At 42.3% G+C, this 72089-nt stretch overlaps 3 protein-coding genes across 4 annotated transcripts in view; 1 reads left to right on the top strand and 2 right to left on the bottom strand.

The window, feature by feature from the left end:
• LOC310853636 (uncharacterized protein) overlaps nt 1-5529 on the bottom strand; it is a gene marked incomplete at both ends in the record, with an annotated part of 22578 nt that extends 17049 nt beyond the window's left edge. The window contains 2 exons of the mRNA XM_083758027.1: nt 4801-5041; nt 5500-5529. Of these exons, the coding sequence (XP_083614153.1) occupies nt 4801-5041; nt 5500-5529 (271 nt within the window). The remainder of the gene's footprint in view (nt 1-4800; nt 5042-5499) is intronic.
• Nucleotides 5530-25982: 20453 nt separating this feature from the next.
• Nucleotides 25983-61700, top strand: slc13a4 (solute carrier family 13 member 4). 2 transcript variants are annotated; one of them, XM_083757888.1, is made up of 16 exons: nt 25983-26441; nt 32932-33060; nt 35750-35886; nt 36781-36947; nt 38006-38069; nt 40010-40043; nt 40260-40337; nt 43357-43538; nt 49517-49636; nt 51721-51822; nt 52616-52717; nt 53613-53719; nt 56737-56864; nt 57845-58006; nt 59498-59635; nt 61081-61700. In XM_083757888.1, exons 1-16 carry the CDS (start codon nt 26319-26321, stop codon nt 61216-61218), a joined length of 1911 nt encoding a protein of 636 aa, XP_083614014.1. In that variant the 5' UTR covers nt 25983-26318; the 3' UTR covers nt 61219-61700. The 2 variants fall into 2 exon arrangements, with proteins under 2 accessions (XP_083614014.1, XP_083614013.1); XM_083757887.1 differs by having other exon boundaries at nt 40007-40043.
• A 3774-nt stretch (nt 61701-65474) lies between these two features.
• On the bottom strand, nt 65475-69144 carry coa6 (cytochrome c oxidase assembly factor 6). The gene is made up of 2 exons (XM_083757486.1): nt 68786-69144; nt 65475-66725 (listed from the first exon to the last, which is right to left on the bottom strand). The coding sequence occupies exons 1-2, from the start codon at nt 68927-68929 to the stop codon at nt 66627-66629; spliced, it is 243 nt and encodes an 80-aa protein (XP_083613612.1). The 5' UTR covers nt 68930-69144; the 3' UTR covers nt 65475-66626.
• Nucleotides 69145-72089: the final 2945 nt, after the last annotated feature.

Genomic DNA, 72089 nt, shown 5'->3' with positions numbered 1-72089 from the left:
TTCCCATTTTCCACTTTCTCTCACCCCCTGTAGTGCCTGCATGTGTACCCTATAGGGCTACAGGACACGTACAGTACGTACCCCCATTTGAGAACCATGCACTGATTTATAGACTACAGAAATCGCCCTCTATTTTGGTGTTTTCGCTGTTTGTTTTGTTAGCCCAAAAGCATCCCGTCTGCAAGACAAGACAAGATGAGAGTGCTTTGTATTTCTACAGGTCAACAGCAGCGCGGAAATGATTGGTTTATTACAGTGGTTTTCAACCAGTGGTCCAGGGACCACCAGTGGTCCTGGAGGGGGTTCCAGGTGGTCCCCAGCTAAATGATGGAGAGTTGCACCACTCAGTTAACACGGGTGTGATTTTATTTTGTACACGTATAATTATTTATTTTGTTGTCCTATATTGCATGTAATGTTTCTGTGTTACCTTAATTAGTGGCACCAATTACACACCGCAAAGGCTCAGAGCTACTTGGTACTGTATGTCATGGGTTCGGGTCCAGTGCTCTGTGTTCCATTTAACCCTCCCCCCACCGAGTCTTTCTCTCCACCTTCTCTGTTTCCAGTTAGTCTTCATTGTGCATTACAGTAAAAGCAAAAAGCCTTAGAATAAACAGAATCAAACAAATGTAGACCTTAAAAGGACTTGGTCGATTGTCCAGTTGACTGCAGTGCATGTAAAGTAAAGCCTGTGATATAGTGAGCTTACTTTCCTTCTGGGGACAACTGAATCAATATAGGCTATTAGAAACCTGATTAATTCTTTGTCTTCCCGGAAAAGCCACCAGCTATACTGTAGGATTCAACCAACACCAGAGACAGAGTGACTCACTTATAGTTGTTGGTGGTATCCTGCAAAAAAAGATCTCCAATTTGCTGGGGTTTGAATTAAATTACTCATTTTTATTTTATTTTATATAATTCATGGTAAAAATGACAAAAAGTTAAATACAAACATAATAAACAGCTAACTACATTAAATATATGAAGCCAAATACAATTATAAGTTGTTAACAAGCTTGATAAAAGCTGATAAAAAGGCTTGATGGAAATACAGGAGAACTCAGTCTAAAAACTGGATGTTGCTATAAAGTTATTTTTTATGGTTTCTCTGAGCCTTTATTGTGACAGGTACAGTGAGGAGAGACTGGAAGCAATTACACAATTGTTTACTTAAGTAAATGTATCAATACTGCCATGTAGAAATACTCTGTCACAACTCACAAGTAAAAGTCAGGAATTCAAAATTTACTCGAGTAAAAGTCTAGTCCAGTTTTTATTTGTTGACGAAATTGTCAGTATATTTAGTCTTAGTTTTAGTCATCATAGCTTAGTTTTCATTTAGTTTTTTGTTTAGTCTTCGTCAGTGAAAAAGGGTAATGGACTAAATCAACACTGTTGTGCTGTCAGTATACAAGCCATGTGAATTGAAAGCTTTTACATCTTCATTCAAAGAACACTTTATTTATCCTTGCATTATTAGTAGTGATTCTTTCATTATTCTGTCTGCGATAACAACTAAACACCCAGAGAATTCTGGCTGTGTATAGGGTAAAGGTTTGCGCTTAGGCCTGCTGTAAATCCATGCATGTGGTGTGGTGTGGTGTGGCAACTGCCGGTCTGTACTTTTTCCGGTCTGTGCCCAGGCGTGTGCGTGTCTCACACTGCCAGACACAGCAACAGTACTGTAGCAATCATTAGGAAACACACGACTGTGTTTGTACACTAAACCTTTAAGAAGATTGGTGCCGTTTGGGCAGGGTGTGTGTGTGTGTGTGTGTGTGTGTGTGCGTGTGTGCGTGCGTGCGTGCATGCACACATGTGTGTGTGTGAGCGTATTAAGCAAGTGAGGTTTACACTTCATCATCTGCTGTATTTGTGCACACGCCCGTGGCCTGTGTATCATAGAGGGAGCTAGGGAGAGAGGAAAAAGAGAGATTGAGGTAATGGGGAGAAAAAGAAGGATGGAAGGAGGTAGGGCCTGCACACCATTCTTGAATTAAATGACGTTTCGATCTTAATAGATCTTCGTCAGGTCAGTATACAAATGCACACAGGTTTCATCACTTTTATCCATTCTCCTTATCCATGTATACTGACCTGATGAAGATCTATTAAGATCGAAACGTTGTCGTTTAATTCAATAAAGTAATTCTTTACCAAAAGAATGGTGTGCGGGCCCTACCTCCTTCCATAATTGCCTTATTGGCCCTGCACCCACTGTCCTGGTGTGTGTAAATAAGTATGCTCGAGAAAAAGAAGGATAAAATGGAAAAGGCAGAGAAGTCTTGCGAGAGAATATAAGAGTGAGTACAACAGAGAGGACAGAGACAGTGTGGAGAGATTCATTGAGGCGGGCAGGTCGAAAAATGGAGGACAAACGGGCGAGGAAGAGAAGCGACTGCACGCTCCAGCGCATGCTAACTCATGCAGACACAATGCAATGCTTCTGTGATGCGCTCTCTTTAGGCGGTACAGCTGAACACAGCTAGGCTATAATGAACTATTTGAACCACATCACCTACTGCCACGCATGCGCGTGTGCATGTATGCACGCATGCATGCACACATGCAGTGGTGGAAAAAAGTACTGTAAGATGTTTTACTTGAGTAAAAGTGTCAATAAATACTGCAATGTGAAATACAGCTGTTGCAAGTAAAAGTCAGGAATTATAAGTTGACTTGAGTAAAAGTACAAAACTATTGGCATCAATAGTACACATTATGCAGAATGCATAAATTCAAATAGCTGATATGTAGGGCTGAAGTGGGTAATCTTCAAAATACATAGTAACTAAGTAAGTAAAAAGTACAATATTTGGATCCGATATGTAGTGGAGTAAAAGTCATTTGAAATACTCAAAGTACAGTACTCACATACTTAGTTACTTTCCACCACCACACACACACGCACACACGCAGACTATAAATATACAAGTCACTGAAACTGGCATTACACTTGCCCTCCACCTCAGGTGGTCATGTACATTTGAATACCATTGTTGTGCATTTCATTTCCAATTAACTTGGCGGCCGGCACCTATTGACTCCCACAAATAAAACATGCTGTGAGCGAAACTAACAATTTCGTGAAAAGGACGTTAAAATTACCGTTCGGTGGGTTAAATTGGAGGAATCAACAAGTCTCTCTTCCTGAGAGGCATACTATCTATTCTACTTTCACCAGCAAAACTTAAATGAAACTGCAGCAATTTGTTCAATATAAATATAATATATCGGAATCGCTGCATCTTCATTGCTTCTTCGCCTAGAAAGGAGCCATGGTGGTTCGTGCATCTGGTTAGTATGCCTCTCGAGCGTCTCTCTATAGGGAGGTCGTCGAGGCACGTCCCACTGGGAGGAGACCCTGGGGCAGACCAAGGATGAGATGGAGGGATCACATTGACTCACTGGCCTTGGAACGCCTTGGGATCCCCCAGGAGGAAGTCACTAATGTTGCTCTGGAGATGGAAATCTGCAGCTCTCTGGTGGAGCTGTTTCCCCCGCGACCCAACTATGGATAAACGGTTGAAGATGGATAGATGGATGGATATCGGTATCGGGCCGACACTGGAAATATCCAGAGATCGGATATCGTTCATAATTTCAATATCGTGCATGTTTACGTTTAGAGATTTTTGCATTCCATAAAGTAAAAACGTAGTGCCACATGAAGTCAGATGAACACATGCATAACAAGTTAACAACCGTACATATAGCGAGCAGATAATCATGTTACAACATGATTTATTCATTGCACCTCACCACCAGCACGGGGACATTATATCTTTAGTTGATGTGACCCAAATGTGCTTGTTTATCAATGTTTTATTTACAATGGAAAGTCCAGAGGTGAGTCACCGAGGATAATATATCCTGTGTATGATCTATAGATTTAAATCAGTGGTTTTAAAAGTTTGTCATCCACGCCACCCCTGAATTACATTGTTACTTTGTAGCACTATATGTGACCAGATTTGACTGAGGGGCTGCCACTGGATCTTTTTGTAATTTTCGTTTTTCATTTCATATGAAAGCAAGGAATAGCTTAAAATTGACATTGGTTGTTCAGTTTGACCCAACAGTTTTGAAGATATGTCTTACAGCTCTGACAATTATTTCAGACATGCTCTAGTATGTGAACAGCCTGCCTGTGCTATTAACTCATTTTGGATAAAACATAAATAAATTCAGTTTTTCTGCACAATGGCAGCCCCTCAGTCAAATCTGGTCACATATATTCATGTCATATTACAGTTGGCCAGAACCTTGAGGTTCCCAGTTCGATCCCCTGAACCCTTATAGTTGCTCCCAATGTGCAGGTTGGTACCTTGCATGGTTAACTCGGCCATCGGTGTGTGAATGGAATGCACAAGAACGCACAATAAGAATGTAATGTGCTTTGGATAAAGGAACCATTTACCATTTATTACGGTACGTAAAGAAATATGTAAATCTTCACAGTATGGCATCCCTCCCTATTCTGGTGGGGAACATTCACCGAAAATCGGCTATATTTGGCGAGGACTCCGAGGAGGTTTGGTGGTCTGTCTTACAATAAGTATAGAGGGGTTTAAGTGGTTAAACTGAAGCGATATGGATAGATTCCAAATATGATCAAAGTATTCCACGGCACCCCATGGAGTGGACTTTCGTCACGGCACCTTAGGGTGCGACGGCACACACTTTGAGAAACCCCCAGCCATCCAGCCAGCCAGCCACACAGACAGACAGACAGACAGACACTTGTGTGCATGCCTGCGATGCATGCACACAGACAGAATAACTCCTTCCTACCTGTATAGTTGTTGGTGGGGCTCTGCGTCTGCATGTCTGTCTGGGTTTCCGTCTGCAGGTCCGGCAGTAGCCTTACAGCCGTGCTGTTCCAGTCGTCCCCGTACGCCGGCGTGCTCCGGAGTTCCTCGAGGTCGGGGGTCTTGGTGGACGACGCTCTAGCCAGGACCACCAGGGCACAGGCCAGGGGCCACAGCGACAGCTGCGGGTGGTGCCGCCAGGCAGGGCCCCGCCGGACGCAGGGCTTTACACATTGAAGTTGACGATTAACTGTCGTCAGATGCGTCACACAAATAATAATCGCGATTAACTATTTAATTGTGTTTGTGCTATTGAACATTGGAACATTATGAAAAAAGAATACACTTCTGTTTGCTTCACAAAATAAATAACACGGTAACTGTCATTTCTCAACCGTTTCGGACGCAGGGTGACTCGCCGGAACTGGGGCCGGCACCCCGGGCATGTTCCTGTGGGTCTGGAACTTCCGGGCACCCCCGGGGGCCCCAACACAGAGTTGCACCACTCGCGTCACACGAGTGTGATTTTTTAAATATTTTATCTACAAGCTATTACAACGTGTCACAAAGTGGCGCGTTCTAAGCTTGTGTGCACATTTTTCAACATAGCAAAAATAATCGCGAGTATCTCAAATAATTGCGATTTAGACGATTATATATTATAATTGTGACAGTCGCCTACCTGGACGAGGAGTCTCACTTTCCAATACATGGTGGCAGGCGGGAAGGAAGGAAGAAAAGGCTTTGTGAGGAAAAGGAGACGGAGGAGAAGATCAGGAGTCCTCACGCTGGATGTCAGGACTCCCCTCCATGTGGACCTGTCACCCGACCCATGCAGGAGTGTCTCACCAGCAGGAATCACTCACAACCAGGATGGACTTTAACATCAAACTTTGCAAGTCCTCACTCAGTTTCCCCTTCTGCTCCTCTCTCTCTCTTTCTCTTCCACTCCTCCTCTCCTCTCTTCTTCTCTTTTCTCCTCGCCTCTCCTCCTCTTCTCTCCTCCTCTCCTCTTTGTTGCTCTCCTCTCTTCACTCCCTCTGTGAACGGAGAACAGCCTCTGTGCTGCTGCTGCTGATCAGTGCGCTGTCATGCTGAGAGAGAGAGAGAGAGAGAGTGAGTGTGAGTGTGTGTGTGTGATCACAACCCCCTGTAATCTGCTTTTGCCTGTGCTTTTTGCTACCTGCCTTGTTTGCTGTTCTGTCTCTCCCTCCTCTCTCTCTCTCTCTCTCTCTCTGCTTGCTCAGTTGTGCTCTCTCTCTCTCTCTCTCTCTCTCTCTCTCTCTCATGCATAGACCACGTTTCCCTCTTTCTCTTGTGTTGCTGCCCTGTCATTCTCATCTCTCTCTCTCTCTCTCTCTCTCTCTCTCTCTCTCTCTCTCTCTCTCTCTCTCATCCCCAGCTGAGCTGAGCTAGCTCTTGCATAACAACCCTTATGTTACTGAGCTGAGGTGGAAATCTTGAAGCCTTCCGTTAAGGCATGATATTTTAACTATGGGTATTCCTCCTGATATTCCTGGTGCTTTCACTGCACGTTCATTCACTTTCAACCCCCCCCCCCCCCCCTCGCCCTCTCCCTATCTATCTAAAAGCATTAAAAGTTTCTTTCTTTCAATCTCCCACTCTATCTCTTGCCTTTCTTTCTGTGATCACTTTTCTATTTCTCACTTTTTCTCACTTTCCCACAATCTCTACCTCATTTCCTCACACACGCACACACGCACGCACGAACACGCACGCACGCACGCACGCACTCACTCACCCTCTCTCTCTCTCTCTCTCTCTCTCTCTCTCTCTCTCTCTCTCCTATTTTAGGGCCATCTGTGATCTATTATTCATGTTTTAACATGGACATTCTGACCAAAGAGCTATCCAAGATAGGCTTTATCATATTACACACACACACACACACACACACACACACACACACACACACACACACACACACACACACACACACACACACACACACACACACACACACACACACACACAATACATACAGTATAGTTATTATAGTATTTAAGATTGTACATTGAACCAGTATTCAGACCTATTTGGATTACATGCAATGTAATAATTACAAGTAATAACAGATGAATAGCAACACTTTGACTCCCTGTCAAAGTGCAAGGCACACGACTGTACGCCATTTTCTTTTCAGATGTTTTCCATGAGCTTTCTATCATCTTATTATATAGTATGTAGTGTCACTGAGCAGTATGGGTGGGAGGGTTAAGGGATTTCTTTCTCTTTTTTGTCTTGTTTATTTTTTCTTTCATTTTGTTTAATAAAAAAAGTATTTCATATAATGTTTGTAATAATTTATCAATAAAATTTATATTTATTCAATAAAAACATATTTGACAACAAAAAAAGTGCAAGGCACACGTCGCTGTCAAAGACCATCCTACAGGGGACAGTAGAAGGGAAGCGGAGAAGAGGCAGGCAGAGAAAGTCCTGGGTGGACAACAACAAGGAATGGACTGGCTGCAGCTTCCAGACCCTGCTACGCAGCTGACAGAGAGCGCTGGAGATCCCTGACTGCCCAAGCATCCACCACCCCTATACGGCCCCCTAGCCTAGGCCATGCATGGGATGAGTGAATGACTCAGTGTCAGTAATACTCAATACCCGTTAAGCCACATTTTATTACTGACTCCCGTCCCGAGTTCCTACTGCCTTATGCTCACAGAATATAGACTCCCTCCCGATACCAGGGGTGCCCACACTTTTTGGACTTGAGAGCTACTTTCAAAATGACCAGCTCAACAAGATGAGACCCATCCCCAACGCCATGCCGACTCGTGCTGAGTGGGTTCAATTACGGTGCTTCGTTCTTATTGGTTGACGCCTGGTCAAAGTTCACCTACGTTGAACTCTATAAGCTTCAGAAGCATTGGAAGAGCCACGCGTGTCAACGCCACGGAAAACCCTTTGCTCCCATGTGGAAGAAACTCCTCCCCTTTGCTCCCAGACAATGGAAGAAATCCCTCCCCTTTGCTCCCAGAGGATGGAAGACGTGAACGGGGAAGCTGAAGCTCCTCGATCCTGACTCGTTAAGCATATACCCTTAGTTAATCCCCAGGCAGGCAGCGCAGCTGGTTGGGGAAATCTGTGTGCTGGGATCAAGGAATCAGCCAGATAATCCTCCTCCTCCCTGTCCGAGCAACCACTGCTGAGGTGCCCCTGACCTACTCCTGAGCAGAGCACTTTGACTTGGTCAGCAGCAGTGGTGGAAAGTAACTAAGTACACAGGGAAAACATGACTTTGTTTTTACCAAGCTATACTGTAGTTCTAGTTAGCAAAAAAGGATGAAGAAAAATGTGCTTTCCGCAGTTTTGAAAACGCATGTAATTTTTGTTCCTGGTGTCAAGAACTGAGTGCGGTTTCCTTGAAATTATAAGCCATTTATTTCCTTGAAATGACTCAAGTACTGCACAGTTTTGAGGTATTTGTACTCATGGAGTATATAAACATGTCAGTACTTCTACACTCCACTACACTCGGATCCAAATATTGTACTTTTACTCCACTACATTTATTTGAAAACTTTAGTTACTAGTTAGTTTGTAGATTTTGATTTCATTTTGGCCATTCGAAAATAGCCGATCTACAAGCTTACAAGCCCAGGCTGTGGCATAGTGGTCCAGGCACCTATAGTGCTCCAATGCAGCCTGACAGTGTGTCGCCGGTTCGAATCCCGATCCACATCCTTTGCTGCATATTACTCCCCATCTCTCGCTCCCCATTTCCTGTCAATCTATTCTACTGTACACTATACTATCAATAATGGCAGAAAACAAATAGTACAATATAGGGTCTCTCTCATGTCACTTGTGTGTAGGGTCTCTCTCTCGTGTGTGTGTGTGTGTGTGTGTGTGTGTGTGTGTGTGGGGGGGGTGTGGGTGGGTGCGTGTGTGCGTGTGTATACAATACATATAAATATTTAAGATAATACATTTCACGAGCTGGCTGAAATGAAGTCAGCTCCAAGTTAAAAGCAATATTAATTTACAATGTTGAATGCTCATTGTTGCTCAGTGCAACAATTATCCTATAGCACTACCTTGTGGTGAAAAAGAGTTGCTGCAAGTATTGAGCCTAAATAAAGTATTACATTTTTGTACTGGAAACACGTCTCTGCTCCCTTTAGGTAAAGCTGTTGGGTATTGGTGGGATATTACACACTCGTTAAGTAAGCACCCTTACTTTTAAGAGTGTGCGGCCAAGCTGTGCCCATGCAAGGTCACTCAGTGACAAGACACATTTCTATATAGGGACTGGTAAAAAGTGTGATACGGCAGAATTCTCCAGGATAGACCAGCTCTCTGTCCTGTGCTTCGCGGGGCCCCCAAATCTGTGGACTGATATGATCGAATCCGAATTCGTGACGTAACAGGTCGTATTTGCTTTCATATATGTCTTTGCTGTTCACATGACCATTCAATTTGGGATAATTGTGGGCAATCAATAAATGCCAGATCTTGTGAATCCATAATTTTAAGTGTACAGCCTGTTTATTGGACTATTAGATAACCCTCTCACAGGATGACGCATCAGTATTCAAGTGCATACATTATGTATTCTCATATATTCTCTGGGTGAAACTCCCATGGTGGCGTAGTCTGGTGTTCTGTGTCCGGGCCTTAGTGCCCTGGTGCCTAATGGTCACATAAATAATAACTTAAAAGATTGTATTGAATTAAAAAAAATCTAAGGCTTGACTTGTGGATATCTTGTGATACTTTAAGGTTTATTTAGCACTTTTATGGTTGTTAGTTTTGGTCCAAACACATTATAGTGCTGCATGGATAACTGTCTCATACCTTAGGATGCCACAGATTTCCCTCCTGAGGCTGAATCACCACAGAACAGATTGATCCGTTTCGGTTTACTTATATGATCTAATTGTAACAAACTAATTACGAAGTAATGATCAATAGTGTGTATGTCAATAACTGTAGTATCAGAAGCGCTCTAGTGTTCAGAGCCAGTGATGAATATCAATGACACAGACAACAATGAATTGAATTTGTTATGTGGCCACTTAAGTGAGTTAATGGCAACGACGTAGAGTCTGTGGGGGCCATGGGGCCACAGCCCCCATGAAGATTCCCAGGGCCCCTTTAGGCCCCCATGAAGATTTTCGTGGACATTTTACATTTACATTACATATTTTCTGGGAATTCCGAACATTTTGGACCTCTCCGCCGGCTATATGAGAATCCCATCGTCACCTGCCCACTTTGACAGGCTGGGATGGCTTAGGGTCGACGACAGAGTACAGCATCTTGCAATGGGTCTGGTCCACAAGATTCGATACACCACCAAGATACCCATGTACCTGTCTAAATACTTCCTTAATGTAAACGAAGTCCACACCCACAACACCAGAGGGAGTGCAACAAACCATGTAGTTATTGGAGATGGCCCCCACAGGGAACAAATATCTCACAAACTAAAATCCTGCTCATTAAGCACCAAGGATCAGGTAAAAAACCTTGGTGTCATACTCGACTCAAATCTGAATTTCAAGGCCCACATCAGCAACATCACCAAAATATCATTTTATCACCTGAGGAATATTGTCAGAGTCCGTGGGTTTCTCTCACAAGCTGACACAGAAAGACTGATGCACGCATTCATCACTAGCAGGCTAGACTACTGCAATGCTCTCCTATCTGGTGTCCCCCAAAAAGAAGTTGCCCGGCTGCAACTAGTCCAGAATGCAGCAGCACGCGTACTGACCAAGACCAGACGGAGAGCACACATCACACCCATTTTAAAATCCCTTCACTGGTTGCCTGTTTTATCTAGAATTGATTTTAAGGTCCTTCTGCTGGTTTTTAAATCTATCCATGGTAATGCACCCACATATTTGTCCGAAATGCTCCCTGGGTACGTGCCTGGAAGAGCTCTTAGATCCTCGGGAACTGCTCTCTTAGAGGTTCCTAGGACTAGACCTAAGACTAAAAGGCATGGAGAAGCAGCTTTTAGCCATTATGGTCCTGTAATGTGGAACAGCCTGCCAGTTAACCTGCGGCTCTCTGAATCCACAGACATTTTTAAAAGAAACCTTAAGACATACCTTTTTAACATTGCGTTTAATTAGCTCATATCATTATCCTTGTTTATGTTTATCTTTAATGTTTTTAAAATGTTTTCTCTATTTTTCTCTAATGTTTTTATATTTGTAAACTGTGAAGCACATTGAGTTGCACTTGCTGTATGAACTGTGCTATACAAATAAAGTTTTGATTGATTGATTGATTGATGTACAACCCAGATTCGGCACAAACAAGGGACTAAATTCTTTTCACTCCTATGCCACCAAAATGTGGAACGCCCTACCAACAGTCATTAAGACATGTGAATCCCTTGACTCCTTCAAAACCGCTCTCAAAGTGCACCTACGGATGGCTGCAATTCGAAACTGGCCTCTGTAAAATCTGAATCCCCCCCACCCCCCCCCCCCCCATTTCCCCTCACTGTATATTGTATCTTTTCCCTTTTTTGCTTCCCATATGATGAATTCCTGTTCTGTACTTTAGCTACATAGAAATGTCTATTTGTATGTCTCTAAATGTTTGTATGTCTTTAAATGTTTTGATGAATTGAACAATGTGGACCCTGTTGTAAACAAGTGTAATGCTTAATTGGGTCGTCCACTCACAGTTGACAGTCTTTGTATTGAGTTTGTGCTTAAAATGTACTGTAAATTCTACAAACTGTTAATAAATATTTCAATCAATCAATCAATCAAATATTCGGGAAAACAGCGCCTCCCCTGTTGTTCCTCAATTGTTGCTGTCTTGAGAGACACCGGCCGTATAGGTGCATGGATGGGTGGGTGGGTTAACGTCACGGACATTGCCGTTCCTTGGAGTGGAACTCAAAAATCGTTAAAATGTGCCTCAAATCTTTCCGAAAATTGTCATGATTTAGAAAACTTTTTTTTTTAAATCTCGACGTCAGGCCTGAATGGGTTAAAGATTTAGAACGGTCCATTTTGTTACCAACTCTGCATCATGTAGCTGGGGACCACGTGGAACCCCAAGGACCACTGGTTGAAAACCACTGAGCTATAGGATGCTCAATACGAGTACTTTATTTTTGTGGGAGTAACCACTTCTTTTACTCCTTCTACTCATAGATGCAGATGGATCTCTGATCTGCACTTGTCAGTTGTCATTTATGCTCGTAGATCGGCTGTTTTTGGCCATTTGCTGCAGTGTTGGGTCAGACTTGCGGTCGTTGGGTCAGACGTTGCATTCGTTCAGCCTAGTGTCAATTGGATGTTTTGGTACTCTGGTCAAAGTATCGGGGCCGGTACCGAGTAAGAGTACTTGAGAATGGTATCGGCCCGAGTAACTGATACCATTATCGGTGTCGGGACAACTATAAATTGCATAATAAATAAAAGGCAGAGACCCAGTCCAGAGCTTATTTGTTGCAAATGAAATGACTACGGTGCAGTGTTGTTTTTGGCAGCAATTTTTTATTTTAGTTTTAGTCATAGTATCTTGAATAGTTTTCATTTAGTTTTAGTCACATTTTAGTCACCTGGAATGTTTTAGTGTTAGTCTAGTTTTAGTCGACTAAATATAAGATTTTAGTCGACTAAATCTACAGTTGATTTATTCGACTAAAATGTATTTTGGCAGGCCTTGATGCCGTCGTAATGACTGTTTTTACACTTGCTGAAAATAGCCGATCTACATGCTCACAATGCGACGCGTTGTGAGCTTGTAGATCTGCTATTTTCAGCATGCAACCAATTGTAAAATGACTTCTCTTGTCCACTAGTCCCTTCCTAACATTTTAATCTAGTTTTTATTTGTCGACGAAATTGTCAGTGTATTTAGTCTTAGTCATCATAGCTTAGTTTCCATTAGTTTTCGTTAGTGGAAAAAGGTAGTCGACAAACATTTTTCGTCAGTTTTAGTCGACAAAAACAACACTGCTACAGTGTATATAAATGTCATTTTACATATTTATAATTCCTCTGTTATTGTTTTGTATTCTCAGATAACTCTTCGGCACCGCCCCCGGTGAAACCAAATCACCCCGCTCGCGGTCGGCGTGGGAGGAGCTTTGAAGCATCTTCTGACCAGCAAACTGTGTGTAACCTGGAATACCACGGAATAGGTATGTCTAAAGTTTGATCAGTATTAAGTTACCTTCAGGGCCAGTTGGCACCTAGGTGGCACTATAAGCAAGATCTGTAGAGTGCACCCACCCGCCACCCCCCCGGTACATATGCATGCATGCATGTGTGCGCGCGAAGCGCATTCGGGTATATGCAGTTAGAAGTCGAATTTTAGGACATCTGGCGCGGTTTTGGTACGGTTCTACACCCATCTATCCTCGTGGAGGATTTAATCCATTTTATTAACTTACCATTTTTTGTTGAGTCCATTTTGCTTGGAGTTGGAGTCATGCCTGGTAAATATATATGCACTGTCTGCAGAGCCTTAAGTTTACTTGGAAAATCCAATCTTTTTTTTTTTGTTTATCTTTTTTTCCCCTTCCGGTTAAACCCAGGCCGGAAGGGTTGGCTGTTAAACCTGTCTACTAGGCAACGCGCAGCGTAGGGCATTCATTTTTAGATGCTGGCGACTACCCCTAACATTTGTCACCTCACCCAATGTGAATGTGTGGGTTGCCAGTTGCCCAACCGATATCCACCCTCTTAAAGCAGAAACCAGTGCAGAATTATTTTCTGCACAACTTGGGCATCAAGGCGGGAATGTGCCTAAAGTGTCCATATGGTAGATCCGGACCTGTAGAGCAGAGCTTCTCAAAGTGCGGATCGTGCTGAAAGCTTGTACATCTGCTATTTGTTTGCCAAGGTGTTTGAAAAGGTTTTGCTTTTTTTTTTTGTCACACATCTTCTCCCTCATACAAAGCATTTTCAGATGGTGGTCTACGGCCAAATACATAATACCATTTTGGGGTCCTTGAAACGAACAAAGTTTGAGAACTGCTGATTTAGAAGGAATTTGTAGTGTAATCTGAATCTGTAATCTGCAGTGCTTCAGGTCCTAATTTGGGTAAAATACCTTTCAGCTAGGATGCTCATTAGCTGACAAAACAAATTTACGCGTACAGTATAATACCATGAATAAATTGCATAATAATTAAAAGGCAGAGACCCAGAGTTTATTTGTTGCAAATGAAATGACTATAGAAATGCATGTCATTTTACATATTTATAATTCATCTGTTATTGTTTTGTTTTCTCAGATAACTCATCGGCACCGCCCCCGGAGAAACCAAAACGTCCCTCTCGCGGTCGACGCGGGAAGAGCTTCAGCGCATGTTCTGACCCGCAAACACACCCGGGAATTCACACTGGAGAAGAGAAGCGTGGCCATGCTGGAGAGAGGCCTTACAGCTGTGATCAGTGTGGTACGAGTTTTAGTCGGTCGGGAAATTTAAAGATCCATCAGCGCATCCATAGTGGAGAGAGGCCTTACAGCTGTGATCAGTGTGGTAAAGGTTTTAGTCAGTCGGGAGATTTAAAGATCCATCAGCGCATGCATAGTGGAGAGAGGCCTTACAGTTGTGATCAGTGTGGTAAAGGTTTTAGTCAGTCGGGAAATTTAAAGATCCATCAGCGCATCCATAGTGGAGAGAGGCCTTACAGTTGTGATCAGTGTGGTACGAGTTTTAGTTGGTCGGGAGATTTAAAGATCCATCAGCGCATCCATAGTGGAGAGAGGCCTTACAGTTGTGATCAGTGTGGTAAAGGTTTTAGTAGTTTGGGAAATTTAAAGAGCCATCAGCGCATCCATAGTGGAGAGAGGCCTTACAGCTGTGATCAGTGTGGTAAAGGTTTTAGTCATTTGGGAAATTTAAAGAGCCATCAGCGCATCCATAGTGGAGAGAGGCCTTACAGCTGTGATCAGTGTGGTAAAGGTTTTGCGACCAGTAGTACATTAAAGACTCATCTGCTATTCCATGCTGGAGTAAAGCCCCACTGCTGTGGACGATGTGGGAAGAGCTTCCGTTATGCACAGCAATTAAAGGTTCATGAGCACAACCATACTGGAGAGAAGCCTTACTGCTGTGGACAATGTGGGAAGAGTTATAGTTGCCCAGGAATTTTAAAGAGACATATGTTCATCCATACTGGAGAGAAGCCTTACTCGTGTGTTTTGTGTGGGGAAAGCTTCGCAAACTCATCTAAGCTCAAAAGACATCAGATAGTTCATACTGCAAAGAGGCCATACGCATGTGACCAGTGTGAGAAAAGCTTCAAAATAATGTCTGACCTCAAATCACACCAGAAGCGTCATACTACAGAGAAGACTTGGCCTACCTCTGAGACAAATGTTACTGTTGAGACCAATGTGCCAATAATATGAATGATTCAGGAACATTATTGGAGAGCAGCCTTATGGCTGTGGCAGTCTGGGGGAAATTACCCTTTTTCCTTTTTTTTCTGTGGCCAATGTGGTGAGAGTTTTCATTACTGTAAATAATTTGGATCCATCCATGCGACCTGTTAGCCAATTGGTTACGTAAGCAAGTCCCCAGACCATTTTGTTTTGGCCAGATCAAAAATAATACCCGCCCCATTGCAGCAGTTACTGATCTCGCCCAGTGTCCCTCCCTCAAAATAAGCACCACCATTTTTCGTTCAAGTCACACATTTTGCAATGCTGTTTTACGTTTCTGTTCTTATAATGCCTTTTCTTTAGTATTCCTGTACAGAAGGGCAAGTGACATCTACATTTATTTTTTATTTTATTTTGGAAATGTAACGTTTTGGTTTTTGCTGTTAAAAAATAAAAGCATTTAACACTAGCACGTCGGAGCGGTCTTTCTTACCGATTTTGAAGTGGATTTTCTTTACCCATGAAGTCTTGAGAAAGTTCCCCTTGCATGACTTTTTCTAAATATTCGATTCAAATCATTTTTTTCCATCTGAAACGTTTGGTAAATATGATTTTAGGCATACTTTAGGGCCCTTTTATCTGAATTGACAGTGTTCTGATTGGTCCTACAATCTGAGGGGAAATCACCATCGGTGTCCAGATTCAGATCTGTAGCTCGCCACCCAGTATATGCACTGGGAATCTATCTGGAGAATCGTCGTTGTTGGATCGTCAACGTTTGGAGACTGCCTCACATGCACCGGGGCTACTCCATGGATGGGAACGGAAGACTGCCTCACATGCACCGGGGCTACTCCATGGATGGGAACGGAAGACTGCCTCACATGCACCGGGGCTACTCCATGGATGGGAACGGAAGACTGCCTCACATGCACCGGGGCTACTCCATGGATGGGAACGGAAGACTGCCTCACATGCACCGGGGCTACTCCATGGATGGGAACGGAAGACTGCCTCACATGCACCGGGGCTACTCCATGGATGGGAACGGAAGCGCCACGTGAGATGCTCCAGGGGATGAAGATGGGAATCTGATCACCCAATCCATTAAAAACCTGACCTATAGTAGATCAGACAAGATCCAATAGCATGTGTTATTCACACACACACACACACTCTGTGTAAACCATGTTTTTAAATTCCTGTTCAAAGCGCTTATTTTTAGGACGTCTGATACCACTGCTTCAAAGCTTCATTGCTTCAGTAAGGAAAAAGTCACGTGGCCAATGAGGCAATGACATTGATTCTTTTTTAATACATACTGTATTATTGTTGTATATTAAAGGTTAAAAGTGTTAAATTGCTCTATATTTTCTTTAGGGGTACTGTCTCTCCAGCACTTGAGAGGGGGGGGGGCGGGTACCGTCCTAAAGTCGCCTCTTCAGTGCTACTGATTTCGGCACTACAGCGCCGAAACAGCGGTAAAATAGGAGTATGAATCGGCCCTAAGTCTTGGGCTTCTTATATAATGGTTAAGAAGCTGTATTCTAGTGTGTATAGGCCTATATGAGGTTTAATTGTAAGATGTGTGTCAATGACTAATTCCCCAAAGTAAGGAACAAAGTATGTCCGTCATCAGTTCAATAAGGATCTTTTAGTTTCTAAATAAAGGGACGATTCTGTATTTCGAGGGATGGTTGCGAGTCCTGCTGCTATAATCTTCTCTGGCTGACCTGAGTCTGAACTGTGCTCACTTGACCTCGTGACCTTCCCTTTGACTAACGACAAGCGCCCTCTTGTGGCAAAAGCAGGAATAGCCTTTAAGTGCTGTTCAACATGTGTAGGCCCTTTTTGTTTTCCTCAGATATGTAGCCTACATACTATCAAGGGATTCCTAATTGCACCCCAAGGTAAGTACGGAAGTAATACAATTACTACAATTGTATAATATTTGTGTCTCTGCTCCTGTTTTTATTTTATTTTTCTTCATTCAAATGTATTGTGTATATGTATTGTACAATGTATACTAATTATCAGACATTTACCCCTAGTGCAGCAATGCAGTGTGTACAATGCAACACATTGTATTATGTGTTACAGTGTTTTCACTAGATCTTCTGGCTAGTGCATGCGTATTGGCCATTTGAATGTACAGCTGCACGGTAAATGTACTTACCGTAGTTACTTACTTTGCATTCAAACATAATTGTTTGTCCTGTGCAATGTGTAGTTACTGTAGTGTGTATCACTGCTGTCCAGCCATGTTCCTACTAACTGTAACTGATTGTCCAGTGCCAATCCATCTGGTCCTTTTAATGAGAGCAGTCCAATGACAACATAATCCTGTAACACCAGATCAGGTGTGGGCAACTTTGACAATGGAGAGGGCCTCTATATTTCCACACTCACTCCCTAGGGCCATTTATATTACTGTCGTAGCAAAAATAGCCGATCTACAAGCTCAAAACGCGTCGCAGAAGGCCTATTATTCGAATTGAAATCTTGAATTATTGTTTGCTCTTTTTGAACTGGAATCCTGAAAATTAACATTTTTACGTAATTTCAAATGCCTTTAATTATACTTATGTTGAGCAATGAGCTACTAATTTAGACTGAAGTAATTAAAGCAGGTCATGTTTGCATGTTGTGGAATTGTAAACAGCTGAAACCAATATATCAGTATTCTGATATTAACCTGAACACATTAAGTGAAGGTGGGGCCCGCCAGTTGATTGTAGAGTATCACTGCTGTCCAGCCATGTTCCTACTCAACTGAATGTCGACCGCCAGTGCAGCCAATCCATCTGGTCCTTCTAATGACAGCAGTCCAATGACAACATAATCCTGTAACACCAGATTGTCTATTTTATTTACATGTTCTTTACATTTTTACTTAAACTTGCTGTTTCACATATTTTTATGTACTAGATTCATAAGCTTTTTTTTATAACGTGCTATTGTCCCTAATAAACCTTGACTTGAGCATCAACAGGGTTTGAGTGTCTTGTACAGAAGGCAGCTAATTTATTATTGTGGATAAGTCAAACAGGGAATATGCCATCTTTGATTGGCTGGCTGAATAAAAATAGTAGTAGTGGGTTTAAGTAGCCTAGTTCAAGCAAACTGTTCCTTTCTAATGCACCAACTTGTCTTGCAAACATAAAAACATCTGCTGCCCTATATTTATATATATATTATATTATGTATATATATTTAATTTGTTTTATAATAGGTTTATTTTGTTCTCGCCAAACCTCCTCACCATTGAATTGATGCAAAATAATAGATTTTGAATATAAAGTATGCCTCTGACTGTACCAGCAGTAGTATGGGTGGGCTAGCGTTGTAGTCGTAGTTGTAGCTTTTTTGTTAAATAAACATTTGACCTCTTTAAGTTATTTTATACCATTTTGGAACCGAAATAGGGAACCGTTAAGAACCGGAATTGATAAGCAGAACCAGAATCGGTACCGGACTCACAAAAATCCTAACGATACCCATCCCTAGCTGCAACTCAAGGTGCTTATCCTCTAGTGATTCTTTTCTTTTTTTTGTCAAATATGTTTTTATTGAGAACAGATTATAAATTGTTGTAGATTGTGATATAATTACATTTTTCTTTTATAGAAAACAAAAAATGAAAGAAAACCCTCAACCCTCCCATCCATACTGCTCAGTGACACCGCATACTATTGAATAAAATAGTAATAATAATTTGAAAAATGGAAAAATGGCGTACAGTCAACCTTATCAGTGGTATCCTGTCTATGAATTGTTTCTAATGGACAAGGGGCAGCCAAACCTTATCAAACTGTCTCTCCCTGTTCCTCAGGAAATACCTTATTCTCTCAAGATGAAGCGTACTAGTCATTTCATTTAGCCAGTGCTTAAATGCAGGAGCCTCCTCCTTTTTCCAGTGCGTCAAAATTAGTTTTTTTGCTGTAAGCGACCATATGAGAAGAGTTGTTTCTGTGCTCTCGTCAACATAGGCATGGAGTCTGACATACCCAGAATAATTAGTACAGGATCGGGGTCAATATGAATACTCAAAATATCAGAGTGTCTCAAATATCTTAATCCAATATCTTTGTATCCGAGGGCAAAGGGCGAAGCTGTGAATAAGATTTGCATCTATTGCATTACATTTGTCACAGTGCGAAGAAATATCTGGGAATATGTTATATAATTTTAATAATTGGAATAATGGAGTCTATGTATGACTCGAACCTGGATAAGGCAATGTCTGGAGTTGATAGAGCACGCATTAATTTCTTCAGAGCTCGTCTGAAATTGAAGTCCCCAGCTAATTTTTCCATGCCAGCTTAATAGCTGGGGGCAAAGGGGATTGACCTGCATTTGTCATAGCATACAAAGTTGTCCACCAGAAATGATATCTATGACCCAGTAGGATCACAACCTTTATGGACAACTGAACTCGGTCAATTTTGTTGCGAAAGTCCAATATGGCCGCCCCAATATTAGCCCCTATTAGTTATAATGGGGGGTGAATAGGGCAATATTTTAAACGGAGAGATATTTACACGAAACTTCTCAGGTTGATCAATGATATGAATACGAAAAAATGTTGTATTGCAAGTTTCCATGAAATCCAATATGGCCGCCACAATATGACCGCCACAATATTAGCACCCAGAAAATAGGTTTGGCTCTAAATTCTGAACCAGATGAGCTAGAAATACAAACTCATGGTTTCTAACCACGAGAGATATATAAATATTTTAGCATAAAATAATTTCCCTCTATTAAGTATATTATTGTTCTGGGGTATTTCTTTGCAGAAAGACATCCCTGGAGTGCTTTCACTGTCTCTGCACTCTGCTCTTCCCAGCATGCTAGGATGTCACACTTGACTCTTGTCAGTGAGCAGGACACTTGTCAGAGGAGCGGACTGGAGTTGAGCCAGTGGTTTTGGGCCCATAAAGAGCAAGATGATGCATCTGAGACATTCCCAGTCAGTAGGCCTAATGGAGTGAAGCTCCTGCTGCATCTTGTCTCCAGTCCCTGGCACATGAACAGATTTTCTGGCAGCCTTTGATACAGCTACATGATATTGTCTTGTTCATTGACATAGGCCAGGCTGGCTCTGTAGATGGACAGGGGACTGCAAGTTTCGTGGAAATATCTCTCAGTTTAAAATTGTGCCCAGGTTTCCTAAAAAAAGGGTGGTTTGCCATTGGTATAGGTATTCGATATACTCTCTCTCAAAAGTGGAAGAAAAGTTACGGATGTAGTTCCTAACCTGTAGAAACCTAAAAAGGTTGCGTATACCCAAACCCTTCCACTGTGCAAACGTCAGTTGGGATGGTAGAAATGAGGGGTTATCAGCTATAGGGAGCAGAAAAGACAGTGAGTTGTTCCTAAAATATGTTTCCAGATTCTTATCATACTGTGAATAACAAGGCATCCATTGTAAATGGATTTATCTAATTTCACGGGGGATAATAATATTGAACCTAAACAGTATGGGCGACATTTCTCCTGCTCCCATTGTAGCCAACGGGGAGGTTCAGCTGTGTTGTTTAACCAGGCTGAAATTGCTCTAACATTGGATAACCAGTAATATAGGCAGAAATCTAGCAGAGCAAGCCCACCAACCTGCTTGGGTTTACATGAGAGATGGGATTTTTTGATCCTATGTTTTTTGTACTCCCAGATAAAGGGAAGGACAATCGAGTCTAAGCGTTTGAAGAAGGACTTGGGTAGAAACACAGGGAGGGATTGGAAAAGTACAAAGTACAACAGTTGGGGAAGAAAAATCATTTTGATTGTAGGACTCTACCTATCAATGAAATAGGGAGCGATTTCCAAAATGCAATGGTTTTTTTCAGTTTCACCAGCAGAGGGGGTAGTTGGCCTTGAAAAGTGAAGAGAAGTCTTTAGTAATTTGGAAGGTCTCCTGTGAAAATTTCAATGGTAGTCGCTCTTGCACAGATATATCCCTCAAGCCGACAGGCATTAACAAACTTTTAGTCCAGTTGATTCTATAGCCCGAAAACGTTCCAAATTAGTTTATTTTGTGTGAAATTTCTGTGTGCTTTTCTTTACCGCATTGCACTTAGCAATAGCATATGAGTACAGACACTAGTAGATGCAAACCACACATACTATACTGCTTACATGGGCAACTGGCGGCCCGGGGGCCACATGCGGCCCCCCACCATTACTTAATGCGGCCGCATATATTATTGATTGATTGATAAAATGTATGTCTTTTTTATGTCCAATGTATTTGTATTTAGTTCATGAAGTTAACATAACTATGTTCTAACACACACACACACACACACACACACACACACAGATGTTATCCAATCTAAAAAATGTTTGGGCTAGCCTGTTAATGGCATGAATGAAGCCAGTAGTCTGTTAAGATGCAGTCTGTAAGAGGTTTAAGGTGAATTGGGCAACATTGATTATTGGCTTATATAATATCAATGGGCCGATGACCAAGACACACACACACACACACACACACACACACACACACACACACACACACACACACACACACACACACACACACACACACACACACACACACACACACACACACACACACACACACACACACATACACACCCCATTGATGTATTGATAGTTTCTATAGTGTTAAGATGCTCTATTTATTTCCCCTAAAGTATATTCTCACCTAAATGCCTCTCGGACCCAAAACGTTGAACATTTTGTCGGTGGATATACGATTTTGTCCACAATTCCATGCTGTATTGATGTTGGTATACCAGAGATAACAGGCAAACGTTGGGGACTGCTGGGGACCACCTGGCTGGAACCGCCTCAAGGACCACTGGTGGTCCCCGGACCACTGATTGAGAACCACTGAAGTAGAATAAAGTACCAGAGGTTTTCCTGTAAGCTATATACTATTTTGAATTTTCCTATAATCCTCTTAATTTGCCTGCTTTTAACACGCAAGGGTTTTTGCTTTTAGACCTAAAGCTAAGAATGAATCCTTGTTACACAAGTTCAAAGCTTATAGGCAGAGAGCTCTGTGAAACAATTGCATGGTTGCTTTGCACATTAAATTATGCTTATTGTACATTTGGACACCTGGCTGTCACGTGATGTTGAATGAATAGTTGAATGAATAGTTTATTTCGGTGCTTTACATTTACATGTTAAGTTTCATCATTTGTATTTAAAAATTGTTTTTACAAAGAGGTATAGCACCGAAAGGGTCTAGGCTGAAGCCGAAGCTTATTTTGCCTAGCCTTTTTTAAGAAAAGAAACAAAATACAAAATGAATACAAAGAAAATAAACAAAATACAAAGGAAACAGAAAAAAAGTCTTAGTGTTTTTAGAATTTATGATAATAATCTTAAAATCTTCCTATAATCCTTTTAATTTGCCTGCTTTTAACATGCAAGGTTTTTGATTTTTGACCTACCTAAAGCTAATAATTAATCCTTGTTACACAAGTTCAAAGCTTATAGGTAGAGAGCTCTGTGAAACAATTGAATGGTTGCTTTGCCCAAATTGCCCATTAAATGATGCTTATTGTAGCCTACATTTGGACACCTGGCTGTCACGTGATGTTGAATGAATAGTTGAAAGAATAGTTTATTTCGGTGCTTTACATTTACATGTTAAGTTTTATCATTTGCATTTAAGTTGTTTTTTTTTACAAAGAGGTAGCACCGAAAAGGTCTAGGCTGAAGCCGAAGCCTATTTTGCCTAGCCTTTTTTAAGAAAAGAAACAAAATACAAATTTAATACAAAGGAAACAGAAAAATAAAAATAAAGCATTTTTTTGAATTTAGTCTTTTTAGAATTTATGATAATAATCTTATAATCTTATAATCTTCCTATAATCCTTTTAATTTGCCTGCTTTTAACACGCAAGGGTTTTTGCTTTTAGACCTACCTAAAGCTAATAATGAATCCTTGTTACACAAGTTCAAAGTTTATAGGCAGAGAGCTCTGTGAAACAATTGCATGGTTGCTTTGCCCATTAAATGATGCTTTAATATTGTACATTTGGACACCTGGCTGTCACGTGATGTTGAATGAATATAGTTGAATGAATAGTTTATTTCGGTGCTTCACATTTACGTTAAGTTTCATCATTTGCATTTAAGTTTTTATTTTTTACAAAGAGGTAGCACCGAAAAGGTCTAGCAAAATAAGCTTCGGCTTCAGCCTAGACTCTAGGCTGAAGCCGAAGCTTATTTTGCCTAGACTTTTTTCAGAAAAGAAACAAAATACAAAATGAATACAAAGAAAAGAAACAAAATACCAAGGAAACAGAAAAAGAAAATTAAGCATTTTTTAGAACTTAGTCTTTTTGGGAATTTATGATAATAATCTTATGTTAATGTTTAATAATGTTAATAATAATGATCTTATGATAATGTTTTATATCTATTTAATACCCTACTTTTAAATAGCTTTTTAAATTTGATAAGTGATATATAGCTTTAGTTCTACCCTCTAGCTCTCTTTTCACTGTGCACATAAGCTGTTTCAGGTCTTTTCCTGAGCTGTATAAGCTTGTGTCATCCGCAAATAGGATACATTTAAGTGATGTCAGTGCTTCACATATATCATTTATGTACATAACAAATAGTTTGGGGCCAAGTACAGAACCCCTTGAAATGAACATATTGTTGCCTTTCATCATCATCATCATCTTCATCATCATAGTATAATTCTAACAATGTCTGTCCGCCTGTGTGTCTGTCTGTCTGTCAGAAACACCACAGTAGCTCCTCATTGCCTGCCCCAATCGCTCCCACTTTTCACATATGAATATGACTATGGAGGGCGTAACGAAGCCCTTTTTTTAATTTGACACATTAATGATTATTAATGAATTTATTAGTGAATTAAAAACGCACCGGGCGCAGTACCCCCCACGGCCACAATGGGGGGGGGGGGGTATCTCACAACGGGTAAGGGCTAGTGGAGATAACTTTTTATCCAATAATTTGCAACTCCTCTAATTCCATATTTCGTCATTTTTTGAAGAAGTATTTTGTGATCTATGGTGTTGAAGGCTTTTTTTTAGGTCTATAAAGACCCCCACTGCGTATTCCCTCCAGTCTATACTGCTTGAAATGGCTTCTACTACCTCCATCACTGCCATCGAGGTGGACATGCCTGCTCTAAAACCATACTGATGATTACTTAGTAATTGGTGTTTATCTATAAAACTGTCCAGTCTTGTCACAAATAGTTTCTCGAGTATTTTGGAAAATTGTGGGAGCAGGGAGATGGGTCTGTAGTTTGTGAATTGATGCTTGTCACCGGTTTTATGGATAGGAATGATTTTAGCAGTTTTCATCTCTGTGGGGAAAATGCCTGTCTGAAATGATAGATTACAGATATGTGTTACTATTGTGTCTATTATGATCTTAATTATTGCCATGTCAATGTTTGTAGTGTATTGTCAGTAGACTTCTTATTTTTTAAAGTTATTGACAATACTTTTGTCAATAACTTTAAATTTTTGATGGACAGTTTTACCCTCTAAGCCGAGTGTATCTCTATCTTCTGGTATTTCATTTGCAAGGCTATAGGTCCAACATTGACAAAATAATGATTAATTTGCGATTGACTTTGTTGTGTTTATCACTGTGTTGTCTTTGATACGGTTAATATTTATTAATTTATTTTTATACATCTTATATCTGGCTTCAGCTTCTTTAGTTCTGTTGTTTAGAAATTTCTTGTAGAGAATATTCTTCTTTTTACAGGCATTTTCTAATACCTGTGGTTATCCATGGTTTTTCTTGTCTTTGGATGTGTTTATTTGAAGACTTTCTTAAGGGACAATGTTTATTGTATTTGATCTCTAAAATAGAGTGTTGTGTGTGTGTGTGTGTGTGTGTGTGTGTGTGTGTGTGTGTGTGTGTGTGTGTGTGTGTGTGTGTGTGTGTGTGTGTGTGTGTGTGTGTGTGTGTGTGGCTACGCAACAGTGACACTTGGTAGTGAAAACCAAGGTTGTAGCCTATACTACTATACTATATTATATTATACTGTCTATACTATACTACTCATGTATGTTGCACTTCTCAAATAGTAACATAGATGGCGCTGTTTAACCACATATCTATCCGTATCGTCACTATCGTGCCTCTACGTTCTGTTCTTTTAGCTGAAAGTGAAAGGTGTTTTAATAACATGTCAAGACTGTCATTTTTCCAAACAAAATTCAGATTTAGTCTTTTTAGATCCTAGCTATTTTAGTCATCTGTAATTGTTTCGTCTTAGTCGACAATATGCAAATTCGATATGCACAAAAACGAATTTCACCCACCTTTTTACTTGTAAAACTTGTGACACTAAAGATTATTCTGATTCTATCAAAATCTTAGTCAACAAAATTAGTGGTGTAAATATTGTTGTAACTTGTTTGACACGCACAGTCACACAAAATAGGACTCCCCAGTCCGCACCCTGATTGGTTGAGACGAGGCAGCTGGGTGGAGTGTAAACAGTCATCATTAGCATAAACGTCTCATAAATATAACAAGTCTCTCTATGGCTATAGTTACGATTATTACAGCCTATACCTGCCGGTTTTCAACCAAAACGCCACCGGTACAGTAGGCTAGACTCGAGTCTGTCACTCACAGACAGACAGACAGACAGACAGACAGACAGACAGACAGAGCTGTTCCATTGGCATGTCTGTCACACATGGATGATGGCACTCCAATTCAACTCGAACTCAGTCACTCACCTCAAGGAGAGATCCGTGCAGACGCCGGTGCAGTCTAGCTGGCCAGCTGCAGAGTAGAGGTACGGTTGAATTGAAAGTTACCAGACAGCTTGAGTTTCCAAGTCCAAGAAGTTGTTGTTGTGGCTGTGACAAGCTCTAGCCTCGGAGACCCCAACCACCACCTGTCTGTCAGTCCACCATCAGTGTCACTCTCCAAGGATCTGTTCTTAACTTCTTCAACGCATAAATTCAGCTCTTTGACTTATTATTATGCATCTGCCTCCTGCTGCGTACGGAGAGCAGCAGTAGGCTAGCCGTGCCGTGTCGAAACAAGGGAATTAACAGCAGCACAAGACCGAACAACGAACCACTGGTCTAGCACCTCCACGGTTCTGTTGAATTGTGGTCCCCACGCTGACCCGCCGCAGGCTCCGGGGTCACCCCACCACCCATGAGGCTCGAAGCCGCCGCAAGGATGGACTTAATGAAGAAGTTGTGGAGGGCGAGGAAACTGATCCTGGTGGTCCTGATCCCACTGTCACTGCTGCCCCTGCCCCTCATCCACCCCACCAGCGTGAGTACAAAGACACCCGTTATTATAGGAAGGAATCGAGCACTGACCGTTGCATTTAAGTGGCTACAAACATAAATGTGTATGAAAATGTTGGTGGATTAACAAAGCAGTGTAAATTTGTAGTTTCCATCATGCGATGGAAGTTTTTAGGCTATTTAGTGATCAGCATTCAGCAGGTTTGAATGTAGGCTGATGGTGGCTGCGATTTGTTGCGTGTGTGTGTGTGTGTGTGTGTGTGTGTGTGTGTGTGTGCGTGCGTGTGTGTATGCGCGCGCGCGTGTTAAACGCACAGACACAGAGAATCAATCAAAAGGACACTGTATTGTGTTTTGGTCCGGATCCGGGACAGTCCCGATCAGATCAGCTGGGTTGGTACTCGTGTGTGTCCAAGAGAGATGTCGCTATATGTTGATGAGATGTAGAGTGTGTGTGGAGACAAGTTGCTTTGTTGTCCGTTGTATGAAAAGTCCAGGTCTAAAGGGACAAGAAAGGCGAACATTGCACGATTTGCACTTGAATGAGATGGTTGGATTAACCAAAAAGCATCATTTTCAGTAATGTCGTATAGTGTGTATATGTACTGTGTAGCCTGGAGCTCTTAAAAGTGGGGGTTTACGCACGCCTGTTGCGCACACGTGCGTAAAAGCGCCCACAGGCCACACTTAATCAAGGCTGTTTTGTTGCATGTTGTCCACAGCATTGGTTATACAATTTCACAATTGGTAGACAAATTAGTAGAAAAAAAAAGTCAAGCAATTAAGTTATGTAACCAAGCCACTGCTCTGCCGGATTTGGTCCCTAACGTTACAACACCTCAGAAGTCAGAACCTACTCCACGGGGACCAGGACCCCGTGCCGGCTGTGGAATGTGTCAGGGTTCGTAGCAAAGTAGGAGCCCTAGTCTCTGCTTTAGAGCCAGGCTGAGTGCAGAGGGTGCGTTGGAGGAGTACTGTGTCCAGCTGCAGCACAACATCTGCCGGACAATGGACATGTCCTGCGTCATGCCACAGCAGGAGAGAGAGAGAGAGAGAGAGAGAGAGAGAGGTGGTCGATAGGACGAGAGATGGAGAGCGATCCAAGCAATTAGGTTCTATATGCACATCAGCATCCATTTCGGAAAGAACTAAGGGCCCCTTCCCTAATCCCTACTTCCTTCATCACAGGTGTTACCGATGATGCATGAAGGCAATGAAGGCTCTGTTCCGTGATGGAATCAAACGGAACAGAATGTTTGAAACAGTGGTTCTCAAAGTGGGGTCCGGGGACACCCGGGGGTCCTTGAGGGAGTTCCAGGGGGTCCTCAGCTAAATGATAGTTTGGAACCAATTGGACCCTTATGGGTCTGTATAACTCTGAGAGTCTGTAGCCTAATGCATGTCAAACTGGGGGTCCTTGAAATGAAACGGGTTGAGAATCACTGCTAGAGCCGTAAAAATCTGGCATCTCTTCAACTGTAGCCTGAGCTAACGCTAGACATTTATGGTCTAGATGGGAGGGTCGCGGCTCAGAAAAACGCGCACCCTGATTGGATCTCATCGATCTGTCCGTCACCCCCGGCCCCTCCTCTCCCCCCTAGTGCAGCGCTACGTCACATCATTTGGAGCGACGCCCACCCGGAAGGGTTGACTCCCACTTTTAGACCAGAGCGGCCAATGCGTTCCTCCAGGCTTTCAATTTTTGCACCAACAAAGTGAAAGCCTGGTACCGAGGCTACTTCAACTGTGTCAATTTGGGGGTCCTCGACATGAGAAGGTTTGAGAACCACTGGTTTAAAGGTTACAAATGAGTGCATAATTGACTTTACATCAGCTGAAGCAAAATCTAAATAAGTCCTGCATCACTCTCTCCTCTCCATCCTTCTCTCTCTCCAACACCATCTGCAACTCAACAAGATGCTTGCCAGATGGCAGGACCGGTGCATTTGCCAACTCATGCATGTGTAAGTGTAAGCACCATTTAGTTTAGTGGGTCTCTTTCAACCTACCTGTTTTTGGATCAGTCAATACAGGTGATAGCCATTATGTTTTTATCTAGAACGTAGTTGGTCCACTGGTTTCCCTGTAGTCGACAGATGACCCCTTCCTTTTTTCCTCTTAGCTGAAAATAGCCAATCCTCCATTCCAGCCCAGAACACGTTGCAATGTGACGGTTAAGTCATCTAATTGCTTTTCAAAGCAAGAATTTGTCCAGAATCATTTCCATTGATTTTTTTTTTATCTTTAGGATAGAGAGAGAACACATTTGAACCCAGGACATTTCAGACACGGTAGGGCTCATCTGGCCACGATTTGGTGAGGAAGTGTGTGTGTGTGTGTGTGTGTGTGTGTGTGTGTGTGTGTGTGTGTGTGTGTGTGTGTGTGTGTGTGAGTGAGAGTGTGTGTGTGTGTGTGTGTGTGTGTGTGTGTGTGTGTGTGTGTGTGTGTGTGTGTGTGTGTGATACGATCAGTGATGCTGTGCCTTTCTGCTGACACAGGAGAGGCATTGCAAACAAACAATGCAAACTAAGCATTGACATGTGGTCGATCTGTTTGAACATTTTGGTGTTTGAATCTATGTTATCTATGGATAAACTAAGGCCACTGATATCCTGTCTGTCTGCATCCACCCTTCCCTCTGTCTCTCTGTGTTGCATAGAGTGTTGCTAGCTCTGGTCCATAGCCCTAATGACCTTGCTACCGTTGCATGAAATGCAGACCAGCCTCTCCTCTGTTGCGAAAATATAAAGAACGTTTTACCTACTCACCAATAGAAAGACGGCTTGTGTTATTAGAAAGCCTACTTTCCTTAGAAAGGGATTTGTTTTCCACTCCCCCAAACAAATGGGTATTTATATAGTATACATCAAAGAAATGTTGGCTTGTTCGATTATCAAAACAAGCCGCAGAAGTTTTACAACAAGCCCACAAAGACTTGGCAACCCTGATTGCATATTGTCTTTCACAGTTCCTCTACCTCTGTCCAGTTGTTTATCTCACTGTAACATCCCCTCCCCCACCATCTAAAGTGGGGGCATCTTGCAATGGGTCTGGTCCACAAGATTCGCTACACCAGGGGTTCTCAACCTTTTTGGCTGGGGACCCCCGGAAATGCTTTGGCCATGTCTCGCGACCCCCGCCTCCCCCCCCCCCCCACCCACCCCCAATACAAACTGACTGTAAAAATATTAGAGAAAAGATATCATAAATTAATACTGAAACCGGATATAATCATTAAGGAAAGTTTATGTATGTGCTGTGTGTTCTATGTAAACTCTTAATTTCCATGTTATAGCCATTCAGAAAAAAAACGTGTTTTTTTGGTTTGTTTTTTTTATAATTTGGGGACCCCCCAAAATAATTTGGCGACCCCCCCTTGGGGGTCGAGACCCACGGGTTGAGAACCCCTGCGCTACACCACCAAGATACCCATGTACCTGTCTAAATACTACCTTAATGTTAACGAAGTCCACACCCACAACACCAGAGGGAGTGCAACAAACAAGGGACTAAATTATTTTCGCTCATATGCCACCAAAATGCAAATCCCTTGACTCCTTCAAAACCGCTCTCAAAGGGCACCTACGAACGGCTGCAATTAGAAACTGGCCCCCCACCCACCCTTTCCCCCCTCACTATATATGTTTCTTTTCCCTTTTTACCTACCTTATGATGAATTCCTGATCTGTTCTTTGGCTAAATAGAAGTGTATATTTGTACGTCTCTAAATGTTTTGATGAATTGAACAAGGTGGACCCTCTTGTAAACTAGTGTAGTGCTTTATTGGGTTGTCCACTCACAGTTAACAGTTTTTGTATCGAGTTGTGCTTGAAATGTACTGTAATTCTGCAAACTGTTAATAAATACTTCAATCAATCAATCAATCAATCAATCAAAAAGACTTCCAAATTAGAGTTCAACAGTCTATCAGTTAAAATGCTCAGGAATGTTTTTTTTGGCAGATTCCTCGATGACCTTTAGTTTCCTGAAGCAGTTGTATGTATTGGTTTTGTCATCCATGTGATGTGGACACGTACAGGCTAAAGGAGGAGATGTGTGATAGGAAGTGTTGACTGGACTCCATTGTGTGGTAAACAGCTGACACATTAATCAATGTGCAAAGCCAACAGAGATTTTCAACTAATTTGCTATGTAGGTTCAACTGAGAATTCCTTTTTTAATTATCTTTATTGATCTTTAGATTTTTATGACATTGACAGGTATGTGACACAGATATACAATTATACACATACCTACATCAGGCCATACAATAAAAATAAAAATATACAATAACATATATACAATACCCACAGCAAAAAGTAAATTAACAAGGAATGATGATCCTATTCAAGGTTAGTGGTATAGCTTCTGTCAAGGAACCTTATGGGTCAAGGTGATAATTACTTCTATAATCTATAATGCCCACCAAATATAGACTGTCACTTAACCCATTAAGACCGGAAGTCGATTATAAAAAAATATCTTCTAATTAAATCACAATTTTGTGGAAAAACATTATGTTGCTATAACATAGCCAGCAACATACTGTAAGTGGTGCAGTGCTCAAAACCTTTTCATGTCAAGGACCCCCAAAATGTTTCAGGGACCCCAAGAAGCAATGATTTGAGTTAATAAATCACACCCGTGTGAAGTGACTCAAGTGAGGGGCGCTCTTATCATCATACATCATCTCATTCTGGCCAATCACAATTTCCGTCCTCAATTTTGCCTTCAATGTTTGTGTTTACACAATGTTTATGTTTACACTCTAGTTTATTTTACACAAACACTCAAAACTAGTCATAGGTGGTGGTAGCAAAACAACCCTCAAAGCTGGACATAGGAGGGGCTAACGCCCCTCAAAAATGTTTGCTTTAAAATATACTGTATGATGATGATTTTGACTCATGATCTACAAGCCTAATCTTTTTTTTAAAGATTAGAGCGAAGTGGAGAGAGCAAAGGTCGTCGTGAACAGGACTCAAACACGCAACGCGCTGTCAGGCCTATATGTGGCATGCGCCTGACCCGCTAGGCCAGCGGGCGCCCACTGTTTCACATTCAAGTCTGTCGCCAGTGATCCATTTCATATAATTATGTTTCCATTTAGTTCTTCATTTTAAGTTTGTCCTGTCAAGAGAGGTGTTCTTTGAAGTTGTTGTGCGTTTGTGAAGCACTTCAAATGCACATTTCTCACCCTGAAGCTTTCTTGGGTGAAGTTGTGAACCTCTCTAACCATACCAGAGGTTATGAAACACTTACAGTTACTCAAGCATCGGTTTCGATAACCGGGAGGCACCCTCTACCTCCGTTGCAGGTCCACTGGGTGGAATTAGAGCTATTTAGAATTTGGAATAAATGTCAAATAATCCCTGGCAGACCTTGTGGTTGAAACTAGGTCAATGGAAGTAGGGCATTGAAAACGTATGGTATGTGAGGTTGCGGCGCACTCAGGGCTGGAATTATTTCAAATATTGTGTTTGTTCCCTCCATTAATGCCATGATGAGAATTCCCCACCCTCGGAATGGCAAGTCTATACTCTAATTATATATTGGGCAAAGAAAATATTGAAAATAAAACGTTACACACACATTTCATCTACTGTAGTTAGGGTGACCTTCAATAGAATGTAATGTTGGATGGCTGGCTGGCTGGAGGGATGGATGGGATTGATGGATGGATGGGTGGTTGGCTGGCTGGCTGGCAGTTCCAGACTAGACTTATGTGTGAGTTCGTTCTTTTAGTTGTTCGTCAAATTGAATGTGATGATTTGATACAACCAAATTGCAACTAGGAACTAATGAGATGCTTCCTTTTCCAAGTCCTATTATTTCATATGATATTAAACTCTAGATAAATGTTTCAGTGTCAGAATTTTCAAGAGAAATCCCTTCGCAAGCCTGAGTAGTACCAGCAGACCTAAAAACTCAGGTCAGAGCAGGTCAAGTACCCATGATGCTTTGTGGTCATGTAAACGGTTCATTAGGTTCTCGGTGATTTGATTGCCACATATTTGATTGGCTTGAACTAACCACTTCCGGGCCCCTTCCCTACTTCCACTTTCTTACACCAGCAGGTCTCAAAGTACCCACAAGTGTATTCTGTGTAACTCTGATAGCGTACAAATAGAACCAAATGGACCCTACCAAAGGGAAGTGTACCCTAGGGTAGGTAGCCTCACAAAAACATGCAGTAATCCTGGTCTCTAAACCGCCTCCCCCTGGCCAGGTTGGAATAATGTGTTCCTTCCACGTGCTACGTCCAACCAGGGAAAGTCCTCCCCTGTTGATAAGAAGCGGCATGGACTCCTCATGCATAGAAGGAAGTATGAGGTCACCCCGGGTTGGCAGAGGGAGTGTAGAGCCCATGATTACATTAGATAATTTACACTAGGTGAAAACAATGGGTTACAAAATTGTGCGATTAAAAAAAGAAAGAAAAAGTGTTGCTGTCAATGTACTAATGATGTTTTGTGGTCTCATGTTGTTGTTGTGTGTGTGTCCTTCTTGTGTAGGAGGCATGCTGTGCATACGTGTTGATCGTGACGGCCGTCTACTGGGTGTCTGAAGCCGTTCCTTTGGGTGCTGCTGCTCTGGTGCCAGCCTTCCTCTACCCACTGTTTGGGGTGCTGAAGTCCAGTGAGGTGAGTTACACACGTCCGTCTGTCTGTCTGTCTGTCTCGGTCGGTCGGTCGGTCGGTCGGTCGGCATTGCAGTCAGTATGTATTGTACAGTTTGTCATTTGCAAAACTTGCTGGCTTGCTGACAAAATCTCAAACAAATGTACAAACAAACTAGTATTGAATTTGTCCGTGTATGGACATATCGATGACCACTGCTTGTTCTCGTTGCGTGACACGCACTAAGTATAAAATCACCCATCAGGTTCTGGCCTGTAACGATATCCTCCCACCCTCAGTGGCCTCAAACTGACCCCACGTATAAGACCCTATGATGGCAACCTAAAGAGCTCGTATAAATACCATTAAAGCTCGGATATACTGTATGGGGTTTTGTCTGTGTGTGTTAATGCCTTACAGTGAGAGTCAGGTGCTCCCAGATTACGGTACACTGTACTGCATTTTCCGTTCACAGGGAATTGGGTGAAATGTCAACGTAAGATGCATGCGTGTCTGCATTCAAATAAAAGTTTTGGGTATTAAGGGACTTGCATTAAGCAGATTATGTTCTAGCGTTGGTGTGATGTTTTGGAAGGGTATAGCGCAGGTGTCTGCAACCTTTGCGTGCATGTTTTCATTTTCGTGATAGTCAGTGTGCCATATACTGTATAATTACAACACCACATCAAAATTAAATATTCCCAAATGATTGATTGTCCATAGGATACATATAGCAACCTTAGAAATATTTTCTTTCACATCAGGTTGTAATGATCATTAAACTCAGCAATAACTAGACATGTCCCGATACTGTATTGGTATCGGAAAAGTATCGGATCGGCCCATATTTGGTCATATCGGGTCATATCGGTATCGGCAAATATGCCAGTCTAACCACCGATCCGACACGGGGTAAGCGGTTGACACTATAGCAGGTAAATAAAATGTTGGGGCATGTGGAATTTGCTTTCGAGTTGCCAAAACTGCAAGTGCACAGTAGTCTGCTATAAACACAACACGAGATAGATATATAGCTAGATAGCTATAAACATTATTCCCGGTCGGTGGACTTCAAAATAAGATATTTTTTCTTTTTGTATTATTATAAATATTATTCTCTGGTATCGGTATTCGGTATCGGTATCGGCTAACACAGAAATTGTGGCATCGGGATCGGATCGGAAAAGAAAAAAGTGCATTGGGACATAACTACCGGTACCAATAACCCACCTATCTCTCAGAATCCCTCCCCAGTCAGGAGTTAGTGTGTGTGTGCGTCTACAAAGAGACCCCCTGCCAATTCTCTGATCCCTGTTATCAGTGGCAGAGGGCCAAAATCCCAGAGTCAGCGGGTTCACCCATTAGATGTGAAGCTGTGAGGGACATTCTTCCCAGCCGAGCTACACCAAGCGCGTAAAAACGCGTACACTCTAAAATAGGACTGGATCTAAAGGTGCGTGTGTGTTCAAAGCGCATTTGCGCGGCTCAGCCGTCATTCACACACAGCAGAAGCACAGCAGGTCTTAGAACAGAGCCACTGCAACGCGGCGCAACAAAGGTGGAGAAGGTACTCACATTCTTTAGTACAGTAGTTTTCAACCCTTTTCATATCAAGGACCATTATTTATTCAGCCTTCGAGCCTTTTGATGACATTTAGCCTCTCAGACCCAAGACTTGGAATCGTTGGATGAGATTTTGTCCACAATTCCATGCTGTATTGATGTCGGTACCAGGAGAGATAACAGGAAAACATTGATCAAAATAACAATTCTTCTACATTATCTCAACAATACTTTTAACTCTTTGAGAATGTAAAATGAAACCAAATGGACCCTTACGGGTCCATTCTTTCTCAAGAGTTGAGAACCACTGTTTTAGTATCAATACTGCAATGTAGAAATACTTTGCTACAAGTGAAAGTCTGGAATTCCGGTATCAACATGTACTTAAATTACCTAAAGTAGAAAGTAGTCTTTATGCATTTAAAAATTTCAAATGTATGAAAATCTTGATCTTGATGATCAGCTATTTTCAAATGGCCAAAATGTATATATTTTGAAGTGGTTAATGTATGTTTTGTAATAATAATCAAAATCTACAAAGTAACTAAAGCTGTCAAATATATGTAGTGGAGTAAAAATACAATATTAATTTGGATGTGAGATGTAGTGCAGTAGATGTAAAAGTGTTGGAAATTGTTAATACTTTAGCTGGGGACCACCTGGAACCCCCTCAAGGACCACTGATGGTCCCCGGACCACTGGTTGAAAACCACTGCATTAAAAGACCAGAACTTCAGGCATTCTTGCATGCCTGAAGAAGGTCACACGGCCCACAGCTTTCAACTCTCCATGACCTCATCTGAGTTTTTGAGCATGGTTTATTATTTCACTGTTCCGTTATCAGCGTTGCATAAAATGGTAGCAGTTGACCTTCAATGTAGGGATATTCTATTGTTAGTGGGTTCTATTCTAGTGGGTCCTACATGACTATTACCTTGTAGTTCTTGCTTATTGTAAGTAGCCTACTATTAGTAGAGTCTACTAATTGTAACAGCAACTTTTAGACTTACATTTACTGTGTGTGTGTGTGTGTGTGTGTGTGTGTGTGTGTGTGTGTGTGTGTGTGTGTGTGTGTGTGTGTGTGTGTGTGTGTGTGCGTGCGTGCGTGCGTGCGTGCGTGCGTGTGTGCACGTGCATGCGTGTTTTCCAGGTGGCAGCAGAGTACTTCAAAGACACCACCCTGCTGTTAATAGGTGTAATCTGCCTGGCAGCCTCCATCGAGAAATGGAACCTGCACAAACGCATCGCCCTGCGCATGGTCATGATAGCAGGGGCCAAGCCTGGCATGTGAGTAGCGCACGCACACACACATTCACACACACACACACACACACACACACACACACACACACATATGCACGTACGCACGCATGCACACACGATACCACCCGACCAACTGTCTTCAACAGGGGTAGGCATCCTTAGGCACGGGTGCTAACCATTGGCACAGGGGAGGTGATCACTGGCGGGCACTGCCCATTAGTCTGACATCCCGTTACTTCACACGGTAGCTGGTTAAACCTAAACACTAAACCTTCATGATGCTCATTGACATCATATAAAGGTAGGTTTGTTTCCCTGCCCATATCCCTGTTTTTTTTTACATGCAGGTGTTTGGGTGAATTTCATCCGTATTGAGTTATTTATTTATTTATTATTATTATTTTTTTCACTGGACCATTCTCACATGTCCCAGGAATGGCTGGATCAAAGGAGAAGGTCCCAGCTCCATTTTCTTTTTTTAGGGATATCTTACCCACGTTAATACCCACGTTTATCACCGATTTTGTCCATTGTGCATTTTTTATGGAATATTAAAGAAGAGTACCTCAAGTTGCAATGTATTGTTGTACTTCAATATATTTGGTTATGGGATATTTTACATTGGGTAAAATATACCCATGCTTAGTGATTGTGTGACAAAATGTATGTTTACTGATCTAGGGTTAAGACATGCGGTCCCCATGCGGTTATGGTTAGGGTTTGGGATAGGGTTAGTAATGGGTCAGACTAGTAATGAGCGGTCGGAACAATGACACTAGCATGCGCTAGCATGAACCCATTCAGGACGGGAACCCCTTTTGTGTTTTACTTTGTTATACTTTAGCTATTGAAAATATAGTTCATAGCTTATTGTAACTAAGTAGCTCTGGATTAAAAGTGTCTGCTCTCTGGCTCCAGGCTGGTGCTGGGCTTCATGTGCTGCACGGTGTTCCTCTCCATGTGGCTCAGCAACACGTCCACCACGGCCATGGTGATGCCCATCGCCGAGGCCGTCCTGCAGCAGCTCATCTGCACGGGACAGTCCGACACGCAGGGAGACTCCGAGACCGCCGAGGATCACAGCGGTACGTACGGCAGACACTTTAAACTCCATTTTGGGGCTGGAACTACAAGATCTACAAGCTCATAGCGCAGCACCGAGTGCCGTGCTACGAGCTTGTAGGTCTGCTATTTTTGAAGAATCGTGAAAATGTGGCGCAAATCTTTGCATTATACTCTTTCAGAGCGAACGTTTTTAACTCAAATCTTTGCTTCTGGGAGGTTCCTGGAACAACATATTTTCAGATGGGGGTCGGCGGCCAATTACAGATTTTTTTGGGGGGGTCCTTGACATGAAAATGTCAGAATTTGTAGAATCGTTGTCAGGTCTAAATGTGTTAAAGTTTCTATATCAGTCGCTCTCAAACTATTTCATGTTAAGGACCCCAAAAATGATATGTAATTGAATTGGCCACCGACCCTCATCTGAAAATATGTTGTTCCAGGGACCCCCCCCTAGTCTAGAAGCAAAAATATGAGTTAAAAACGTTCGCTGTGAAAGCATATATTAAAAGATTTGCGCCTCATTTTCACGATTAAAAAAAAATCGCAGATCTACAATCTTGTATCGCGACACTCAGTGCCGCACTATGAGCTTGTAGATCTGCTATTTTTCAACAGCTAAAGTTTCAAATAATTGTTAAAGTGCTTAAACGCTAAGGTGAAACAGATGCTTTAGAGCCATACGTGCATGAATTTCAGTTCCACATTCAGTTTTAAACGTTTGAGTAGTGCAAGACTCTGAACGATAGGATGGAGGTTGGGGTGGAGGAGCTTATGCTTCATTTATCCTGTAAGAATGTATTTATCCAATAGGATCTTTTCCATAATCCCATTGGATTTTGTTTCTCACTAGGGGAGCATCTATATATCTATACTTTCTTTTCCCCTCTAAAATTGTTTGAACGGACACCAGGGTGGTTAAAATCTTGTTGAAATGCAGTATATTATATTATATATATATATATATATATATATATATATATATATATATATATATATATATATATATATATAATTAATATATTATATCAGTCTTGATACATACAGTATTCACACCATGTTGAATGTTTTTCTTTCACAGCTCTTCCAGAAAAAGGAGAGAACATGGACAAAAATCAGCTCGAGCTCTTCTATCGCAAAGACGGGTAGGGATGTTTTCATACAAGTATAGACCGATTCCGTACCGGTTTCATGGTCGCAGCCTACGTATTTCCTATAGGCGGACTCGACGTAGCTGCGGGGGTAAAACCCTCACCAGGCGCACCTCTTCCACTACAGTGAACGGCAGAGTGACTGATGTTAGTTTGCCTCAAACTTTACTCCTTTACCTGCTTTTTTACTAACACTAACATTACAAAGATGCCCAGAACATCGAGATGAACCTGTGTAGTTTATGGCTGCTCCAACAGTAGTGGCAACATAACAAATAAAATAAAACGGAATGTCTAATATCCACCACGATGGCTGAGACCAGAGCCATTGAGTAATGGTTGAGACAAAGCAGTGAAGAATCCTGCAAGATACATAATTTCAGTCTTAGGCTACCCAATACCCAATCTTTCTGTTTTATGAACACAAGGCTGCTGTATTTTATACCTCATACTAAGCATTTAAAGTATGAGGTATAAAGTACAGCAGCCTTGTGTTAATAAAACAGAAATATTTGGTATTGGGTAAGACTGGCGTTATGTATCTTTCACTGCTTTGTCTCAACCATTACTCAATGGCTCTGGCCTCAGCCACCACGGTGGATATTTTGACATTCCGTTTTATTTTATTTGTTATGTTGCCACTACTGTTGGAGCAGCCATAAACTACACAGGTTCATCTCGATGTTCTGGGCATCTTTGTAATGTTAGTGTTAGTAAAAAAGCAGGTAAAGGAGTAAAGTTTGAGGCAAACTAACATCAGTCACTCTGCCGTTCACTGTAGTGGAAGAGGTGCGCCTGGTGAGGGTTTTACTCCCGCAGCTATGTCGAGTCCGCCTACAGGAAATACGTAGGCTGCGACCATGAGACCCGCTACGGAATCGGTCTATAGGCCTACTATGTTGCTGTAGAGCAGTGGTTTTCAACCCTTTCACGGTCCATTATTGTCTCCACCAGGCCGAAGGCATGGCGAGAGAGTATGTTTTACTACTTATTTCGATGGAAATAAGCCACCAGGAGGCCGACTTTTGAAAAACACATTTTACTCCAGACTCGGTCCAAAATTGTTACGCACTATCTCTATAGTCATGTGTTCAAGACGGATCTGTCTGATATTTCATATTCCATCTTAATTGGCTAACATTGGCTTTCAAAGTTTGCAGATTTGGCCCGTTTTGAACAAAAACCTCAAATCATGAACGCACTAGGCTAATACTAAGCTCATCGGAATATATCCGTGGCACCCATTTCACATTGGCCTGTTATAGCGCCACCATCAGGTGGATTTTTGCAAAACACATTTTTGGAACAAAATGCAAATCATCCAATTGCCATCCAAGGCGTAAGAATTAAGAAATGTCACCCTTTTCACATTGGCCTATTATAGCGCCACCAGGAGGCCACAACCTGACCTGCCCTGGTGGAGACCTGTGCCCCGAGGGGCACTTTTTCTAGTTTATTCTGCATTTGAGCCACACAGACCACCATTCGTTGACATTTAGCCTCTCAGACCCAAAACGTAGAACATTTTGTTGTCGTTTCATACGATTTTGTCCACAATTCCATGCTGTATTGATGTTGGTACCATAGTAGAGATAGCAGGGAAACGTCAAAATAAACAATTATATTACATTCTGTAATTGTGTAGACTTCTTAAGTTCTTGTAAATTAAGCAATAAAGATGTTTAACAATAATTTAACTCTTGAGAGTGTCAAATGAAAATTAAATTGAACCAAATTTTAATTTCACGCTCTCAAGAGTTAAATATCTGTCTGACATGTTTAATCACATCCATTCTGTGTTTCCAGTAGTGAGTTGAACATGGCAGTGTCATGTTATGTTTAAACACATTAATTCTGTGTTTCCAGTAGTGAGCTGAACATGTCTGTGTCATATTATGTTTAAAGTAAACACATCCATTCTGTCTTTTCAGCAGCGGTGACAAACCGGAGGTGAGCACCCTCACTGAGGTGAGAGCCTGCACATTGAGGAATACATTATATGGTTGCTTATATCTAACCTTTATAGCCAATGTTCGGGGACAAACCATCACCACCTTAGACATTAGGATCCTATTTGCCTCATCTATTGTTGATTGTGTGTGTGTGTGTGTGTGTGTGTGTGTGTGTGTGTGTGTGTGTGTGTGTGTGTGTGTGTGTGTGTGCGTGCGCGTGTGCGTGCTTTAGGTTCAGAACATGGAGTCTAACGGTGGGTTGACCTCCAGTCAAAGTATCATCAATGAGAACAATGGACACCTGCCAGAGGTCAGAGGACACACACACACACACACACACACACACACACACACACACACACACACACACACACACACACAGTTCAGTTCAGTTCAGTTTTATTTTCGGAAGGAGGACATACAGTTCATACATAGCACACAGTTTCCATCTTTTTTCTTTTTCTTTTTTTTTCTTTTTTTGTTGAGTGTCCGATGTGCACACACCGTGCACATCCATATCCCATGTGTTCTCTCGTTCATGTATCCAACATACATACATACATACAAAAACATGTTGCCTCATATCATTTTACCCTCTCTCTCCCTCTCTCTCTCCTCCATTCATTTTCTCTCCCTCTCAATCAGCCAGCAATTGTTAGACAAGCCATTGACAACCAGAATTGCACTCTTAAGCCCTACCCACATGGAAAGAAAATATATACATTTTTATATATGCCACATATATGTGCACATAGTGTATGTAGCATATATGCACATGTATGTACACATGTATGTATTATATGCACATGTATGTGTAGCATATATGCACATATATGCATAGCATATGTGTATCTATAGCATATATGCACATGTACACTACAGTATGTATAGCATTATATGCACAGGTATGTGTAGCATATATGCACATGTATTGTCATGGTTGGCTCTTGGCCATGACAAACATTGGAGGCAAGAGACTTGGTAAAAGGGTAACAAATGTAATTTATTAAATTAGGCCTACAGACAATAACTAAATGAATGAACAACAAAACATAAGGCAAAGGATCCTATGAGGTGTGGAGTCAGTAATCAGTGGTGTAAGTGTGGATGTGTGAGACAGAGGCCCTGCCCTCATTTATCAATCGAGTGTAAAATCTGCCTCAAATTCGAGCCTAGGTTTTGGAGTACACTCACGTCGGCATGACATTTATTAAGTGATCCCAAACAGCTGATCCTTCCTTAATTCCGTTCCGACGTTAATAAGTGTGACGGCTGAAATCAATCTGGCACGCCCTATGAAATCAAGGCTTATTCTCGTTTTTCCGACATGAACAACTGCAATACGACCTTGGAAACCATAGTTACATGACGGAAAAGAAAACATAAAAAAGCTGCATAAATAGCTGCATCTCCTCCTCCTGTTCCGTCTGTCTCTGTCACTGTGGTGACCATGCACGTTTATGACAGTCTATATTATATTGCCTCCCTGCAGGGCTGTCAATGAATGCTGTGGTACAGTGGTAGGCTACTGGTAGTGGTGGGCTGGCTGGGTTAGCCTACTTATAGATGCGGATGCGGTCCCCACTTGCGCTGACTCGGCACATTTGGCTTTCGGGCGACGGGTCGGGTTTATCCTTAAAAGGACGAGATGTAACTCGAGAAAGACATGGGTCTGCTGTAGATTGCAGTAGCCTACCTGTTGGGAAACTTGAATATAGCTGGGCCTACGGTATGCGCTCATGCAAAACACTGTTTAAACGGCTTAAGCATCTAACTTGCAACATTGTTTTTAATTGCGCGATTTTAATTGCTTGCACACTTGGATATATCCTACCAATTTCATATGACATGCCTTTACAAAATATATTTAATGTATAATATTTATTAGTTTTATATTAGAGTGAATACATATGTTTAGATGCCTGTGACAGCCTGTCAGCTGGTCAGTCAATGCTGCTCCGCTTGTGTACGACAGAAAAACAGGTGAGGACAAAGCCTACGACAGCTCCCGACCTGACGTAATATTTTTCCTGGCGCACATTCAAGTTCAAGGTTTTGCGTAAATAATAAATGCCGATGATTCCGGTGTACACCCATATTTGGGCGTACGTCGCATTGATAAATGAGGGCCATAGTGTGGTGCGTGAGTGGATGGAAAGAATAACTCAAACATAATGAACAAAGGAAGGCATGGAGCAACAGGCAGGGCAGGAACTCTCAGCAAGACTGAGATGGGCAGGGCTATTTATAGCTGCTGGAGGCACTGGGCCCAGGTGCTTTCCAATCAGCCATTAGGCTGGAATGCCCCACCCATGCTCACCTATAGCACCGAAGTCCTGATGTAACTCGCACATCCCTTCCATTCCCCTGGTTCGCGGAAGTAATTTCTCTATGGAGAATAACATGGGCTCATCTTTAAATCGTTTCATATAAGTGTTGTGGTCCAAAAATAAACAAGCTGTCTCTGCGTTATTGTCAGGGAGGTGTCTCTGTATCGTTTGCAACAGTCAGTCACTCATATAAGATACAGCCCTTCTAGCGAAAATGTAACTAATTCAGTAGCAATAACAATAGCGTTTTCTCTCAGTCAGTTGATTTTCCATATCCATATGAGTGAAGCGGCCGGGGTGACATGTTTATTTTTCAAACACAGTTCTTATATGAGGCGATCTAAAATCCATCCAAGTACTGTACATGAACCTGTGGATTTGCGCCCTTTACCGATATTGGCGTCAGACTTCGGTGCTCTATTGGAAAAGGGTTAAGCAGGTAGGCAGAGTAGTCTATCCACTCTATCACCCCATCTATGCATATATGCACATGTATGTGTAGCATTATGCACATTATTTGGAAAATGAAAGTGAGATATAGGCATTATGTATGGCATATATGCAAAGTCAGACATATATGAGCTATATATAAACCATTATGTATGGCATATATGCAAAGTCAGACATACAGTATATGAGCTATACTGTATATAAGGCATTATGTATGGCATATATGCAAAAGGTCAGACATATATGAGCTATAACCACACCAAAGGGTCACCATGCAACTCCTTGGGTCCAAACGGTTGCAAGAGTTAACGTCTTGACCCTTTGTATTGGTGTAGTTTGCGTTGAATCACTAGGGTCAATGTGGGTCAACGTGGGTCAACGTGCAACAAGACATATCACACAGGGACAACGCTAAAACCGTCTTGACCCTTTGGTGTGGCTAGGGCTTTACACACACGCATGCATGCACGCATGCACGCACGCACACACTCTTAATGTTGCTAATATCTATTAGTCGTGTGTGTGTGTCACATGCATGCTTTCTCCCAGGTTGCGGTGGAGATCCCCAGCGGCGTCAAGAGAGAGAAGCTAGACCCGCGGTATCCCACCAAGAGAGACCACATGATCTGTAAATGCCTGTCTCTGAGCATCACGTACGCTGCCACCATCGGAGGCCTGATCACCATCACCGGTACCTCCACCAACCTCATCTTCGCCGAGCAGTTCAACGCGTAGGTACACACACGCACGCAATTTCGTCCACAAATAAAAGCTAGACTAACGTTAGAGAGGGACTAGTGGAGAAGAGATCGAGTGGAACTAAGCCGTTTTATGCTTGGTTGCATGCAGGTGTCGCGTTCCGAAAATAGCAGATCTACATGCAGCTAAGTTTAAATCAGGCATTACAATGCCATTACGGCAGAGATAAGTTCTTATAATTGTATAATTGTAATTCAAATGGATATACTATTGAATTCAGACTGACCTGAAAGCAGGGAATCAAACCCTGCTCCTTGTGGGTTGTGTGGCTGTGTGCACGGCACCTCCCTGTGTGTGCGTTTACGGCACACATACGAGCGTGTCATCTTTAATGGCTTCTCAAACTGCGTCATCGGTAATGGAAGGGTGAGGAACATGTGGAAATTAGCAGACGGTAAATTAGCTCTTCGCTAAACCCCAGCCCAAAGGCGATTTTCCACTGCCAATCCAAATAGTTTAGCTCTACACCAAATCTCTATGTCAAAAATAGCCAATCTACTGTACAATCTCGTAGCGTTCACGGCTTTGCGTTGTGATGCGTTGTGAGGTGAGCTAGTAGATTTAGCCTTCACCAAAACCATTGAAATACGATAGAGTTACGACAACTTCGTTCACTTCATGGGGCCAGTCCAACTCTTCTACATAGGCTTCTATTGGCGAAGAGCATGGTCAAGAGTGACAATGTCCTGGACCGGAAGTTGGCAAAATGCACTGGACTCAGGCATCAGCCCAGCTTTAATGAACTTAAATCCCTTTTAACCACGGGTCAGCTCCTGCAATCCCCTGCAAGCTGATTTATTCCTCCTTCAGTACGAATAAAGAATAAAGCAGGTTGTTGTGTCGTGTCACGCACACCTGAAATAAAAGCAAAGCGCCCAGCTCATATACAGTATACACATACACACACACGCACGCGCACACATAAAAGGTGTAAATCATGCATCTTTGGCATCATACCTTCAAGACTGACCTGTCCTGTGGTTTTACCCATAATTGTGACCCTACAATAATGCTGCCTTGACAAAAATGTGTGTACAGTAGTGTCTACAGTAGTGTCATGTGTGCTAGTGTGTCATGAAAAACATAATGGTGGCTTGAGCTTACCGTACGACGTACGTGTGTTGGTCACACTGGAACCATAATGATAAACTGCATGTGGCAGCATGGTGAGTCACAGCCAGGGGGGCAGTGAGGCTGGATTTGTGTGAAGCCAGTAGGAAATCCTGACTTCCTGAAAGTTCATATAATGGCCTGTTGTGGCGCTGTCATTGGGCCCAAAAAACCCCATAGCTCCATAGAGGTCCATGTATTTGGGCCCAACTTCACCTAGACTGTATTACCTTAATAAACATGGTCATGAATACTTCCTGCTTCCAGTCACTAGTTTAAAGTCTCATTTCTCATGTCATAATATTCTTTTTGGAAAATTATGGTCCCATTTATTATTATGTTTTCCATAAAGTCGAGTATGTTCTGGGGCATGGCTACCGTTGCAGTCTATGATCGGGACTGCCTAAAAATGATCGGGACTGCCTAAAAACTAACCTACAGTGCGATGACTAAACTATAGGACTAAATAAATATATTGACAAGTTCTGGCTGATACAAACTAGACCAAAATGCTAGGGAGGGACTGGCGGAGAAAAGATCCAGTATAACTAAAAGACAAGTCATGTGTTTAGTTGCACTCGGGTGTCGCACTACTACTACTAAAATAGTAGATCTACAAGCTCACAACTGGTCGCACTGAGAAAGAGAAAGAGAGAGCAGCCTGATCTCACCCAAACCTGATGAAATAGCACGGATTGGCAATTCCGTACATACATGCCTAGAAAACCCAAATATCTGTACATATTACACAACTACTGTTTTCACAGCGACGGAGGTGTGGCTTTTAACTAGTATATTATTTACGGAAATGCCAATCCGTGTTATTTCTCCTTGTTTGGGTGAGATCTGTTTGACATTATTTACGATTCTGTGCTATTGGGTTACAACTCGGACAGGGCTGAGTCGCCCCTACCGAACATGAGCCATGAGAGACGCCACCGAGTGCGTTAAAGCTCGCAAGATGCCGTGTCGAACGATGCGAAGACGGCGCCCCTCCGTCACGGTCTATGTGGAGGATTTCAGTGTAATATGTACGGATTTGCCAATCTGTGCTATTTCACCGTGTTTACCGTGAGAGAACATCCCCTCCTGGCAGTCTCTGTGAATGGACAAGGAATGAGCACGCCACTTAACCTTTAACCTGGGACAGTGTGGTGAGAAGAGAGGGGGCTGACATGGAGCTGGGAGAGAGAGAGAGAGAGAGAGAGAGAGGGTAAAAATCATGGATATACGCAGACTACTGGAGTACAGGTCCATTTGTCACTCTCAAGCGTCTCTCAAGACTTTTGGTCTGTGTACAATATGTTGATATGTGGTTCCTTCATGTTCTGTAAAAGCTTGAAACTAAGCAAGTTTCAGTCAGGACAACTCATGAATGGATTGAAAATGTATTTATTGCATGAATTGGATATGCTTTTAGGTACTCGGATCAAGCACATCAGTCCCAACCATATAGGGACTCCGAATCCCCCGTACCTTAAACAGCAGATCCAAAACGACAGGTGGTAGCTGGGGTGGAGAGGGTGAGCAGCAAAAGTTTAAGCAGACAGCAGCGCAGCAGCATCAGTGTGCATCAACAAGCAAGCAAGCAGGAGCCGTGCAAACTTCTAGTTTAAATAGCCGGCATAAGAAGGAATGAGTGTGTGATTGGATATGGGCTTAAAGTTCTCAGTCCTGGGGACGGATTTCAGTCCTGAGGATTTCATAGGGGCCTTTAATGAGATCAATGCAGATTTGCAAAAAATCTTTTTCAGTCTTGGGTTTTTTTCCCCGCTTTAAGCCCTGGATTGGATGAAGTGAATCATGTGAATGAGAATGTGATGCTGAGGCGGTCCAATGAACGGCCAGCAGCAACTGCACTGCGTTTCCTGACTGATCTTGCTCTGCGCATGTCTGTGACAGGCGCGATGCTCATGTTTGTTATAATTGTTGCCTTTGAACAGCACATTCAGATATTCAGATATTGGGCCCTATATACTGTATATATAGGGAGGTGTGCAAGTGCAACTACCGCTACACAGAGTCAGCCAAAAGTAGTAAAGTACACACATGCACGCACGTGCGCACACACACACACGAAAGAAAGAACTGCTCGTATTGGAGATATTCGTATTTTCTTTCAAGATGCCAGTGGTCGGCATTTCTGAGAGTCACCTTTTCCCTACTAAGGCAAAAGTCCATCCTGCCACATGCTGTGCTGTCAGAAACAGGTTGCCAAAAATACACTTTATTGCCCCTCAGGCCTTAAAGGTTTTATGACATTCATTTTCATTTATGACCTCAATTACACCCAAAAAACCTGAACTTTGAACATTCAGTGGATTTTCTGTGGTCTGAAGTTTTCTTTGGGGTTTTTTGGGCCTTTTGAGCTACAATGAAAACAGGCAACACAGTGAAACAGTGACATCTGCTGGCAAATCCCATTGACATAATTATATGGGATTTGCAGTAAGTGATGTCACTTGTCTATAAAGCTCTCAATGGTCTCGCACCTTCCTACCTATATGACTGCCTCCCTAAATATGTCCCAAAGCGGCCCCTAAGGTCTTCCACTGCTGGCCTGCTCGCTTTGCCTAAAAAAATGGCAACAAAAAAATACGGGGAAGCAGCTTTTTGCTTCTACGGGCCGTCGGCATGGAACAAGCTCCCACTGTACCTTCGTCAGGCAGCCTCTGTAGACATTTTTAAAGCTCAGCTCAAGACCCACCTCTACAACATTGCTTTTAAGTGATCTTTTATTTTTTGTTATTCACGTCCTCACTGTATTGTATTACTGCTTGTTTTTTTTTAATGTCGTTGCCTTAGTTTATCTGTTCTTATCTTTGTACCACTGCCTTCTCCTGATTTGACACTGCGTTATTGTCCTATTGTTTTAACTGCATGCCTGTTTTAATGCTGTTTTGTTTTGCTTTTGTTTTTATTATCTTTTTTGCTCTGTAAAGCACTTTGAGCTACATTTATGTATGAAAGGTGCTATATAAATAAAGTTTATTATTATTATTATTACTTACTGCCGGCAAATCAGAGCACCTGTTTGAGCCAGAAAACCCCAGATCACAGAAAATCTACTGAATGTTAAATGTTCATGTTTTTTGGGTGCAATTGAGATTAGAAAACCTAAAAAAAACAAGAACAATTTCAAAACATTTTTTTAATGTCACAATCCCTTTAATTATTCAAATGATGCAAGAGAGAGCCGACTTTTTTTGGGAAGGGGTTGAAAGGTTGACGACCTAAAACTTTGTTCCCCTCCACATTCATAATGATATGAAGGCAACATTTTGAGTTCCAGCAGATAGCTATTTAGCTCTCTAGCGTTCACCAGACTCAATTAGTTCTATTTCTCCTTAACCCATTCAGGACGGGAACCCCTTTGGGTGTTTTAACCCTTCTGTACGGGAACCCCTTTTGGGGTTCTGTACAGGATGTACAGTATTAACAAAATATTAATGTGATGCTGCTATATAAATATTGTCTTTCCAGAAAACGTAGGTCAGGATTTAGAAGGTTTTTTCTTTAGAATCGCCCTCTTTTCTGTTACCCCTGGCTGTATCATGTATTTGATATACTGTTTCACGTGCTTTGAGACCAAAACTGTGATGTCACAGACACTGGTCTCACTTCTTTCTAGACTACATTTTGTCTCAGTAAGACGGCCCAGAAAGCATTATGGTCATTGTAGTAATCCAGCAATCCAGTCAAACCCTATTCAAACACAAAGACTACATTATTTTTCTGGCCATAGGGTGCAAATTTCAAATTGTGCTACTGTTACCTACCTCAAATACTATTGACATTGAGTGACTGGAGTTTCTTCCAGCGCTGAAATGTCCCTTCAAGCGTATTTAAACTACAGACCTTCATTGTGAGTTCTGCACAGTGCTGCCTTAACTCTGCCGACTTCAGTGAAGTGCAAAATGGAAGCTGCATGTGACTGCAGCTGCAGTGGAAATGCAACTGGAGTTGACCCTGGTCGCTGACCAGAGGTTGTGAGAGGCTAAAAGGTGTGTGACCTCGGCAGTGTGTGACCTTGGCACCCAGGGACAGTAAGGCACTTTCTTATCCTGGTCATTAAGCAGGCAGACAGTCCAAAAGCCCTATAATCTATTCCTCTTGGTTCAGCAGCTCTTATCAGCTAGAGAGCAGTACGTGGTTCCACAAACTCTTTAGCCCGTGACCCAAAAGAGACATTCGATGGCTCCCCGGGACCCAAACTGATGGTGAAAATAGCAGATCTACAAGCTCACAACAAGTTGTGAGCTTGTAGATCGTCTATTTTCACTACTTCCCTAAAGTTTGTTTAGATAAGTAAATTTGTTTTAAGTTGCTGTAAACAATGTTCGTTTTCTAATTTATTTTCCTTAGATTTTTTTCATGAAATTACTGAGACAAAAACATCATTGAATCTTGTTTAAAATGTACATGTTTTTGATTTTTTTTAAATAAATAATAATAAATAAAAACAAAATGTAGGAAACATTTAGTTTCCTACATTCGGGTCCATTTGGTTCCATTTGTACACTCTCTCTTGTGTATATATCTCCATATATGCCTGGGCTTAATATTGATGACATCAGAGATCTCCATATATGGGCTTAATATTGATGATGATTCCATAGTTAACTGAGACCTTCGGTCGCAACAACGTAAACATTACAGAGACTTTAGTTGTCAGTTGCAATTCGTTAAAACAGTTGTCATGTTGCACACATGCCTAAAATTGCTGATATTTGTGGTGCCCTCATTGAAAACAATGTATTTCTAGACCCCTCAATGGCGCAACTCTCCTTTCATGGCTCTGTCTCTGACTGCCTACAACACTGTCTCTGTGTCTCCTCAGTCGTTATCCAGAAGCCAAGGTGATCAACTTTGGAACCTGGTTCATCTTCAGCTTCCCCATCGCAATCATCATGCTGGTGCTCACCTGGCTCTGGCTACATTTCCTGTTCCTCGGATGCAAGTGAGTCGTGTGTGTGCGTGTGTGTGCGTGTGCGTGCGTGTGTGACTGTGTGCGTGCGCTCGAGCGTGGCGTGCACTTCTGTATGTTTGTGTGCTGCTGTTCATGCAGTCGCATGGTGTGCTTCAACGCGAGCACAAGTGTACGGTGTTTGCATGTGTACTGTTAGTACACCGAACGTGTGTGTCACCGAACGTGTGTGCACGTGTTTTTGCTTGTGCACTCGCATGAATCAGAATCATTGTCACATCAGTTTACAAGTAAATAAATTAATTTTGTGCATAGTACCCATCGTGTTATTTTTAGAATACAAAGAAAGGGAAGAAGAGAGGGGGGTAAGTAAGGAGATCAAGGCAGTAAAGTGCAGAGTGTGTGTGTGTGTGTGTGTGTGTGTGTGTGTGTGTGTGTGTGTGTGTGGGTGTGTGTGTGTGTGTGTGTGTGTGTGTGTGTGTGTGTGTGTGTGTGTGTGTGTGTGTGTGTGTGTGCGCGTGTGTGTGCGTGCGCTTACACATCTGTGCATGTGTGTGTGTGTGCACTGTAAAACAGAAACACAACGTGCGTCAGGACTCAGGGGGACACAGCAGGAAGGTGTGAGAATGTGTCTGGCTGTTCCATCCTCGTCGTAGGTTATTATAATAATTGCTGTTTAGCAGCACTGAGCAGAGCACGCCATCGCTGTCACATTGTATAGCGCCACCATGCTGTTGACAAACAGAACCACGCTGTGTCCTTCCAAAGCCTGTGGCTCACTTTGCGGCCGTGGTGGAAAAAGTATATTTCTAAGGGGTGCTAGCCCCCTCCTATATCCAGCTATTAGTGTAGATTTTAGTCTTACACAAACATTATACAAATGAATGGAGAATTTACGTCATATGTGGACGAGCAAATCGACATGTTACGTCATGATGATGTACGATGATAAGAGCGCCCCTCACTTCACACAGGTGTGATTCTTCTTTAGGGGCGCTAGCCCCTCCTACAGTATATACAGCTTTAATCGTTTGTTTTTCAACAATGCTTTTAGAAAACGCCATAGTAGACAATAAAGAGTAGGGATGTGTAAATGTGTCCAAAATGAAAATCGATTTGTATAATTCAATATTAACGATTAATCGATTAATCGTTTTTTTTGGGGGGGGGGGCTTTTATTTATTTATTTTTTTTATAATTCAGTTTTTTTATTTTTTTTTATGAACCCTACAAATTAAAAAAAATCTTCCCCCCAAGGAGTACCTAAGTCAAAAAAGTTTGGGAACCCCTGATGTAGTTGATTAATAATAATTGTAACTCTTGAGAGTTAATAAGGGTCCATTTGGTTACTAACTCCATCTTTTAAATGAGGACCACTGGTGGTCCCTGGACCACTGTTGATCCAATTGATCACCATAGCAACCCCAGCCTAGGCCTGATTAGGTAAATTCCCAACACCTGCTAAATCCTCCAAACCTGTATCTTGATTGGAATCAATCTCCACTCACACTCCTCTCAGTCATGCAGCTACACAGACACATCCCAGGCACACTTTGGTAGGCCTATAGCCCTGTCCTGTTTGGATGACACTATTGCCTTTCCAACAGATTTTCATTTAAAATAAACAAAAAACTAAACGATTATCGATTATTAATTTTCATAATCGATTTCGGGTCCTATCAACGATAATCGATTAATCGGACCCATCCCTAATAAAGAGAATGTAATGTTTGTGTTGAGGACTAAAACAAACATTAGCACCCGTTGCTTAAACAAACATTATGTTGTAATTGATGTTGTAAGATGATAAGAGCGCCCCTCACTTCACACAGGTGTGATTTTTTTTAATGAAAAGTGAAAGTCTGGAATTAAAAGAATTACTTGATTTTTACTAAGTACAAACGTATTGGCATCGAAACTTAGAAGTAGGCCACTTATTATGCAGAATGTCCCATTTCAAGTTTTCAAGTTTGTGTGTGTGAATGGGTGAATGTAATGCACATGTATCTATGTAAAGTGCTTTTGGATAAAAGTGCTATAAATGCACTTAATGCATGAATGCAATATACAGTATAAATGCACCGTTTACCGTTTACTTAGTGATCTCTGTGTTCCAGTTTCAAGGAGACCTGCTCTCTGAGCAAAAAGCGCAAGACCAAAAGAGAGATGCTGTCGGAGAGAAGGATCCACGAAGAATACGTGAAACTGGGACCCATAAGGTAAGGAATAAGATGAGGTGGACTGGATTAAACACGTAAAGTACTCTGATGTAAAAACGAAAACAATAAAACAACACAAACATCCTCATCCATCCATCCATCCATCCTTCCACCGCTTATCCGTAGTCGGGTCGCAGGGGCAACAGCTCCACCAGAGAGCTCCAGACTTCCCTCTCCAGGGCAACATTAGTGACTTCCTCCTGGGGGATCCCGAGACGTTCCAAGGCCAGCGAGTCGATGTGTTTCCTCCAACTGCGCCTTGGTCTACCCCGGGGTCTCCTCCCAGTGGGACGTGCCTCGAGGACCTCCCTAGGGAGACGCCCGAGAGGCATCCTAACCAGATGCCCGAACCACCTGCTGGCTCCTTTCCAGGCGAAGAAGCAGCGACTCTACATACAGTAGTGCGCATGCATACAGTACATGCACATGTCACCAGGCAGCATGCGCGCACGCACGTGACGCACACACGCACTCACACTATAATACAAGTTGGAAAAAAGTTAAAATATTAGTAGCAATAGTGTACAGAATATGATGGGATGATTGGATTTTACGTTATGTATATCGTCGCTGCCATGTGCCTTTGTAAATGAATGATAAACTTTGTCAGTCACAGTGTCACACAAAAGTAGCAAAAATAGCTATTTTTGAATTTACATCCTGAAAAGCAAAATCTTTTACAGTATGAGGTTTCCACCCGTCCGACAGTAACGATAATGTGTATGTGAGCGTTTTATGTGTGCACCTCCTGTACACATTTAATACATATGTTTTGTTCCCCTGTCTCTTGCAGCTATCCCGAGGTGGTGACGGGTGTTTTCTTCATCCTGATGACGCTGCTGTGGTTCACCAGAGAGCCGGGTTTTGTCCCGGGATGGACGTCACTCTTTGAGAAGTGCGTACAGTATCTGACTGACATGCGTCGTCGTCTTGTCCTAACGGCCACCACCACACCACAACACACTGTATCTGATTGACATGCGTCGTCGTCATGTCCTAACGGACACCACCACAACACATGCCGGTTTCGGTATAACCAAAAATAACGAGCTGTTTTGGGATCAAAATGACGGCGAACGGACAAATCCTCGTGATCCCTTGTTTGAGGATAAGCGCTTAACTGGAGGGAAATGGTTAAAAAGAAAAATTCTGAGCATGATCAGCGTCATATTGGGCATTCTTCCCGTTCACAAAAGGAATCAAAATGTATGTTTCTTTTGGGTGGTAAAGAGTCGAAAACAAGACTATAGAGGGATTTATGCAGAATACAATGAAAACCTAAAATGGTACAAACAAGCAGAAAACACTCATGCAGCGGTAGAGTGTTCTTTGTCTCCGTGCTAGTGTTGATTTTGACAGCAAATCTTTATTTTGTTTTGGTCATATTTTAGTCATCTGAAATGTGTTTTGGCGGACCTCGATAATGGCAGATTTTACACTTGGTTGGACTCCTGACAATAGCAGATGAACATGCCTCGTGTTGTTAGCTTGTAGAACTGCTATTTTCAGAGTGCAACCAAGCATAAAATGACTTTGATGATTTTAGTTCTACAGGATCTCTTGTCCACTAGTCCCTCCTTAACATTTTAGTCTAGTTTTCAGTTGACGAAATTGTCAATATATTTAGCCATCGTAGCTTAGTTTTAATTTTCGCCTGTGAATCTTTTTTCACAGACGAAAACAAAATGAGTTTTTTAGTTTTAGTCGACGAAATCAACACTGCGTCCATGCTGACTCCGTTTGTCGTCTCTAGGAAAGGTTACAGGAATGACTTTGTTTCTCGTCTCTAGGAAAGGTTACAGGACCGACGCCACCGTCTCTGTCCTCCTGGGATTCCTCCTCTTCCTCATCCCCGCCAAGCGGCCATTTTCCTCTTCCTGCAGCTCTAAAAACCAAGGTCAGAATAACAAGTTACAAACTGTATTTCTGGCAAATGTTCCCTCCAGAATAGGCATGCTGGCCGTTCGCCGTTCAGGTGGTTAAACCAGAACATATCAGCAGATATCTGGTCAGGGTGGTAACTGGTTATGTTGTGCAGTAATATATCTATAGAAAATAATCAAATTGAATCAGGCCCGTTCCAATTAATTATTTTTTAATTCCGGACATTTACTATACAGTATTTCTATACTGTTGACTTGAGTACTTTTTCCGCCACTGCTTTTCACAACAAAGTGAGGTTTTTGTGAACTATTAGCCCCACTGAAGAGGATTATGCCCTGTGTGGAGAAAGTTCACAGGTTCAAAAGTGGTCAGGTTCATGATGATGTATGTGGAGAAAAGAAGGGAAAAAAAGGAAGGCAGCAGCAGAAAAACAACACAGGTCTTGTGTTGTTTTGCAACAGGTGCAGAAGGTTTTAAAATGTTTGGTTTTAAAGTGTGTGTGTGTGTGTGTGTGTGTGTGTGTGTGTGTGTGTGTGTGTGTGTGTGTGTGTGTGTGTGCGCTGCATACGTGCTGTGCGGGTCTGTGTGCACTTGCGTTATGTGGTGGTAGTGAAGCCTATTCCCTCTCAAGGTCTACTCAGCTGTGCCTGCGATGCCCCCTAAAAACTACCACACCATCAAAAAACGGTGTACTTTTTCACATCAAGGTCCATTATTTATTCAGCATTTGAGCCACGGACCACCGTTCAATGAGATTTAGCCTCTCACTCAGACCCAAAACTTTTTGTCCACAATTAAATGCCGTCTATTGATATTGTTACCATTAGGAGAGATAACAGGCAAACGTTGATCAAAATAACTCTACATTCTCTAATAGTGTAGACTTCATGTAAATTAATTTGTAATTGTAATTTAACTCTTGAAAGCAAAAGAGGTCCAATAAGGGTCAAATAAGGGTCCATACCTGGAACCCCCCTCAAGGACCACTGGTTAAAAAACACTGTAATGTATGCCATTTATATTTTATATAACTTACTAAATGGGTAAATGGACTACACTACACAGTATAATGGTTAACAAATCCAATACTGACCCCCACTGGCCGTGCATAGAAACTACAACTCGATTCATTTTCATTCCATTCCGCATAAAGTTCTATGTGCGTGCTGCGTGCCGGTGCTACGAGATTGTAGATATGCTATTTTTGAAAACTCAAAAACATATATTTTTTCAGATTGAAAGTTGTTGAGTCAAATCTTTGCTTCTGGGTGGGGGTCCCTGGAACAACATATTTTCAGATGGGGGTCGGCGGCCAATTTCATATAATGTTTGGGGTCCTTGACATGAAATAGTTTGAGAACCAATGACATAGAAACATAGGTTTTTCAGAAAACTGTCATGATTTAGAGGACATTTGGGGTTAAGTGAATTTGATTATTGAAATAGGCTGGTAATCCACCCTGACAGCGTGTTGCGGGTTCGAGTCCCGAGCCCGTTGGCCTTTGCCGCATGTCTTCCCCCCATCTCTCTCCCCCTTTCCTGTCTAATTACTGTATCAAAAACGCCAAAAACTATACCTTAAAAGAAAATATATCTAGAAGCTTGATGAGAATTTATTTTAATGCTTTCATTCGTTTCATTTCAAACAAAATAAATCACATGACATACAAAAAACAAGGAAATGACAAACGAAAGAAAACAGACAACACTCCAACACTTATATATATTATATTAACAATTATTATAACAATAGTGATTATGTCTATTGGATTGAGATGTATTTCAACATAGACCTTTGATACAACAAATCTTTTACAAAAACAAATAGTCCCATACGAAATGGAACTTCCCTTCAACATTATTCTTCCTGCCAATCAAATATTCATAAAATCTCAGTCACAACTTAATTGAGTCCAATCTGCCAGCCCCGTTGTTGTACAACGGGGCTCAATATCAATATCAATATCAGTTTCTCAATATCAGCCTGGCTGCAGTGATAAGGCCTTCAGTCCCTAGACCAGGGGTTCCCAAACTGTTTCATGTCAAGGACCCCCAAAATGATACTCATTAGCCTGCGGACCCCCATTTGAAAATATATGCCAAGGACCCCCATAAGAGAAGATTTGTACGGCTCTAGCAGTGATTTTCAACCATTTTCATTTCAAGGGCCCCAGGTTTGACCTGAATTAATCTTACGGACTCCCATTTAATGGCATTTCTATCTCTGGGATCCCCAATGTATATTGTAAAATCAAAGTTAATTTAACTCCAAGAGTTACTTTACATTAGTTCCTCTCTGAGTTGCAGACTCATAAGGGTCCATTTGGTCCTCTCAAGGACCCCTAGGGGTCCCCAGACCCCACTTTGGGAACCACTGCCCTAGATCATGTTGTCCTTCGGTGACCCCGTGTGGCAATCCCGGTCTCCTATCCCAGGAGACCGATCAACATTGGAGATTCTGGTAATCTTTGTCTCAAGTAACCATTCCCCAAGTTTCTGAATATCTGTTTGACAATAGAGCGGTGTCACTGTATTTTATATCTGTTTGACAATAGAGCGGTGTCACTGTATTTTATATCTATATCTGCTGACTGCTGACAATAGAGCGGTGTCACTGTATTTTATATCTGCTGACAATAGAGCGGTGTCACTGTATTTTATATCTGCTGACAATAGAGCGGTGTCACTGTATTTTATATCTGCTGACAATAGAGCGGTGTCACTGTATTTTATATCTGTTTGACAATAGAGCGGTGTCACTGTATTTTATATCTGCTGACAATAGAGCGGTGTCACTGTATTTTATAGCTGCTGACAATAGAGCGGTGTCACTGTATTTTATATCTGCTGACAATAGAGCGGTGTCACTGTATTTTATATCTGTTTGACAATAGAGCGGTGTCACTGTATTTTATATCTGTTTGACAATAGAGCGGTGTCACTGTATTTTATATCTGTTTGACAATAGAGCGGTGTCACTGTATTTTATATCTGCTGACAATAGAGCGGTGTCACTGTAATTTCTTTCAGCATCAGATGAAGATCCGGAAGCAGATCCTCTGGCACCGATGATCACCTGGAAGGACTTCCAGAAACTGATGCCCTGGGAGATAGTCATACTGGTGGGAGGAGGCTACGCACTGGCTGCAGGTTGCAAGGTACTGTCTGGGAGATAGTCATATACTGGTGGGAGGAGGCTATGCACTGGCTGCAGGTTGCAAGGTACTGACTGGGAGATAGTTCATTCGCGGCTGCAATTCATTGGAGCCTCACTCCACGTGAGGGCGGAGTGCACCAGACATGAGCGCCATAGCGCATCCGGCATCCAGTCTCGTGACTCGCGTCCCTTCCTTTCATTACTTTCCTTTATTGACCTTATGTAGACTCACCAACATTGCAGCTGTACAAAAATCTTGAATTATCCTCTTTCTATCTGCAAAGTGTTTGTTTCATAAAAATCCACCATAGATATGTTATGAGCTACTTCCTGTAAATTCCTTGCAGATGAAGTATCAGAGTTTGAAAGCACTCGTTATCAGTAAAGCAACCTCCTGCTGCCTCCTGCATTATGTGCAAATTCAAAACAGGTGGCCATGGTATTCAACGAGCGCTTCCAAACCCTTAGGAATAAAATCACCTGCAAGGAATTTCTTAACAGGAAGTAGCTCATACATAACATGTCTACAGTGGATTTTTATGAAACAAACACTTTGCAGATAGAAAGAGGATAATTCAAGCTTTTCGTACAGCTGCAATGTTGACGAGTTTGACGTTGTTTAATACAATCGGATAGGACTTTTTTGTTTGGATGAATGGGCTATGGGAAGTTGCATCTAGTTAGCACCTTGCTGGCAAAATGGCCGCGGTCTGCACCAATGCGGAAGCTTGCCGAAGGAGGCGTCTACCTTTTTATGTCTATGGTTGTAAGGTAAACTGATGCCCGTACTGGTGGGAGCGAGGGCACTGGGTGAGTTAAATACTGATTTACCCTGGCATTGAATGAGTTGGTAGGTGCAGTGTAACAATATTGAGCATTGCACCAATGTGCAATACTGAGTGTGTGTGTGTGTGTGTGTGTGTGTGTGTGTGTGTGTGTGTGTGTGTGTGTGTGTGTGTGTGCGTGTGCGCTCTCCTACAGGTGTCAGGTCTGTCGGTGTGGATCGGCAGGCAGTTGGAGCCGATGAGCGGTCTCCCTCCCTGGGCCGTGACGCTGCTGGCGTGCCTGCTGGTCTCGGCCGTGACGGAGTTCGCTTCCAACCCGGCCACACTCACCGTGTTCCTGCCCATACTGTCTGCGCTGGTAAGTAGGGATGGAGCTTGAAACCAGCTACCCGAAAAAAGGAAGAAAAAAAACGATAACAAGCTTATTGAGTACCCGGTATCAATAACCTTTAGGCTTATCAAGCCTGTTATTGAGCATAGCGGCCCACGACGTCATGTTTACAATAGTTTTTCAATGTTATTTTCCAAATGTAAAAATGTCAATTGCCTTCCGCCTGTTATAAAATGTAATGTAATAATTGAAAAGAAAATGTAAGCTTAACCCTAACCTCAGATCTGCCAGAGCGCAACCAAGCATAACAACAGTTCTACAACTTGATTTTGGTGACAGAACAATGCATTTTTGGTAGGCCTTGATGGTATTGCAATTGGTTGATTACGTCCCCACTTGGTTGAGCGCAACCAACCAAACGATCACTTCTCCACTAGTCCCTCCCTAACATCTACTTTTTGTTGATGAAAGTCTCAGCATATTTAGGTCACATTCTCACATAATACTTCGGTAGACTCAATGCGTATGGGCGGAGAATTTGGGATTCTTGCATATTTAATTTGCTGCGGTTTGCCTTCACACAGCTGTCATCCGCAGCAATTGGAAACGCAGCAGGGGGGACCTTTATTAATGTGTTCCATTCATAAACTAGCCTACACAGTGAAATCTATGGTGATAAAATTATACTCATAACGTGCATGTGTCGTGCCGTCTGGGACTGGACCCCCCCCCCCCCCCCTCTCTCTCTCACTATACGCACACAGCCACATACTGTTCTTTTGTGCATGGAGGCACATCGCTGAGCACACCGATATAACAGACAGCAGCGCAAAATGTTTACACGTTTATTGAGATCCCCACTAGTCCCCACACAGTGACAGCACTCCATGTTTACGGCACGCACAGACAGACAGAATATTCTGTAGGCTATAATACTATTACACTGTTTGTGTTTTCTTAAGCAATTGATTAATGTACTCGTCCTCATTTCGATCAGGGCTTGAGGGCTTCAGTCTCCTCATTCGACCACGTCTATCCACGGTAACGGGACATCTTTGCACTGCGTAAAATATGCCTTCTCCGTCTCCAACTGTGTTCAGCTCCTCACCCGCCACATTGTTTGCTTCATTTCCTTTATTTACTGCGGATTGCATTCACACCTGCACCGAATCGTAATCAAGTGCGATTGGAAGCGAAGCGAAACCCCCGTTTTTGCTCGGAGTATAATGAGGTTCTTTGATACACATTACGATTCGAATGAGCCTTCACACCTGCCAAACGAAGTGCACTTTCTGAAAATGTGCAGCAGGATTCGTTTTAATCGCAGCAAAGCTCTCTGGTATGAATGTGACCTTAGTCATTGTAGCTTAGTTTTCAATTAGTTTTTCATTTCATTTTCGTCAGTAAAAAAAAGGCAGTCGACGAATATTTTCCGTCATGGTTTTTAATTTTAGTCGACGAAATCGGCACTTGTCTCTTAATACAACTTTCCTTCTATTCCTTCCTCTCCTCCTCCAGTCGGAGACACTGCTCATGAACCCTCTCTACACGCTGATTCCAGCCACCATGTGCGTGTCATTTGGGGTCATGCTTCCAGTGGGGAACCCTCCCAACGCCATAGTGTTCAGTTACGGCCACGTGCAGATCAGCGACATGGTACGCACGCGGACACACGCACGCACTCAACTCACGCACTCAACTCACGCACGCACTCAACTCATGCACGCACTCAACTCACGCACTCAACTCACGCACGCACTCAACTCACGCACGCACTCAACGCACGCACTCAACTCACGCACGCACTCAACGCACTCACTCAACTCACGCACGCACTCAACGCACGCACTCAACTCACACACACACACACACACACACACACACACACACACACACACACACACAGTTCTGACCCCTGCAGAGTCACAGACCTTGTGGGTGCACTGTGTCAAAGGTCAGTTATATAATAACTGTTTTCTTGCCCAGAAATCACACACAGGGTTTAGGACAAGAGAATGCCAAAATAAGTTTTGTTTTTTTAACCCGTGTTCCCGAGTTCATTCCAAACTATGGAATGAACGCCCCATTGCAATCAGAACGGCAGACTCACTCCCATAATCTGAATTGGAGTAGTCTGAAAACTCACCTCTTCAGACTTCCCCTTAGCCCGTAGCACTTGCCGTAGCCTCGACGGCCTTGCAGGCGTACTGTATGTATGCAAAGGCTAAAATAATGTAATTTAGATAGCACGTTATGTAGACGTTATGCACTTTGTAAGTTCCTCACAGTAGCCACTGGTCCAACAGGGGAAGCTGACTAGGAATAGACTGCCATTTCTTGAGAGCGTAAATGACCCATGAAACCAAATGGACCCATAACATGTAGGCCTATAGAAAATAAATGACAATTATTGTACATTCTCTAATTGTGTATACTTCTTGCAAATGAAGGAATGCAGATGTTTAACAATAAATGATAAGAAGCTTGCAGAGTTAGTCCAGTGGTTGTTATGTGATGTTTGCTCCCACCGCCACCCCAGCACCACCGGTGGGCTCTGTTATTTCTGTTGTTATTGTATATATATCTCCCTGCTCTTAATGTTTAATGATAGTGTTTAATTGTGCCGAGTAGGGAGAAAAATGTAGCAGTGCCGAATGCCAAGATAAAATATTATATGCACACTTGTATTCTCATTCTATAATAAATATTGGTTAAATCTATTTGTGAGTTATCTGACTGAACTTAACCCTTGAGAGTGTAAAATCATTCATTTTACGCTCAAGAGTTAAGATCTAATAAGGATCCATTTGGTTACCAACACAAAGAGTTAGCTGGGGACCACCTGGAACCCAGTCAAGGACCACTGGTGGTCCCTGGACCACTGGTTGAAAACCACTGCTCTAAAAGGCATCACAGTGTGGTTACAGCCTTTGCAATACTTTTTTTTAGCCAACAGTGCATCTCGACGGTTGATAATGAGAGAAATTATCCTAAAACACGTAGAACGGAAATTCGGGATCAAAAAGACTCACCATTTGATCGCGAACGTCCATCGTCTTGCATTCTATTCATCGCTTTGCTGTCTTTGACCTTCCCTCCAGGTGAAGGCGGGTTTCGGGGTGAACCTGATCGGCGTGGCAGTGGTCATGTTAGCGATAACGACGTGGGGCATACCCCTGTTCAACCTCACCGAGTACCCGGCGTGGGCAGTGCCCAGCAACATCACCGGGGGCTTATAATGACCAGCGATGGTTGGCAGCACACCACAGGCAGAGATACAACATGGATGGGAGGCAGAGATCGAAAGAGAGACCATGTGGGAATTGTCTTGATGCCGAAAACAGAACTCGGACGTAAATGATGCTGCCTCGAGAAGTGGATTTGAATGATCGTTCGGAAGTAAGCCCCCGCATTAGAGCGATCTCTGCACGGTTCTGATGTAGCTGTAGGCCTATATGGTAGGAATTAGCATTGTTTTTGATTGGTTGCATTACATTATTGCCTATTGATTCCAATGCAACACACTTCATGGAGGGTAAGCAGATCTGACAATGTGGTTTTGCTTTTAGTTTAGTTTTAGTTTATGTGATCATCTTCACAAAGAAAACTGTTACATTGTTAGAGGTGATCAAAAGGAATAGGCTGAACCTGGAAGCTTATAAGTGCCTATCCTCCTACGTACAACAAAGCATGATTTTGGTTACTAGAAAAAGTTTCAATAATCGAAGATTCTGCAATGATAAGCTAATTAATTGTCAGAATACATACTGTACACCAAATACAAAAATCCATATCACACCCATCCCCCACCCATGTCACCATAGCTTTATTTGTTGTGTTGCTTTAACGGTTCAAAGCGTAGAACAGTCCTGTGCATTGATGCGGCCACAGAAATGTCTTTACTATTAGTATAATAATAAGATAATAATAAGCACCGACCCAATCAGTGTTTTCAAATTTGTATATAATTTGTGTGGATCAGACATTTTTTCTTAGAAAGAAACATCGCAGTAAAAGTCATGAGTCATGACACAGCAAAGCCAGACTGTTATCTTAATTCTAGAGACCCTTTACGTGTCAATTTTTTCACGTCAAGATTTAACGTAAGTAACGCCGCTGGTGTTGGCCTCTTTGTTGGGGTGTTTCTGTACGGCTATAAAACAGAAGGGGACTGGGTTCTTTCCCTGACTAAAGTTGTGTGCACCACAGTCTCAAGGATGTTTAGAAAAGGCAGCGCTGCATAGAGTTAAAACTAGAACCATTATGCCCGGGCCGGCCTAGCGGTCTGGGCACCTAGGCTGCTAATCCAGCCTGACAGTGTGACGCAAACGACCTTTGTTGCGTGTCACCAAATTGAATATTCTCAATTGCTTTTATAATCATGAATTAGCAGAACATTTGGCACATAATGGAAGATTTTAAGATTGTAGTTACTTTCCTGGTATGAATTAATTTACTGTTCTTTTGAATTGGGTAGGCGTAAACATAACATTTGTGGGTTAGAGAGACTATGCCAGCGCCCGAAACTACTCTTGAGTTGCACTCATCTCTAGCATGATAAATGTAAGAGCTATCACCTGTAAATGAGGGAGGTAAAAGAAGAAGAAAATAATCGATAGCAGCAGGGACATCGCAGAAAGTTGTGATGACAGTTTAAATTCAGCCTACACTAATACCTAATTTCTGCTCCATCATCTGGCAGTGATGCAAGCTTATAAGTCTATTTTCAATGCGGGACATTGCTGTATGCGTGGATGTGTAAATCAAGCTATACAGTACATGCAGACAGTGGTGGAAAGTAACTAAATACATTTACTTAAGTAGAATTTTGTTTTGAGGTATTTGTATTTGTAGTAATTACAATTTCCAATACTTTTACATCTACTCCAATCTCGGATCTAAATATTGTACTCTTAGTCCATTACATTTATTAGACATTTTTAGTTACTAGTTACTTTGTAGATTTTGATTATTATTACAAAACATACATTAACCACTTCAACCCTATTACATTTCCTATTACAAATCTTTAAAAGATTTTAATACATTTGAAAACTTGAAATGGGTCATTCTGGTTAATGAGTACTTTCTACTTTTGATACTTTAAGTACATTTTGATACCAATACTTTTGTACTTTTACTCCCAAGTAAATTTTGAATTCTGTCCTGTAACAGAGTATTTCTACATTGCAGTATTGATACTTTTACTTAAGTAAAAAAAGAAATGTGAGTACTTGTTCCACCACTGCACGCAGAGCACATTTTCTAGTTGAGGCTCAATGAACGCCTCTTGTTCCTCTCACCTTGGAAGTGGTCTGATGGTTTGGAAACTTCCAATGCACCTACTGTACTAGTCCGGGAGCCGGTGGTGTGGAGTGGGACATTTGTTTTAAAGTTGTTATTTTGCCTAAAATATTGTCTATATACACATTCATGAATCCACTTGCATGTCGGTACTGAGCAATCTGCTTTATAGGGGTTTATATGTGACCATACCATTAACATCTATAAGGCAAAAATGTCATTATGTCAAACTAGGGTTTTTTCATGATTCTGAATCCATTCCAAGCATTAGTTTTGCACGAGAAACACTCTTTGCACTTTATTGTGCAAAACTAATGCTTGGAAGTTGGATTCAGAATCCTGAAAACCCCCTAGTTGTCTCCACCAGGCCGAAGGCATGTGGGGAGAGTATGTTTTGCACTCCGTCCGTCCGTGTGTGTGTCCGTCCGTCCGTCCGTCCGTCCGTGTGTCCGTGAGCAGCTAATCTCGGCCACCGTTAACCCGGTCGATGCCAAATTTTGCACACACACTCCCTGGATGCCAACGATGAACCTCTGCCCCAAACTTTCCAGAACGGCCTGTTATAGCGCCACCAGGAGGCCGCTTTGTGCAAAACAAGTTTTTGCACAGTACACCTACAGATTTTGTCCAAACATCACGCAAATTGGTACACAGTCTCTCTAGAGCCATTCAACGAAACCGGTCTTTCAGATTTCTCACACTCCATCCTGATTGGTTAAGATTGGCTTCCAAAGTTCACAGGAGTGCTCAGTTTCAAACAAAATGCTGCAAATCATGAACACATCGCGTGATTTCCGTGAAATTGTGCACCCACATTCCCACTAGGCCGAGGACGAAATGCCACATGAACAATTTCAACTCAGACTCAAGGTGGCGCTATAACTGGCCGAAAAGTGTTTTTACCTCTAACTGCACGGATCTGTGGATAACTTTGTATGCCAACTCCCTAGAGGCCAAGGAAAAACCTTTGCCTGGAATTTTTCACATCTGCTCTTTATAGCGCCACCAGGAGGCCGACATATGTAAAACACATTTTCTATTATTACTCCTTCAGATTTTATCCAAATTTCACGCAAATCGGTATACACTATCTCCATAGTCATGTGATCAACACGGAGCTGCACCATTTCCCATCTTCCATCCTGATTGGCTAAGATTGGCTTCCAAAGCTCACACGATTCGTCCATTTCGAAAAAAGGCCACAAATCACAAACACAGTGTGCAATTTCCGTTAAATTATACACGCACATTTTCACTAGGCCGAGGACGACATGCCACAATTTTTTCCTCAGAATCAGCCTCACGGTGGCGCTATAACAGGCCAATTCCTGTTTTTAGCTATAACTGCATCGATCTGTATACAACTTATGTATGCACACATGGAAAAACATTGTACCTGCATCCCTCCAACACGAACCTCCGGCCCAAATCTTCCTCAACAGCCTGTTATAGCGCCACCATGAGGCCACAACCTGACCTGCCCTGGTGGAGACCTGTGCCGATTGGCACTTTGTCTAGTTTGACATGTCACATGCTACATAAAGCATAATGGAATTTTGAAAGTCTTGCCTTATATCTTAATGGTAGGGTCACATATAAACCCCTATAAAACACATTGCTCAACACCGACAGCCGGTCAGCAAGTGGATTCATGAATGTATGTATATAGACACTGTTTTAGGCCAATTAAAAAAATATATATATACCAAATTTCCCACTTTAAACAAAAGAAGCCTGTTGGCTGCCAGACTATAAAGCATTCACTAGAGAACATAATACAGGGTACAGATGTTTGTCCAATCAACGGTCGAATCACAAGAGCTGTTATGACTACTGGTGGTGATAAGATGTGCTTTATATTTTTACACAAATTCAAAATGTAATTTTTTTATATCATGTAGGAAATGTAGGTAGGCGTTAAATAGACAGAATCTTAAACCTATATATTCCATTGTTTTAATTTATTCCGTTCTATGCAGGTTCATATTTTTGATGGTTGTATGTTCTGTCGGACTACAAAAACCTTTGTATATACATGCAGACTTGTAATATAATGTGCCTTCTCTATGTTTTCAACACGTTTTCCAATGACTGTAATATACATAAATACTGTGTGCCTTAAAGTCTCACTCATATAATCGATAGGATTATCGTCATAAAACTAATATACAAAAATAAAAGTGACGCTAAAAACAATGACTCTGTTTATTTAGGCACACACACTGCAAATCACACATCTTATAAACTTGAAGAAACAAGATCATAATTTACACAAGACTGGATTTGGAAAAAAGTTGCATCATTTAATTAATAACGGGGCTGAAAATGATGCAGTTGGATTAGGTAATACAGTGGTTCCGGGACCCCAGGGGACCTTGAGGGGGTTCGAGGGGGTTCCAGGGGGTCCCCACCCAGCCAAATGATGATAGCTTAGGAATCAAATGGACCGTTACAGGTCTGTAACTGACAAGTGGAACCTACTTGGTCCACTTAGTTTCATTTCGACACGCTCAGATAAATGAACACAGGCGATTTTACAGTATTGTTTCATTTCAATGTTCCACACAGTCATTTGTGACGCATTATGAACTTGTAGATCTGCCAAATCTGTGCAATTCTTTGTTTTAATTTAAAGATATCATTTTAAACTTCATCTTTGGCTTCTGGGGGTCCCTAGAACAAACATATTTTGGATGGAGGTTACTCTGTGGTGGGAAATAATACAAAAGAATGACAGAATGCAGCCTTGCAACTAACTTGTAAGTTTGATTTTTGTAGAAGAGCCAAACTAATATCGTTTATGCCGTTTGTTTTGATTGAATAATTGATTGAACACACGTACTATGATTTAGGTGTGTTCTAAATAAAGTGTTAGTGTTGATTATCGTGTATTAATCTAATTATAGTAAACTAATACTATTATACTAAAAAGGGTAAAGGTGAAGGGAAAAGAGACCGTTTACACATACAAATAAATTGCACAATAATCAACAAACACTATTTAGAACACAATCAAATCATATTACGGCATACATGTTCAATCAATTAATCCATCAAAGCAAACAGCATAAACTATTAGTTTGCCTCTTCTACAAAAACAAAACAAGTTACAGGCAGTTCTCTCGTATAGACCCAGCCTGTGTGACCACAGGTGAGCTTGGAATCCAGATTGGCAGAAGATGATGACGTTCAGTAGCATATGCACGTTGTAGGACAGAACACACCTCCCGTCGTGTGTGATCGAATTATCCACTTCAGTTGACGGTTTGAAACGGGCCATTTAGCCAGGGTCCCCCCACGTCCATGAGAGAGTGCAACAACAAGCCTCCACTGTCCACAGTGTCTATGATGAGACCTTTGGGCCATCTGCAGGCATGAATCCCTCTGTCTCCATTTTCGCCTTGTACTTTAAGAAGTCTCTTCTCTTGGTAAAGTGTCTCACCTGCCACAGACAGGGGAACAAAATAGGAAAGTATCATGGCTGCACAGTTTATTGAGAGAAAGTTGCTCATATTAAACATGACAATGGTGATTAGGGGGAAAAAAACCACAAATGTTGACAGAGAAAAGCTGCCCGTAACATGAGATACGCATGTTCATGCCTCAAAATGACTGGATATACAGGTTTTAGTAGCAATCTGTTGAATTATTGTAGAAATATTAGACCTTAACTGTCGAATGTTTAAGCATGTTCTAATCATGCTGTCACAGCACGCCCCTCTGCCCTTGGACTTTGTCTGTGTTTTGGGACTTCCATTTGTGTTCTGTGATTTCCTGTCTGCCCTGTCTTGCCTGTTTTCAGTTCACCTGTGTGTATTTGTATTAGCAAAAAAAAACACACTGGGAAATTCATGAGGAACAAAATAACTCAAGGAGTAGAACTACTTGTAGTACAATAACTTGGCATAAACAAGAACAAACCACTTCACACAAAACACTGGAGCATATTAATATAGACAAAGACTAACTACACACAGGTGAACTGAACACAATCAACACTGGGATAGGCTAACAGGACAGACTGAGGACAGGTGGCTAGGGTTACACTAGCCTCGGTACCAGGCTTTCATTTTTGTTGGTGCAAAGATTGGTGCACTAATACAGGGAGGTGAGACGAGGTAGGTGACAGCAAAGAGGGCAGACAGGAAATCACAGAACACTACTACAAAATAATGCACAAATGCAAGTCAAAGTCCAAGGGCAGTGGAGGGTACTGTTGACACATGCATACTTTACTATAGTTTATTTTACTTAAACATTTTGAAAATATATATTTTTTCATTTTTGGACAAATAGCCAATGTTACATCGAGGTGCCCGCAGATGTCCCCCTCCCTAGTGCCCAGCTGTCATTGCGAACGCGGTGAGCCACTTACTATGACAGCAGGGGCTGAGTGTCTGTGTGTGTGTGTGTCACGCTGTGTGGTGTCACGCTGTTACACCACCGGCCCGCCACCAGAGGGCGCAGCTGTGGCACGCACGCACGCACACACACACACACACACACACACACACACACACACACACACACAGGGCGCAGCTGTAGCACACACACACACAACCACACACACACGAGCTGCGTTCGCTTCACGCGTTTGCGCGTCTTACTTGTGTTACTAGCCCTGTAAACATGACTCTCGTATTCATACGAGAGTCATGACGCAACTTCACCCTGGTTTTTGCAGACGCTACATTTACAAATAATTAAAATATATAAACATTCGCATTTCAAATATAAAGTACTCACAAAGTGTCCCACGGATGTTAGTTAGTAGCAGCGCCAGCGATTAGAATTTCTGCATCCCGCGTTGTTTAATAAAAAGCATTTTTATCCGAGGTGTTATTTTGCCATTGGCTTTCAACTACGCGCCCCTATCGGTCGGGAGGAGGGTGGCACTCGGTGTGTTCGATATAGGTACGCTGACCGCCCTGCCAATACAGACTAATAGGCGAGTGCGCTCCCGGTGTGCAACCGTGGATTTCCCAAACGAACCCCGTTTGAAAAAAGTAGCCGGAGAGCTCGGACAAAAATGCTTTTTATTAAAGAACGCGGGACGCAGCAATTCTAATCGCTCGCGCTGCTACTAACGAACACCCGTGGGACACTTTGTGAGTACTTTATATTTGAAATCTGAATGTTTATATATACGGAAATCTTGTAAATGCAGCGACTGCAAAAAACAGGGCAAAGTTACTGCATGACTGTCATGATAATTATCATGGCAGTCATGTTCCAGGGCTATTGTGTTACCAGCTATACAGCAGGACAGAACGGTCACGGTTTATTTGACACCCATCAATATCAATCATGTTAATTAGCCCGGATATGCGGCTGGGCATTCTGCAGGACAGGTGCCCATAGAGTATGCAGGTACCACGGACCCCCCCAAGACAATTGGAGTCGTATTAATATGAGATGAAATACATGTGACAGAATGGGTAATACTGTGACAACAACCCAGAACAACAAACTATATGGAGTCAAATACATTCTCTAACCTACCCACTGCATGGGGCAGTTGGCATCCATGTCCTTCTGGAAGCGGTCGCAGGCGGCAGCCTGGTCGTTGTTGTCATCCAGGCACCTCCACAGCTCGTCTCTGGCCGTCCAGCACGCTTTCCTCTCGGATGCGTTTGGAGCAGACATCGCTCTCTCAGCTCAGCTTCTTCCAGGCGATCGAGCTGCCAGGCAGTCACAGTGGTTCAGGTCAGTTTACTATATAAGTATATATTCCACTATATTTTACTACTGTGTGCTCACTGTGCTGTGAGTCAAGCAGCGGGTTAAAAACCTCCCAGATAACACTTGATTTGATTGCTGTTGTGTGGAGGATGATGTTTGGAAGTCACGCCAGGTCAACAAAACACACACGCACACACACACCGTCTCTTGCTGATGACGTCTTCTCACTGCGTTTGCTTACGATGACCGCTTGGTGGCGCCGTTTATCTATAGTACCGTTAGTCCATACCACTTCAATCTCAGTAACTTCATTCATGCATTTATTTTATTTATTAAACTGTGTTTTTGTATTTAACCGAATGATTTAAGCTCTATAAATACAATCAAATAAACAAACCACCAATGCAACCTCTTTTAAGGTATGGTAAAGAGTTTTTGTAAAAGCTCTAAAGCTAAAGCTTTAGAGCTTTAAAGCTCCTCAAAACTCTAGGCGACATGGTATAAAACTATCAATCACTGCAAGTTTCCATAACCAAGTGTTGAGTTGTATCTTGCCATGATGTAACTCCAAAGGTGGGCAAGAAATACAAAATAAATGCTCCATATTGATTAGAAAATGCTAGCCTAATTCAAAATATGCTCCTCGTTGACTTACAATGTATACTCTGAAATATAGGGTGGGCGATATGGTGATAAATATATCGTGATACAATACCGTATTGTGATACGATATTCACAGATATCATGTAGGCCTATATATCGTGATAAAGTGAATGCACATTCTATGATTTGCAGTTCACAGCCCCCTGTAGTTGGGCTACTAGGGCCTGTGTGGTTTGTTACAGGTAGGCCTAGTCTGGTGCTTCCCACAGGTCCTGCCGAGTTGATGATCAGGTGCATTGGGAGCACCTGATCAGTGTTCCCAGGGTGCACTATAAGAGGCTGGGTGTGGCCACACTCAGTCTCTCTCTCCTTCCATGAGAGCAGCAGCATCTTTGCACCATTCAACACCCCACACTACATTTACCACACATCCACTCACTTACACTACTGATCTACTGATTAACACACTCCACCTTAGAACTGTAGTATTGTTTGTTTGTTTGTTTGATTCGTATTAAGTTTGTTATAATGTAAATAAATATTGGTTTGTGCACTTTTAAACAGCCGTGTGTCTTCCTCCTTTGTTATGGCCCAAGGGCCAGGTCATAACAATACCTTAATCTATACTTCTGTAGAACGACGGTGTCGTTAGCCAATATTAAGTATTTTGGTCTAAAAGGACCCCTAGCCCAGAGCCATCGAGTAAGACAGAGTTACGCAAACTCCATTCACTTCATGGGGCCAGTCCAATGGCGGCTCTTTATAGACTTCTATTGAATGGGGACAACCGGAAGTATTGAATGGAGACGATGTGTATTTTTCAGACAGTTTTAACACTTTTAGGCCTACTAAAAAAACCCTCAAAAGCTATCACTTGTTGGGATATCTTTCCTCTACACCAAACCTCTTTGCCAAAAATAGCCGATCTACAAGCTCACAACGCCTTATGCTGCGAGGCGTTGTGAGCTTCTAGATCGTCTATTTTTGGATAATGTTCCCCTCAGAATAGGGATAATATGGTAAAACAAAAGAAAGGAAAAAAGGTCCTATAGCAAAGATTTGGCGGCCCCCCAATGTAGTAACTCTGAGGACCTCCTAGGGGTCCGGGACCCCCTGTTGAAGACCCATGGTGAAACGTTTGAAATATATACTTTTTGAATGTAGGAAAACTAAATGGGATTTTTACTCCAGTAGTGACCCATGTTTGGGAAACAGTGGCCTAGTTGACCCCCCCCCCCCCCCCCCCCTACACACACACAGACACAGACACACACACACACACACACACACACACACACACACACACACACACACACACACACACACACACACACACACACACACACACACACACACATTGGTAACTAGAAAAAGTGCCCTTCTGGGCACAGGTCTCCACCAGGATAGGAATGTAGGACATTGCAGCTTGCCTTCATCTGGTGGTTGGATAAAAGGGCAACAAAAGTAAAAAAGACCGGTTTCGTTGAATGGCTCTAGAGAGACTGTGTACCAATTTGCGTGATGTTTGGACAAAATCTGTAGGTGTACTGTGCAAAAACTTGTTTTGCACAAAGCGGCCTCCTGGTGGCGCTATAACAGGCCGTTCTGGAAAGTTTGGGGCAGAGGTTCATCGTTGGCATCCAGGGAGTGTGTGTGCAAAATTTGGCATCGACCGGGTTAACGGACACACACACACACACACACACACACACACACACACACACACACACACGGACGGACGGACGGACGGACGGACGGAGTGCAAAACATACTCTCCCCCCATGCCTTCGGCCTGGTGGAGACAATAAGGTTGAAGCTTTTTGTCAAAGAGAAAGCATAGGATCTGTGTGCGACTGTGCGTGCGTGCGTGTGCGTAATAGACCATAGCTTCTGTTGCCACGGCGCCCAGCAACAATTCATCTTAGTTTGTCAGATTCAGAGAACCGGGGGGAAAACAAGAGTATGTTGTTCACAGAGCTTCTGTTTTGAAGGAGCTGTTTGTGGAGCTCTCTTGTGAAGTTGTGTGTGTGTGTGCGTGTGCGTGTGCGTGTGCGTGTGCGTGTGGTTGTGTGTGTGTCTCTTGTGAAGCAGTGTGTGTGTGTCTCTTGTGAAGCAGTGTGTGTGTGTGTGCATGCATTTTCAAGCCCCCAAGCAGACCTTTACCATCATAATCAGCTTCGTTGTGATGTTTCACACTGGAATGAACCCCCTCTGCGCACTTCACCTCAGCAATCCATTTCCCAGGGGTCTAGCTCTTTGGTTCTCAACCAGTGGTCCAGGGACCACCAGCTAGTGGTCCTTGAAGGGATGCCAGGTGGTTCCCATGCAGCGAAATGATGGAGAGCTGATAACCAAATGGACCCTTATAGATATTTAACTCTTGAGAGCGTAACAGAGGGAGAGGGACACCAATAGAAGTACTACCCAAAGTAAATTCTCAGAAAATCAGGCTATCTATCAAGTGAGCAGCCGCCACTGCATCAGCAGGCTATGTAAGAACAAATTATAGCTCCATTGTGGG

Source organism: Protomyctophum parallelum (genome assembly GCF_964188405.1).
Source record: "Protomyctophum parallelum genome assembly, chromosome: 22".
NCBI classification, from domain to species: domain Eukaryota; kingdom Metazoa; phylum Chordata; class Actinopteri; order Myctophiformes; family Myctophidae; genus Protomyctophum; species Protomyctophum parallelum.
This window is presented reverse-complemented; position numbering and strand designations above follow the sequence as displayed.

Coding starts and splice junctions, on each gene's coding strand:
- slc13a4 (XM_083757887.1), top strand. CDS start 26,319: ATGAGGCTCGAAGCCGCCGCAAGGATGGACTTAATGAAGAAGTTGTGG. Junction 33,061..35,749: donor GGGTGCTGAAGTCCAGTGAG/GTGAGTTACACA, acceptor CGTGTTTTCCAG/GTGGCAGCAGAGTACTTCAA. Junction 51,823..52,615: donor GTGAAACTGGGACCCATAAG/GTAAGGAATAAG, acceptor TGTCTCTTGCAG/CTATCCCGAGGTGGTGACGG.
- coa6 (XM_083757486.1), bottom strand. CDS start 68,929: ATGTCTGCTCCAAACGCATCCGAGAGGAAAGCGTGCTGGACGGCCAGA. Junction 66,726..68,785: donor CCAACTGCCCCATGCAGTGG/GTAGGTTAGAGA, acceptor TGTCTGTGGCAG/GTGAGACACTTTACCAAGAG.